The sequence below is a fragment of the Palaemon carinicauda genome, chromosome 43, assembly GCF_036898095.1.
Source record: "Palaemon carinicauda isolate YSFRI2023 chromosome 43, ASM3689809v2, whole genome shotgun sequence".
NCBI lineage: Eukaryota > Metazoa > Arthropoda > Malacostraca > Decapoda > Palaemonidae > Palaemon > Palaemon carinicauda.
Genome location: NC_090767.1, coordinates 32,219,258 through 32,291,346, shown reverse-complemented (window position 1 = coordinate 32,291,346; position 72,089 = coordinate 32,219,258).

Genomic DNA, 72,089 nt, shown 5'->3' with positions numbered 1-72,089 from the left:
TTTAGTTAAAATGTCGTTCATCACCACGAGGACCATTTTACCGCGAGTGCCCCTTTTTCATTTTTTATCATTTTTTTGCCAAGTCATTTTTCCGTAAGATATTGCCAAATAGTGTCGTAAAACTTTTGCTTGTTTAGTGTTGGAAAGTGTGTCTAGATGATCTGGCTACCCATGCATGACTTTGTTTTTGTCAGATACGACGTAGTTATTGGTATATTGGGTATTTAACTGCGGTTACCAATTTCTGTTTTTTTTTCAATATTTGTAAAAATTACTACGTAGTAAGGAATTGCCGTATATTATTCATTTTTTTTTCATGTTTATGTGTTAGAAAGTGTGCCTTGATGGTTGGGCTAACACGTGCATGTCTTTTTTTTTATCTGAGATGTCGTATATTAGAATGTCGGGCATTTTACCGCGAGTGTCCCTTTTTAATTTTTTTTATTTTTTTTGGCCAAGTCATTTTTCCGTAAGATATTGGGAAATAGTGTCGTAAAACTTTTGCTTTTTTAATGTTGGAAAGTGTGTCTAGATGATCTGGCTACCCATGCGTGATTTTGTTTTTGTCAGATACGACGTAGTTATTGGTATATTGGGTATTTAACTGCGGTTGCCAATTTCTGTTTTTTTTTTCAATATTTGTAAAAATTTACTACGTAGTAAGGAATTTCCGTATATTATTGATTTTTTTTTCATGTTTATGTGTTAGAAAGTGTGCCTTGATGGTTGGGCTAACACGTGCATATCTTTTTTTTTTATCTGAGATGCCGTATATTAGAATGTTGGGCATTTTTCCGCGAGTGCCCCTTTTTATTTGTTTTGCATTTTTTTGCTTAGTCATGTTACCGTAAGGAATTGGCAAGTAGTGTCGCAAAACTTATATTTTTATAGTGTTGGAAAGTGTTTCTAGATGATCTGGCTACCCATGCCTATTTTTTTTTTAGCCAGATATGGCGTATATATAAGTATGTGTTCGATTTTCCTGTGATTGCCATTTTTTCGTTTTTTCCCATTTCTTTCAAAATTACTACGTACTAAGGAACTATCACAGAGTAATATTTCATTTATATGTTTATTTGTCGGAAAATATGCCTTGATGGTTTGCCTAGCACGTGGCTGAAATTTTTTTTTTCTGAAATGCCGTATATTAGAATGGCCATTTTTCCACGAGTGCCCCTTTTTATTTGTTTTGCATTTTTTTGCTTAGTCATGTTACCGTAAGGAATTGGCAAGTAGTGTCGCAAAACTTATATTTTTATAGTGTTGGAAAGTGTTTCTAGATGATCTGGCTACCCATGCCTATCTTTTTTTTAGTCAGATATGGCGTATATATAGGTATGTGTTCGATTTTCCGGTGATTGCCATTTTTTCGTTTTTCCCCAATTCTTTCAAAATTACTACGTACTAAGGAACTATCACAGAGTAATGATTCCTCTAGATGTTTATTTGTCGGAAAATTTTGTTTACTTTTTTTTTGATTGAATATCATCAAATTTTTTTAGCTAAAATATTGTTTTACATTTTTTTTTTCGATTTTATTTCCCTTCAAAAAAAATTTTTTGGGTCAGAATTTTAATTTTATAGTCGTAAAATAATCGACAATTATCCAGCTACCCACCATACAATTTTTATGCATATCCAATAATAATTAGATTAGTAAATAACACCTTGAAATTGACATACCCTTCCTACATTTCAAGTGGCAGATTAGGGAGTCTGAGTCAGTGTGGTTGGCGGCCATTTTGTGGACATATCCGAAGCGTAAGCTGCCCTATCTATATATATTCTTGTTCCCTATAGAATTTGTGATATTTTGGTATATTTTTACCTGCATAAATATCATATTATATATTAAATATATGTATTTTTTTACGAAATTTCCAAGTACTCAAAAAATTACCTTTAGATATGGCCCCTGATATAAATGTAATTTACAAAATAATGAAGATTTTTTTACATATTTCTATTTTAGGATAACATATGTTTATTCCCTAAAAAAATTAGCCACTTCCTATTTCATTTGGGTACCCAAAAAAATTCATGAAATTTGGACAATTTTTTTTGGCCAAAAAAAGTTACCCTTTTTTTCTCATTTCAGATCTTCACCTCCATGGGTCTGACTTCATCCAAAATACATCAAGATGTGTCCTAAACATTCAAGAATCAATTCCTAAAAGGATTTGTGTATATATGTATAAACTTTTTTTTTATGAATTTTTATGTCAGGTCTTTTTTTTTCTACTTAATTTTTTAAAATATTTATAATAAATAGTTTTTCTGCAGATGAGTAGTATTTATCTTTACAGTTGTTTTAAGCATTCATTGAAGTTTTTTTTTTGGCAAAAGAAAAAAGGAGGTTACTGCAAAAACTGATTTTTCAAGAATTTTTTTTGGCGTCGGGGTCGTTCGCGTCCGAGTTTACCCTTAAAGGGGTGTCCGAGGACCGTACCTATCCAGGGTTAAAATAGAATACTTCATACATTTTAAAGGTCATACTTTATTAAATTTTACAAATACTAAACACCTTCGTGAGGATGCAACAAAATGTAGATTTATTTACAAGTGATAAAATCATTTGTTCAAATTAATTTATTTATGAAAATAACCCTTTCCTATAACAAAATATGAATATAAATATCTAGCCAAAACTCTAAAATTCATTTCCGATGATGAAGCTCTTTTGAGAGTTAGTAATATACAAACGTGTGTTAAGCGTAAAGTATTGCAAAATCCAGTCTGGTTATATTGGAGGTGAGGAACTCTTTTGGGGTTTTGAGCAAATGATAGGATTAATCGGAAGACAGAAGGCACACAATCAATCACAACGTAGAACAATTTTTTCAAGGTAAGAGGGCACCCCTATGAGTGAGCATTAATGTGACTTGGTTGAAAAAACTGAGTTTAGGCGAATGACTGTGGGAGTGAGGTTTTCCAGGAACAAGGTTTCTGTTTGCTAGGAAAGGTAAAGGATGGAATGGGAGGGATGAGAAGGGTTTTGGGAAGTTGGGTGGACTAGAAGAGTGAGGATGGAAGGATCAGGAGCAGTAGAGGGTTGGCAGCAAAGTATGGTCGAGGCTGCTTGGACATTGGGGTGGTCTTCTCCTCCGACATCCTCTTTGAACGCTCTGGACACCTCCTGTTCCAGTTATGATGGGGGAGGGAGCAGTTGGGACATTTTGGAATGGTTTCCTCCCCTTCCTTATGTGCATTAATAAGCACATTAGCTATATGCCTTTGGATGCAAGGGACACAAGGGGTAGGTCTCATTCAGTGGGCTTTGTGGTGCTCATAGCATTAGCAGTTGATGCAACGAAGTGACTCAGGAAGATAGTCCTGAATAGAGAAGATTCCCCATATGCCGAGGTCCAGAGTAAATAGAATTAGGATAGTGAAGGAAACTATCACTTTCTTGGTTTGCGCTGCAAGCCTGGGCTTGCAGTGCTTTTCCTTGGCAATGTTCTTGTGATTGATGAGAAAACTAGTGGCCTGGTGACCAGGTAGCCACACACTACTAATATCCTAGTCTTCTTGGCAGGGTCAAGGAGTGTCAGGAGGGAGAAGTCCATCAGAGAAGTGCTGGTGCTAGCTTCATCCTTGGGGGTGATCATAAGGTAACCCTTGAGGTTAGGTTATGCTGTAACTTAAACGTCAGATTTTGAGGCTACAAGATCAGGGCCCCTCCCCAGAGGATTGGATCTAGAACCTGGGAGACTATTTTGAGCTGGAGGTTATGACAGAAGCTTCATTAGGAGTTTTATGAGGAAATTATACTGCCTTTTTTAATGCGGCAGGCTTCCACTCAATCAGAGGTAACTTTTTAGCTCAGCAAAGTTTTCTAGTAACTGATATGTTGCCAGTAATTTGTGTAAATATTATCATTGTTCTCAAATATCTACCAAGTACAGTACTGAGAATCAAAACTTATTTACTGACCTAAATTTCTCCCTTATGTATAGATTTCTCAATAAATAATGGTAAGCCGCCTTAACAAATAAAGATGCAAGACTGAGGCCGAGTGATGGCCAGGGTTTCCATTTCTAATGTTGAATACATGATATACAAACTTCCAAAACACGCCAGAAAAGTTTTAAATAATTTTTGGAGATATAACAATGATAAAACTGAAATTGATTCAAAAAGACATGTTGGGAAGAAAGACTCTGAAAGGCAGCCAGTTTATCATATATGCTATCAGCCGGAAAAACACTATATTTCGTGCTAATATAAAATAGCAAAACCATGCCAGATAGTAAAAACGTTATAAATTCTCTGAAATATGCCATAGCTAGTGGGAAAAGCACTGAAATGGCAACTCTGGTGATGAGTTGGAGTGAGATGTGATGTTGTGCTGCGTGGAGGGGGAAATGGCGGAAAGCAAGCCAAGTGCAAGGGAGTGCAATCAAGCGAATTCGCAGATACATTTGCTTGAATGGCATAACCTTTGAAAAGTATCTAGTTACGTTTTGTATTTATTATCATGGTTTTGTAAATCAAATAGATTATTACTTCGGTCATGTGTGTTATATTAATGATAATGCACAAGAAAGCCAGGAATCTATATAGCTTTATTACTGAACTTGTTAAATATGTTTCCTTGAATTATAATTGAAAGGAAACCATCACTTTCCAATATTCATAATTTAGGGTTTTTTTTTAGGAAAAAGAGCTGGTGTCTCAAAAAGATCTATTCTCATGTTGATGATAAAAATAATAGCAATAAGAAAATGTTTATGTATTTTATAAAACTCATATAATTTGAAAATTGGTGACATAGAGATTTGAGGTTTGTTAAAAATTCACCAGTTAACGGTAACTAGTTCTTCCCACACCCCATACACAGGACTACGGGCCAACCAAGGGAAAGGCCCGTGCCAACAACAAGTGTTGGCTTTAATACCCCAACAACAAACATACACAGTTGAGGAGCTAAGAGCAGTACAAAAGACAGGGAAAGACACTGCACCAGGAGCTGACAAAATCACCTACACAATGATCAAACACATGGGTCCAGCAGGAGAAACTGCGTTCCTAAGATTACTAAACAAAACACACCTAGAGCACACAAGGCCTCAAACCTGGAGACAACAAGATACACAGCCAATCCCCAAGCCAAAAGATCCAAAAAATCCTAGGTCAATAGCCTTGGCATCCTGTATAGAAAAAACAGGAGAAAAAATGGTCTGAAACAGGTTAAAATACAAAATTGGCCCCCTAAACAAGCAGCTATATGCATATCAGGAGGGAATTGGTACCTCTGAATGCATCACAGATGTATTAAGCTGCATAAATCAAAACAAGGCAACAATAGTCTTCATAGACTTTGAAAAAGCCTTCGAGCTTGCAAGCCCAGTTGCAGTGCTGCAATCAGTAGCTAAAAAAGGAGTCAAAGGACACCTACTAGCATGGACTAAAAACTACATGCTAGGAAAGCAAGCCAGAGTCAAATTTCAAGGAGTGATATCCACATATCATGAATTGGAAAATGGTACGCCACAAGGAGGAATTCTAAGCCCCCTCCTTTTCAACATCCTCATGGAAAATATAGCCTCACTTCAGCTACCAGAAGGAGTAAATATATTTATCTATGCAGATGATGTATGTGTAATAGCTCGAGGGCCAGTCAGGACAATAAAAATGCAAAGAGCACTCAATTCCATCAGCCACAAATCCAATGAGCTTGGACTTAAAATCAACATTGCCAAAACAAAAGCAATGACAATCAAAGCCCCAAACCCCGTACAACCACTCACAATAGGAATGGAACCCCTAGAATGGGTGGACAGATACACATACCTCGGGGTAATAATAGACAAACAGCTCACTTTAAAGTAAGAGATAAAATAACTCAAGGAAAGAACAAATGCCAGAAATACAGCTATGAGATATATGTGCAGGCTCAATGATGGAGCTAATGAACACGTCCAAAAGAAATATTATCTAGCCTGTTCCAGATCATTAGTAGACTACGCCGCCCCAACACTCCTGGGACTAACAGATCTACAAAAAAGCACAATTGAAGTGATTCAAAACAATGCCATGAGGCTCATGTTGGGAGCCCCAATGTGGACAAGACTGTGCAACCTAAGGTTGGAAACCGGACTACCAACCCTTGAAGACAGAATTGCACTAAGAAATGCAAGCATAGTTGCAAAGATGTTCCTGTCAGACAGAGACTCAATCACCAAAAGAAGAGTAAGAGAGGAACTATCCAAACATCCTGAAGTGCAAACCCCAAGTTCTTATGGCAAAGACCATAGCAATAACATCAAAAGACTTGGCCTTACAGAAACAATCCTACAACTAAAACCTGACACAGCACAAAGTACAATACACATTCCACCATGGAAAAAACAAGTTGCTAAATTCAACTACACCAAACTCCCAAGGGCAAAAGAAAACTGCACAATAGAAGAACTTAGAAACGCAGCAGAAGCAGCTATAACCTCTGTAGAGACAATAGGGGCACAGATCTACTATACTGATGGTACAGTAGATCCTGGAACCCAAACAGCAGGAGCGGCAGTTCACTCCTGCAAGTTCACAGCTTAATGGAGAACATCCAATAATGTCTCCACCCTGCAGACAGAGCTTGTTGCAATACAGCAAGCATTAAAATACTCTATTGAAAATGAGGAAGGACCAGTAGTCATCCATACTGATTCACGATCCTCAGTGCAGGCCCTACAGCAGGACAAAAACAAAGAAAACAAATCCCTGATAGCGGACATTAAAATCCTCTTACATCAACATAATGAAAGAAACAGACTAGTAACTATAAACTGGATCCCCAGTCACATCGGGATACCAGGGAATGAAAAGGCTGATGAGCTAGCCAAAAGCACCAAACACATTCACAATGTACAGGTGCACATAAAGCCTGCACTGCAACAAATCAAAACCAAAATAAAGACACAGCTCAAGGACAACCTAATCAAGGAACTACATATGAGGATAGAGAATGGCTCTCCCTCTGCAACATGGTACAAATGGGCATCGGAACTAGAACCCCCTCCCATAGACAGATACACCCCAAGAAAACTGGCAGTATGTATACACAAACTCCGGCTGGGTTACAAAGCAAACTGGGAACTCGTAGATGACATCCAGAGAAGGTGTGAACACTGTGATGTCATACCACAACAAGCCCTCCTGCACTATCTACTAGAATGCATAAAAAAAGCACAGCTACGAGGTGATCTACTTGTTGACACCAACACACCACATGCCGTAAAAGAGGCTGCCACACTGGCAAAAGCAATTGTCGAAAGCATAGACACACATGCACAGTTGCTTTCAACACTACCTCCACCAAGGTAAGACCTCTTCATTCCATGCACCATCTCATCCCCTCATTGTAAGGCTCTATTCACATCACCCCCTTTCACTTCTCAACTAACCTACCACTGCAAATCTCTCCGCAGGGACCCTAGGGAGTAAAGGGTTGGACAACCCCACCTGCACAATTTTTCTCTAATCTTCAAAAGCCTTACACCCCCACTTTTCAAACTACCACTATCCGAGAAATGATGGCCCTCTACCACTACCACCATCATCCTTACCCTATCCACATCTTTTTCTACTACTAAAAACCTTTCAAATTTCCATTAATACAACTACCTTAAAATTTTTACAGATCACCTACGGGCCAACCAAGGGAAAGGCCCGTACCAACAACAAGTGTTGGCTTTAATACCCCAACAACAACAATGTGTCATTAAGAACGTAAGATCCGAGTTACTAGACTCTTTCTGGGGTACCATTGTTGGGCAATCTTGTCCAAGTGGTTCTGCCCCTAAATCCAATATAGAATAGTTATGCTCTTAGCTCTAGCTATATAATGGACAATAGAGGACACTGTCTATTCTTCTCTCTGACACTTATGTCTGCTTTTAGTGTAAATGCGTTACTCACCTTATTCCTAGAAGGGGTTATAATCCAGTGTGATGTAAAATCCCCTTGTAATTCTTGCAAGAAGGGTCGTCTTCTTAGTGGGAATCAAGTATACCATTCGTAAAAGGAAGAAGGCTAAACAAGATCGTTCCCCATCAACAGCTTTCTCCTCGATAGGAGAAAAGATGATGCCTACATTTTCTAGCCCTGTACTTATCATTTTTTATCATTCATTACATGAGTTTTCCAGAACTTCGATAATAAAGGAAGGCAGCCAGTTCTTTGTTCTTGAGCATGAGAATATGGTTTTCTCCTGCCCTTCTTAGTCAGGCCAAGAATGCCATGAGTGATTACGATCCTGTAGCATCTGTTGCTTTACAGACTGAGGATAATGTCTCAGTAGAAGGGCCATTGATAGCTCCAGAGTTCAAGATTTTTACACGTTCTCCATCTCCTCCGAGCATTTCGAGTTGCAACCATTTGAATAGGGCAGATGTAAGGGACCAAGGAGATTCCTCGCTTGTTCCCGAGATTTATCCTTCAGACCTACATGTATGAAATGATTCACCACAAAGTATGCCAACATGTAGCCTGGTAATGTACAAGTACTGAAATCGATCTCCTTTGGAGGATTCCTACTATTCACCCTTGAGAGTGTCTCTGGAACAAACTCTTCCCTCAACTCTTCAAAGCACTACAGATGAAACTTCCCCCCAGAGAACCGTAGAGAAAAGGTTACTAGTGTCCTTATAGGTTTCTTGGATAGTTTTGATTTCAATAACTGTCACAGTCTTACTTTTCAAACTAAAGGACGATTAAAACAAAGAAAATGTATCTGAAAGACTTTTTTTCACAAGAGAAGTCAATCCAGAAGAGAACACAGGGATACAACCTACCTTATAGGGTACTACAGTAATGTCATGGGAATTGCAACTGGTAGGTGGCCCTCCACTCCTAGTTAGTAAGAAGGTCTGTTAAGTTAGGTTAGGTGGGATCCTTCATTTAGGTTGTATCTCTTTTCTTTGTTTTACTTTGGAGATATGGTTTTTCATATCTATTTTTTTTTGTGTTTCTAACATCTTAATACTTGAAAAATGCAGTCTCGGACAAATGTCAACATCAGGAGTAATCAAATTACATCAGGAACACCACTTATTTTCTTGTAAAGGTTATTGTACTGATAAAGTTAAGGGTGTCTGTTTTCAGTTTAATTTTTCCCATCCCAAGTACCTGTCTTGGCCCTTTGAGCTGTGAATTGGATTGTATCCAGGGGTACTCTTCCTTTCCCCGTATTCCCCACTTCCCTATTCTCATTATTGTTATTGTTGATATAGTTAACTGCAGCCAACGAATAGAAAAAGTCATGGTAGTCCTAGTCCAAAGTAGATAGTGGCCAGCAAAAGAAACATAACCAGTTTATAATTTTCTGATAGATTTGCTTCATAGATGATAAGGCAAAAGTGTCTTAGCTCACGACGGGTTGCAAGTGTGCAAGAGCCTGTGCATAGTCTTAGCTTGGAGAATCAATTCTGGCAACCCAACATTTTCTTTCCCTGGCAATCAGTATTGAGTTAGACTGTAGCTCACACAATTCCATATCAACTTCAATTGGGTTGTTAAGTGACTGAAGAATAATCTACAGCTTCTTGAAGTCTCTAAATCTGTTTTCAAATTGAAGATATTTGGCAAAAACCATAAAAACTCTGACTTCACATCATCTGTCATGAGCTTGCAACAGGATGAACGGTATGCAACGCCGCTCTTTCTTAAGGAAGCACTGAATAGTAACAGCTTCCTGTGGAAAGCTTCAATGTACCCAACCAGTTGAGAAACAATTTGTTACTTGCCCTGTAAGCGCAAATAAAGTATGTTCAAATAGGTGGTTATATCTGTGAGAAATGCCAAAGCAAATAAAGTTTATAGGAAGTAAAGATGTCGGTGAACCGGAAACAATTTAGCGAACTGTACTTCACTAGATTCTTTGTTCAGTTCTTCAAGAAAAGATATAGATCTTCTGCGTCATTGTAACATTAACACCTCTGATTACATTCCCTATCCTGACCGTACTGTGTGGATGGTATCATTTATCTTTAATACTTTGCCAGATAATAATTCTTGGTGGATAATGCATTACAGTGTGATACAATCATATCTATTTTCCCTGAGTGAACCAAGCTCACTCCCTTATTGACATTCAAAGCTTTTTCACGATCCGTTACAATACATAAGCTTTTTTGAAATCCTCCATATTCATTGACAACTGACTCACGTGCAGCATAAATATCCAAGATTCTTGTACAACCATTTAAGAATTTCTTCATCTTCTTAACATAAAGGTGGGTTTACAGGGTTGGACGGTTCATCAAACTAGGTTGTCGAGACTGCTTGTCAAGTGATTTGAAGAGGTGGAGTCAGTCATAAAGGCATAAAGTTTGTGAACAATGAAGCCCCACCCACAAAAGTCAAGTGACCCATTCTAGTGTGCGTTGATGCATTCTTGAGTGGGTTGCCGGCGTCTGCAGACTCACCAGAGCGTTTTACTTTTGACTGGTCATTTCCCTGAGGGCGAGCGATGCCCTTTGGTCCCCCAACGTTGTAGAGAGAGCTGAAAAAGCTTTTCTACATGGCCGGTTGGTGATGGCGAGTACTGCTGCAAAAGGTATGTTTAAGGGTGCCGTACGCTATTGCTATTGGGGTGTCTCCTAGTTCACCAATGTGACAGGCCGGGAGTAGGTTGTGACTCAAAGGCGAGATGACAGCAACTAATTATTCTATTATAGACACATCGTGTATATACTGTATACACACTAAGTCACAGAATAAAAGTAAAAAATACAACATGCTATTTCTTGTCCAACCAGCAACCAGTTCTGTTAACTGTTAACAATGAGAAATAGGCAGACAGGTTGATGCAAGTTGCTGTCAGTGCGAGGGGAGAGCGAAGATACAAAAGATAATATATACAAAAAAGAGAAATGTCATTACTATTTACGATCGTGTGACACACAGGTGGTACAATAGTCTAGTTGGTGGTGTCACCTATTTACGTTGTTGATAGTTATTTAAAATGTGTGCTGGTGTTGGATGAGGTCAAATCTCCAGGAATGTGTTTCTTAAAGAATATTTAAAAAAGAAAAAAAACTGTTATTGTGAATCTGGGTTGCATACTGTAGATGGATGGTTTTAATCTGGTTTTGCCAGACTGAATTTAGACAGAGTACTCTGCAATTATTTAGAAATATGATGAATTGATATGCATATCATTTATTTCATTTTCTCCATGACAAGATACTAGTTTGGATTTTTATTTAAAATTTATTGTTAGAATGAATATTTTTTGTTGCTTTTGAATTAGCTCTCTGTTAATACCCTTATATATCATAAATACTGTGGAAGCTTTCGACTTTAATTAGAAGTTTAGAACAATCTTTTTAACCTCGAGGAATCAAACCCATGACTTGAAGTGTGATTAAGGTTCTTATGTCCCTAAATATTGAACCGTACGAATCAATTCGTAAGGCTGATGATTGAGATCTCAAATTTAAAACAGTTTATCTCCTTGCCCTAGTATCCTCAAAGATGTTAAGGCGGTCCGTGGTCTTTCTTACCTTGTTTCACACTCCAAAAGGGTCAAGAAATTGGTCTCTCACATTTGTACTCGATTTTATAGTCAACACCTAAAATTCTTCTGTTAATGACTTTCGGTTTGACTTCTCCATATTCTTAATCAACTGTTGATAATGATAGTTTGCTACGGTGTCCAGTTAGAGACACAAATTAGAAAATATAAATCTTCGGGAGAAGTATCTACTAGGGCCTCTAAAGAAGCACATGATATCCATGGTATTCACGCAACCATGGCTTTCCCTAAGAACCATTCAGTAGCACAGTTACTTGGAGCAGGAGTCTGGAAGAGTTGCTGCAGAAATTCACACTCCAGTAGGGCATATAGCCTTGTGTTGATTTTCCAGCTAGATTGACAGCTCGGGAAATGCATGTATGACCTCTTGTTCTCCTTTCATGAGAGCATCATCAGTAAGTGGACACTCATGCAGGTGAGTACACTAATAAGGATGGATGTGTTGTGCCATCGGATGTTAGAATGCCAGGACTTCGCTCCTGATCAGAAGAGGTCATGGTCAGTCAAGGTTAAATCTCAGAAGGATACCCTATCCACATCAGGGACTTCCTCCTTCCATCCTGGGGGAGACTCTCCATTTATTGACACCTGCACCTCAAGTCTTGATTAGAGGTAGAGGGAGATACCAGCCAAAAAGCGTCAATGCGCATAAAGGATCGGCAATCTCACCTGCCATATCCCCGATAGTGAAACTCTAGTTTGTATGGATAGAAAAAATGAAAATTATCTTAAAATTTTGTAGTTATTACAACACAGAAATTTACAGAACTTATGTTCATAGCAAAATCTTATATTGTTTAGTTGTTTTGATTATGTCTTCCATACTTCAATATTATATTTTTCTTTCTGCACCAGGCTGCCCCATTAGATCTCAATCGCTTTTGGCTTCCTGCTTTTCCAATAACAATAATAATAATCATAATTAATATTAATGATGATATTTCAATGCAAACAAACAGAACAAACGGTTTGGCAAAGTTCCCTATACATAAGTTAGTCGAACTGGCTGTTCAGTTTAGTTGAGATGAAATGAAGCTAAATCCAATGAAATCTCATTATTTACTATAGGAAAACATACATTTTCTGCTCATAATGTTTTACGCTAAATGTAATTGATTTTGTTCAGTCGTAGACTCACTTCGCTTTTCGAAAAATAAAAAACATCAAGTGGTAACGTTGAGCTGCACACGTTAACATCAATATAACCTTAATAATGAACTGCATTCACTAACCACGAATAAAACTCAAATAAAAATAATTACTTTATGGTCGTGTCTTTGAAAGCCAAGGTCTTCTAGCAACTATTGCTGTACTGGAGGTGGTGAAGGGTAGAGCCAAAAGGGTTAATTATATCTGGTGTACCATGGTAATTCCCATGAAACTTCCCTGCGACTTCTAAGTATGGATCACTACAACCATATATCTTTGTATAAAAAGTTCCGAAATAAAAAAAAAAACGAAATTAGTAGAATCCGAACCCAGGCTTAGCACGGACAATGGTTTTAAAGGGAAAAAGGCTTGTAAAGTGACTGATGCATGCCCTTGAAGAGACAAGGAAACGAGGAGGCAAAATATAAAACCTCCCATGGAAACTTTCATTAAGGTCAAGTAACTGGAAACAGAAACACAATATGCAAAGATGATTCTGTAAAACTCAGTCCTGCAGACGACGCAGTAAAGATGAAATCACCATTCAAAGACCCCTTTACCTTCATTATTTGTAAAATTAATTAACTGAAACCTCTGAAGAGCATGTACGATATGTTTACGCATACCTAGAAACGGTACTCTTCCTTTCCCCATATTCCCCACTTCCCTATTCTTATTATTGTTGTTTCTTACATTGAAACAATGATACGATTTTCGATTGCTAAATGTTGTTAAGTCAGAAAACCATAGAGAAAGATCGTCTTCAAGTTTTCTGGCATCTTGAGTCGTTGACGCCAATATCATTTATTATAAATGAAAATAAAGGATTATTCAGTTAAAACCATAAAATTCAAGACGAAAAAACAAATCTTGAATAGTTTTCAGAAGACCTGCTTTTGAAATGAATCTTAAAATTCTGCTCGCATAGTAGGACACATCATGTCTAAGAATCTTGGGTAGTATGTACTCGCCATCCTCACCTCGAGCCTCAAACAGATATCTATTTCCTAATTTGTTGTAATTGGGGCATTCGGCCAACAAATGCCTCACTGTTAAAGGTACCAGACAGTTATCACAATATGATTGATGTCGACCCTTCAGCAGAAACTCGTAAGTTAACCGAGTGTGACATATGCGACACGAAAAAGACGTCCCACACTTTTGGGGCATTTCTTAATTTTTAATTTCTGTTATTTTATTTTCACTATACTATCAAAGATTTTTTTCCAATTATTATAAAACAATAGCTTGACTGTAGTTAAGAATTTTATATAAATATTGGGTAATTAATATGTAATAAATAAGAAAATATTAGTTTTATAATAAAATTGGTAAACTCATGATGCAGCCTTTGTCCTTTGGCATCATTCCCCTAGCATTTCATGGGTTAAGACATACCAGTCCACCATTTTGTCAAGCGCCATCCCAGATATACTGGAAGTGGCTAAAGAATATCACATGTCGTGAAATGTAAGGGAGATTATGGGTAGACACTACTGGACCAAATTGGCAAAGATTCTTACAAAAGAGCAGCAAATGCCATCAACAGGAAATCGATGATCAAAGGGATCATTTCGGATACTTAACATCTCGCTAACAGAGAAGGTACGTCCTCAGTACGTACCGTCGCTCGAAAGAGTACGCAGGGAGATATCGGTGCTCTCATCACAAGGTTCTGGACTTTCTTGCAGCTAGTAGAGGAATTATTTCCCACCATGAAGGGAGACACACTCTCTAATCCATTTTGAGTAATGTTAGCTGCGTAGCAAGTGGAACTTAGGGACAGGAGGTAACAAATGAGATTATTTCAAAATGCAAAACAAAACCCTAATAAAGCTTATAGTACACCATATTGGATCTACTGAAAACAAGACTATTTTACAAGAATTTATTTCTATTCATTGAACTGAATAATTAAGATAATTATAAAATTGCCATCAGTTGGATGACTTGACGAATAAGCGTCAAGGTAATCCCTCCCAAGAACCCTTTTAAAAAACCCTCTCAAACATGGGAATGGTGTATCCTGGCATATGCATGATACTTCATGCATTATTCTTATGATTTCAAATTAATCTTTCCTGGCTGCTTTTAACATATTGAAAAAAACAAAAAAAACAATTAGCTTTCCATGTGTAACAGATATTGAAGCATTTAACATATAGACATCAAATTATGCAATTAATCTATTGAATTCCTTGAATGAATAAAGAATTATTGAAAGCGGAGGAATATTTATTATGTTTTTTACCTATCAATCTAAATCTTTCAAACTTATACTAATTTGTATTTCAAGCCAATTGTTCACGGAACTGATAGAGGACCTCAATCTATCATTATTGAGAGAAGGAAAAATAAACAATCAAAATCAAATGTTTTAAGAACAGCAACATCATTAAAAAAGATCTTTCATATATGAAATATAGAATCAAAAAAATAAATAATAGAAAAAGAGGGTATTATTTTACTGCATTACAGGGCAATGTAACCTAGGAAAAAAAAACTACTTTTTCTTATAGAAAAAATTACGCTCTCTTCGAGAATGACATTCGTTCCCGTCGCAAATGATTAGTTTCAGAAATATCTATATCCTACGATAATGGGGGACCCCCAGTGAGAACTCGGGGTTTTGGGTGGGAAAATCATACTGGGGAAACGATTTATAAACGTAAAACAAGCCTTTTCTTCTCCATACATTACCTTCTTGGATGTATAATAATCGGAGGAAAAGACAAAACCGCAGATACTTTTCCTCCACCAATAGGATTTCTTCTCTAATCGTGAAATATAACTATTCGTCTCTCCACCAGCTCTGTTCAAGTTTATTACTTGATTACCCTCGTATGCATATTACGTTTGACCCCACTATTACTCGTTTTATTAATCGATACCTTATAAAATCCCCTCATTTTATATACCCATCAAATATTATTTATCATACATTCCATTTTATCTTCATATATTACTTTTATACATTTTGTTATTACCTTGTCACTCCCAGATTTCACATAAATACTTGCTCTGGACAAGTTTCACATTCTGTTCATTCATGTTTACTCTCTCTCAACTTACAATTCATTCCTGCATTCATCACCGTCGAACATCAATCTGCACCCGGGCCCAAAACCCTGTTGAGTTTCTATCCATGACTGTGGTAAATATATATTAATAATTGTAGGAAGGCAAATAACTACTTACAGGTACTTTACGGGACATACTGTGGTACTCTGCACAAAGACAGATATTACATCACCTTGAACCTTCTTCAATGATACGCAATATAGCACTTATTTTGGAATGAACTATAGCGCAGTCTACTTTATTTGTTGATTTGAACATAAACATAGGTACTGTATTAATAATTATTGTAAACAAAAAATCATACCCTTAACATTTTACTTCTGGACATTGTTCATTTTTATGGGGTAATATATTGTAGATATGTGATTCCCTAAGCAATGCGCATGAGGTGACGGCAACATTTCAGAATTGCGTCATGCTTCAAAACTGTGTAGGACTCAGTATGAAAACGGTTAGTGGTTATTATAAAAAATTTATACACTTAGCTAATCTTAATTTGTATCCATATTATACAGTACATTTTTAGAGTAATGTATTGTTTATGGAAATGTAGGCTACGTGTGGGGAGAGTTGTCAAATAGTCAAGTCATCCGAATAAAAACAGGAAACACTTGCTTTACTGTTAAACTTGACTCTAGTGATAGAGTAATGAGTCTAATGACATGCTGTATATTACTGCAATATGCACTAGAGTATCAGATATCAGAGCTGTGACATTATCTGCAAATCCAAAATCTGGTATTTTATTATGCAATAGAGTGAATAAAGCCAGTTAGTTCAAAGTACCTAAGGAAATTGTGTAGCTGTTGTGTGCCTCTTGAGTACTTACTTAATTTACTTAATTACTTGAACCACTTGGTTACTAATTTACTTTGAGAAAGGCTTCAATTTCCTTTTGAGAGAGGTCATCTAATATACCATACAAGCGAACAATCTGTTACTTGATATTATTATGCGATTGAAGGAGCCTTTGTATATCAGCGGCCAGTTCCTCCAGCGTGGATTAAAATTGGATGTCAACTAACCTAAACATTCCCCCCTAACCTTACCTACAATCCATGTCCTTACCTACTTATCTAACGGGTGCTAACGACCCCCTTCGACCCACCTTACATGGCTGCATTCTGCGTAGGCCATAATAATACATACAGGTGGCCACTATCATACATACTCCACCAATTGTATTCAGCCGATGACTGGTGGGCTAAATTGTCAGAGTCATCTGGTAGTGATGAGCTGGATAAGAAAAGATTCACACAGCATAAAATCGAATCCTCATTTCCAGTAGAGAAATAAGGGCTAATATACATACGGAACCTTTGAAGGCTGTTGGAACAGACTGGGTGTAGAATTTCTAAACTTACGACAGAAAACCCACATTTTAAAACGAAAACAAACATAAGAAAGCCAATTGACATATGGTTTTCCCCTAACATAACCTAGGAGCCGTATCCTTAACTACCGGGGCAGCAGTAATCCTAGCTAGCTTGCCCTAAGACTAAGCCTCAATATCATGTTTGCTACCCAACCAGCTCCACTCTTAAAAACACACTAAATCATAATATTTAGTAAATTGTAAAACTAGCTTCCTATTCTCACATTTCAGTTCAAATGAACAAGTTCCCATAAAGACAGTGGACAATTAATAAGTAAGTTTACACCAGTCCCAATGAACTACATCCACCCCCATATATTACAAACTGAATCAAAAGTCTTAAACAAATATATTTTTGGCAAAAAAGCTTAAAATGTACATAACTATAGCTTAGATAAAGCTTACCCTATACAGTACTTGTCAGAATTCAGTCAGCCTAGTCTAAAATATCACATCTGAGCAATTCATCATTCCGGAAGAATCAACTTCTGTTTACGAAAGGATAGGATAGGATTGCTATATAAAGATATATCCGACAGCGGTTGGTAATCTTAGGGCACGATTCTTGATCAAGGGTGTATGGCTGTTGTTGTTGGGGTATTAAAGCCAACACTTGTTGTTGGCACGGGCCTTTCCCTTGGTTTACGTATGTATGGCTATTTTTGTCCCGGCTATATACCATTCTGGGCCCGGGATGGGAAAGATTATGTTTTGAAAATATATGATTGAAATTTTGTATGTAAAATTAAGCCTATTTTCCAATTTTTATATTTCATTCTTTTTTTTTTTTTTAGTTTTGCATCCATATTTTATATGGTTTCTTTTTTAACCATACTAAAAAAAAAAAATCCTCTGTAGCAATAAAACACTTAAATTCATTCTTTTTTTTTTTAGTTTTGCATCCATATTTTATATGGTTTCTTTTTTAACCATACTAAAAAAAAAAAATCCTCTGTAGCAATAAAACACTTAAATTCATTCTTTTTTTTTTTAGTTTTGCATCCATATTTTATATGGTTTCTTTTTTAACCATACTAAAAAAAATCCTCTGTAGCAATAAAACACTTAAAAAAAATAATTTGGGAGGTGTACATCATATATATATATATATATATATATATATATATATATATATATATATATATATATATATATATATATATATATATATATATATATATATATATATACATACGGTAGTAATTCCAGGTATTAATATTAAGTATCAAGGGAGGAGATAGGATTTGGAAAACACTCAATTTCAGAATAAATAACCCTGGCGTCACAAAAATGAAGGACAGTGGCAAAAATCCTATGTAGTCTGGAGATATCGTTAGTCACCTTATTAGGAGGTATGAATGTCAAATTCCTGTCCTTATAAAGTAACAGAAGTAACATTGTGGTAGCTCTACGGGTAAAATTCTCCGGTATATCTTTTGCAGGAAATATCCCAAGTAGAAAATTGCCTTTTGAGGAACTTTCATAATGACGATATGGCTCCAGCCCTAAAAATATATCTTTTACTGATTTATATTTTTAGCCTAATTATGAGAGATATTATAACAACACTACTCATATAATTATGTACTAAAGTCATTGATACCCTAGAGAACCATATGAAACTCAAAATGAAAATGAAAGATAATTTACCTATAACTAATATCAAAGTTTAAATATTTACATGAAAACAATGAAGGCTTCGGGAATTAACGATTTGCTTTTAAAGTTACTGAAATTTGAGAGAGAGAGAGAGAGAGAGAGAGAGAGAGAGAGAGAGAGAGAGAGAGAGAGAGAGAGAGAGAGAGAGAGAGAGAGAGAGAGAGAGAGAGAGAAAATATAAGTTGACCAATTATCTATTGTCACAAATATCGAGTGTTATAAGGAAATAAATAAATGATAAAATGAAGGGATAATTTAGTAACATCGCAGATTAAACCATTAGGAAACTAGATATCTAAGAAAATAAACTAAATTATTGCCCTATTTAGACATACTGTTTTTAGCTTAGTTTTGAATTATTTTCTTTGTCTTCAGGGTAGTATTAAACCATCATTATTCCTATATCCTTTAATACCTTTTATGAAATGCAGTTTATGAGAAATTAATTAAATCATATGAGTGTTATTTACCGTAACCACGAACAATAAAGTGAAGTAAAACTCTCTCTCTCTCTCTCTCTCTCTCTCTCTCTCTCTCTCTCTCTCTCTCTCTCTCTCTCTCTCTCTCTCTCTCTCTCTCTCTCTCTCTTTATAATATACTAAAATTCAAAATATAAATACATCTTTTCAATATCGACTTATATTATCATTATCAGTATATTTAAAAACAAAAATTTAAATATTTCAAATAGATTTTGAAATCCCAACACCAAAGACAAATCAAAATACTTGCGTTTCTAAGAAAAAAATATATTACTTCTTTGAAAGTATAAATAAAAATTATTTTTAACCATATTCTTTATTCAATTCAAATTTTTATTTTTAATTACCATAGTAAAATTGATTTTAACCTGTATTTTAACCTGTGGGTACGACCAAGACCAATCCCAAAATATAAATATCCACCGCTGCCACCAAATTTGACACAACTTCTATTGGAAGTTTTCGTTTTGAATGGGCCAAGTGAAAAGACAGGCCTTGTAATAATTGACAATGCGACTTTGTTTCTGAAATCTATTAGAGAAGTAAGGAAAGCATGAAAAGAGGCAAAGTGGGCAAGAAACAGAAGATGGCATAACAATTGACATAATAATAGATAGAGGATATTTCATAACAGTAAAACTTGTTGGACTTTACACAAAATGTCTGCAAGAATACTCTTGGAAAATCTTTCACAAAAGAACATAAATATTACCACCAAATAAGTTTACTTTCTGCTATACAAAATCATGTCAAGCTGAATAGAAATACGGCTACAAGTGAATATTCAACAGCTACACTTCACTCAACCAAGAGAGCATGCAGGCTTTGAAAGTGTATGTAAACTTCCAATATCGATGTAATTAACCAGCAATTAAGCTTTGTATATCTAAAAGTATTATACTTGAAACATTTTGAAATTTATCTATTAACTAGAATTGTCCCAAATACTCACTTGAAGGCCATGATTCCTAGTCTAAGACACTCAGCCCAGAGATAAGCTCCGGGAAATTCTGAGCAAATATGTCCAATACTCTCTGGAATAGCAAGGACAGAACAACCTACTTGTATATAAAAAAAAAAAACTTGGTCTGATCCGTACCATCTATTGCCCTACTAAAAAATCCAGGCTTTAAAAGTGAATATTCATCAGCTTTCAATATTGAAGCTTTGTATAATTGAAAGTATTATTCTTGAAACATTCTGAAGTTGGTATATTGATTAGAATTGTCCCAAATACTTGCTTGAAAGCTATGATATAAGCTCCGGGAAATTCTGGGTAAATATGTCTAATATTCTCAGGAATAGCACAGAAAGGAAAGCTCGTATATACACACACACACACACACACACACACACACACACACACACACACACATATATATATATATATATATATATATATATATATATATATATATATATATATATATATATATATATATATATATATATATATATATATATATGAAATCTTACGTCTGATCAGCACTATCTATTGCCGGCGTGTTTTGGAAAGTTCATATGTTACTATAAAAGTTTTTCAATAATTAATTTATTGTTTTTCATCGAGTGATTTTCCATATAATCATATGAAATTACATTGATCATTAGACTTCCTACATTTTTTTTTCCATACTTATTTTGCTTGTTCATTTACAAAACGCAAGTTAAGTGTGCTAACTGTCTTATGACCTCTTATAATAGAGTGAGGAGAAGTGAATATGATACCATGTGCCCAACAATGGAAAAGACTATAACCGTAAAAGACCAGTCTCCTTGGTTTGATGGAGAGACTTTGGAAAAAAAGAAGGATAAAGGATGTAAAGAAAGAAAGTGGGATAGGTTAAAAACGGAAAGTAATTGGGTAGAATACAAAACTACTACGTGTCAATATAAATACCTACTAGGAAGAAAAAAAGTTTAAACTATAATAGAAAGATCCTCGAAGCAGCAACAGACATAAATAAGTGATATCATCTCCTGAATGTTATAATGGGAAATGTAAAAGAAAAGAAGCTACCTGATGGATACAGGGACCAGGAACTAGCAGATAATTTTCCAGTATTCTTTAAAAAAAAATTGCATATATAACCAGGTCATTCGTAAATACTCAACATCAGATTAATGATACACCAGGCACACAGACAAAATTATTAGTATTTAACAACATAACACAAGATATCACCAAAATTATCAAAATAGCAAAGAAAACAAACTGCGCGATCGATCCTATGCCAATATCTGAAATAATTAGAGGGAAAGACTTTTCTAGTCTAGCCGAAATAATAATCAGAATAGAAAATAAAAGCATTGATGAATGTTAGTTTCTTAAATCTGAGAAAACGGCTATATTCACACCAGTTCTGAGAAAATGCACTGGACTACCAGGAAGTAAGCTCATATAGACCTATTTCAAATCTATCCTTTACCTCAAAAGTACTGGAACATGTAATTCTTGAACAGCTAGTCAGCCACTTGGAAGTAATAGAAGCATTTCCTGACAATCAATCTGCATACAGAAAACCATATTCTACGGAGGCAGCCATCTGCTCTGTTGTAAATGATATGCTAGAAATGATGGATGGAAAAAAATGTGGTATCTTTATTCTGCTCGATCTCGGTGCTGCTTTTGATACAGTGGTATATGAACTGCTACTAAATTATCTGCGATCCATCGGCGTTGAAGATCAAGCCTTCGTATACCTAAAAGACTACTTAGTTGGTAGAAATTACTGGAAACTTTTACTCATTATATGAACCCTTAAACAGAGCGGTACCCCAAGGGAGTGTACTTGGCCCAATCTTATTCTGTATCTATACTATTGGTCCATTGTAAATGCTTCAAAGGCATGGCGTCAAGTTTGAACTATTTGCAGATGACACACAATTTTGCTTCTCCTTAAATGACATACATGACAACAGTGAAACTCTAAACCGAATCTTGATAGTGTTAGAGAATGGATGACATTTAGAAAAATAAAATTAAATGAGAACAAAACTAGATTCATGGTGGTGGGCTAGAGAAACAGCGTGAGAAACTTAGAAGATACTCAAATGAACATGAATAAGAACTAAAATTCGAGATCTAGGTGTATTTCTTGACTTTGACCTGTTTCCAAATGCCCAAATAAATAATGTAATAAAAACTGCTGGTTATCATCTAAGAAATATTGAGTTTATAAAAAAGTACCTAGACGGAAATTCTGTGAAGAAACTTGTGATGAACTGTGTTCTTAACAGGATTGACTATTGCAACTCTATCTATTACAATTTACCAAAAGTGCAACTTAAGAAATTACAAAATATAATATACAGAGGAGCAAAACTGATGAAAGGTGACCCACCCAGAGAAATGATCAACACTATAAGAAATTATTTACACTGGCTGCCGATTAAAGCGAGGACTTAATTTAATATATGTACAATAACCCACCAAGTTTTCAGAACCAGGCTGCCAATATACTTAAGGGAATTGCTACATATTGCGCAGCCAACAAATTTTGTCAACACGAGAATAGTTACAGATGGCTTCAAACTGTTGGAACCTAGATTTATGTCTACTTTAGGCTCCAGAGCCTTTAAATATGCAGCCCTGAGACTATATAATAAGCTCCCACGAAACATTTGAATGATTGAAGACATTAAGGCTCACTAGAGGAAACTGTAGACTTTCTTATTTCATGAGTCTTTTGACAATGACGATTTAACAGTAAATGAACAATACCCATTATGAAACGTTAGATACTCTGAACGAACAAGGTACAATGACAGTGGAGGTCCTGTAGAGAGTGGGGTTCCCCTGCTGTATGGGACGGGAAAGCTGCCATCAAAATAAAGTAAGTTAGTATTTGTCTTAACATCACCTGCCATATGCGGTAATAACAATTATGAGAGATCCTAGTGGGCACTGGACTGTGGATGGCGAAAAAAACCAATAACGAGTGATTTCCAGCATTAGTGATGGTAAGAAGTGCATAATAAACACAAGATAACTAGAAAGAAAAATTTATTGTGTATGTTAGTGGCGGGAAGTTGAAGTATCATAACTATCTATGATTTATAAAAGGTCCTTCTAATTGTTTTTGCTCTGCTGTGGTTTTCTTCGGTTACAAATAAACATCTTGCTGCAAGCAGTACATGGATGTCCTGCATACGCCAACCATGGGGTCATTATTTTGATAATATTTTTTTCTTTTTTACTTTTCCAAGAGCAAAATTAACTACATACTGAACTGCAATTCTTTTAACGCTAGTCGTGCTGAAACTGAAGTGGATTTGTACATAATCAGATGGTCTTACCAGTTTTAACTTATGCATCAGAAACTTGCAGCCTTAGAACATAGGCTATTCATATATCAAATAGCTATTGAAAGAATATTGATGTGAATAATACTGAGAGAAAAAGAGCAACATTGATACTAAGAGATCAAAATATAGTAGTGGATATTCTAAGAACATGTAAGAAAAGGACAAGGACATGGGCAGAACATATAATGAAAATGACGGACAATAAATGGACAAGAAAAATAACATTATGAGTCCCTAGAATTTACTGAAGAAGAAGCAGGGGAAGGAAGAGAAGACAATGGATCAAAAAGACAAGATAATTTGTCGGCACAAGATAGACCTGCTGCCCTTTGTCTCCAGGTTATCAAATTCTGAGATATGATATAATATTAGGTAAGGAAACACATTTGTTCTTTCTGTTAACTACAAATGATGGAGGAAAATTTAAGTTTTGAAGCTGGAGGATGATATCAATAGTCATAATGAGGCAATTTGTTAAGAAACGTTCTTTTGATTATTAGGAGCAGAACTCTGTCTGTACTCCTCAAAAGTTACATGTTCGAGATAAATTCCTAATGATTCCTGTAATTGTGTGTGTGTGTGTAGATTGCCTTACCATATGTAAGACACCGGGATAGTGAAGTACCCAATAAAACTTATTATTCAAAACTCGAAAAAGCAATTAAGAATACAATATAATATGGATTTGTTCTCAAAGATGATTATTGAACCATTGCATAGGTGTTTTTTTTAAATATATATCCTCATTGAAATTCATAACGTACCAAAAACTTTCTTAATCTTTAGGATCGACTGGACATGCAAAGTCAAAATGTACTAGTTCAAAAGGAGGCTTTGTCCTATCATCAAGTACTTTTAACCTTTCATTTACCATTTTTAACTTCAATACAACCTTTGCAATCTTAGATTTTTGTATCGGTGATTTCCATACCTTCCCCGTCCTTTAATCAAAATGGCAACCAGTAAACTATCAATGATCACTCCACCATCAGTTTTCAGAGTAGCAGCTACGTTGTTGGGTTGAATCACATAATCAGACACAATTTCTGTTGAGGAATCCTTTAAAGATGTAAGTTTTGTGCATAAACTTATCGTCCTTAGCACTTCAGATAATTAGCGGTCGTTCAAATACTGAATGATTTAGGCAAAAGTTTCAGCGATAGGTTCTTCTTCCAGGTCAGCGTCTGCTACTCCACCTCTGTTGGAATAGCGTCATGAAACTTCTGCTGCCATTGATTAACAGGGAATCTGACATCTTACAATTCATATTTGCCTTCATCATCTTTGAACATCAGTCTGCTCCCGGGCCCAAAACCTATCAGTATCTATCCATGACTGTTGTAAATACATACATACATACATACACACACATATATATATATATATATATATATATATATATATATATATATATATATATATATATATATATATATATATATATATATATATATATATATATATATATATATATATATATATATATGATGGCAAACCAACCTCTGACTGGTACTTCGCAGGACGTGCTTTGGTACTTTCCACAAAGACAAATATTACATGGCATTGAACCTTCTATAAGGATACCCAATATAGCACATATTTTGGAATGTACTACAGTGCCCTCCACTTTATTTGGTTTCCAATTAGCATGTACACATACATAGGTACTGTATTAATAACTATTGTAAACGAAAGATCATACTCTTATCATTTTACTTCTGGACATTGTTCATATTTATGGAGTAACAAATTTTAGATATATGATTCCCTAGACACTGCAAGAGGTGACAGCGACATTTCAGAATTGCGTCATGCTTCAAGATTGTGGTGGATTCTTTATGAAAACGGTTAGTGGTCATTGTCAAATATATATACACTCAGCTAATCTTAATTTGTATCCATATTATACAGTACATTTTTAGAGTAATGTATTGTTTATGGAAATGTAGGCTACGTGTGGGGAGAGTTGTCAAATAGTCAAGTCATCCCAATAAAAACAGGAAACACTTGCTTTACTGTTAAACTTGACTCTAGTGATAGAGTAATGACATGCTGTATATTACTGCAATATGCACTAGAGTATCAGATATCAGAGCATGACATTATCTGCAAATCCAAAATCTGCTATTTTATTATGCAATACTGTGAATAAAGCCCGTTAGTTCAAAGTACCTAATAAAATTGTATAGCGGATGTGTGCCTCTTGAGTACTTACTTAATTTACATAATTACTTAATGCACTTAATTACTTATTAACTTTGAGAAAGGCTTTAATTTCCTTTTGAGAGCCTTGATAATGTTATCAGTTGTTTAGCTACGGGCTGCCAACGTAAGAGCCCGTGTCCAGCAAAAGGAAGGGCAATCTATCAAGCACCGGATGTCTAGAGGGAGCTTGTTGTCATTTCTGATGTTGAAAGAACACAACATGAACTTCTATGATATGCTAAATAATTTTTTAGCGATATATAACATTGATGAAGCTGAAATAGTTTCAATAAGTCAAGCTGGTAAGAAAGACTTTGAAGGGCAGCCAGTTTATCATATTAAATACTTATACGTAAATAACTCTTTAATGTATAAAATTTTCAATATCCAAACAAAAACTTATTATTATCAATTTTTACTTATTTTACAAACAAGGATTTGTCAAACAAATGCTCTTTCTTCTGATATTCTTAACATTCAATATGTTGTATCAGTGATTAAGTCTTGAGCATTCTAAAAACCGACGATCTTTCTACAATCTGTTATCTAATATGACATACAAGCGAACAATTGGTTACTTGATATTATTATGCGATTCAAGGAGCCTTTGTATATCAGCAGCCAGTTCCTCCAGCATGGATTAAAAATGGACGTCAACTAACCTAAATATTCCCAACTAACCTACAATCCATGCCCTTACCTACTTACCTAAGGGGGGCTAACGAACCCCTGCGACCCCCCTTACACTGCTGTATTCTGAGTAAGCCATAATAATATATACAGGTAGCCACTATCATACATACACCCCTAATTGTATTCAGGCGATGACTGGTGGGCTAAATTGTCAGTGTCATCTGGTAGTGATGAGCTGGACAAGAAAAGATTCACACAGCGTAAAATCGAATCCTCATTTTCAGTAGAGAAATAAGGACTAATATACATACAGAACCTTTGAAGGCTGTTGGAACAGACTGGGTGTAGAATTTCTAAACTTACGAAGGAAAACCCAAATTTTAAAACAAAAACAAACATAAGAAAGCCAATTGACATAAGGTTTTCCACTAACCTAACCTAGGAGCCGTATCCTTAACTACCGTGGCAGCAGTAATCCTAGCTATCTTACCCTAAGACTAAGCCTCAATCTCATGTTTGCTACCCAACCAGCTCCACTCTTAATAACACACTAAATCATAATATTTAGTAAATTGTAAAACTAGCTTTCTATTCTCGCATTTCAGTTCAAATGAACAAGTTCCCAGAAAGACAGTGGACAATTCATAAGTAAGTTTACACCTGTCCCAATGATCTACATCCACCCCCATATATTACAAACTGAATCAAAAGTCTTGAACAAATATATTTTTGGCAAAAAGCTTAAAATGTACATAACTATAGCTTAGATAAAGCTTACCCTATACTTGTCAGAATTAAGTCAGCCTAGTCTAAAATTTCACATCTGAGCAATTCACCATTCCGGATGAATCATCTTCTGTTTACGAAAGGAAAGGATAGGATTGCTATCTAAAGATATATCCGACAGCGGTTGGTAATCCTAGGGCACGATTCTTCATCAAGGGTGTATGGCCACTTCTGTCCCGGGCATATACCATTCTGGGGGAGGATCTCCCTGCCTGCTCAAGAACCTGTTTACACTGCACAAGGGACACTGAGTTCCCTCACAAGCTTACCCGGCACAGGGGACACCAGCGGGTAGTACTGTTTTCTGCTGGTGGGTTGTACTTCTCGCCCCTTCAGTTAACAGTTGACCACCAGATGAGTAACTGCGACAACACTTTTGTCTGCCATTTCTGCTTTGTCTAGGACAAATTCCACTGTCAAGCTTATTGCAATATCTACAAGAGATGGATGCATAGCATACCTCTAACACCGAGAAGACATTGCTTACTATGCCTTCTCCTTGGCTGGAAAACTGGGATTAGCTAAGCAGTACAGTTATGACTTTGTCAATCACAATGCAGGTGCAAATGTGACTTGTGCAGTCTGTACCATAACCTCATGTCCCGCATCATGACTGGAAGAAACAGGGAGCCTCCATTGTATAAGGAAACACTTCCACTGAAATCCAATACCACAGCCATCCCAGACTTGAATCCTCCTGGCAGACTTGATATGAGTTTAGAACTTGATAAGAAGACTACTAACAGGACTCTTCCCTACACCTTTCCTCGTCCTCATAAGGGCACTCCCAGAGCTACTACCACCACTCCTTTCTCCTCTCCCTCTGCTGTGGAGACTCCTGCTCCAAAGAATAAGTAGGAGAGAAGAAGAACCACCACACCACCTGCCAACTCCCCAGCCCTGGACTCCACTCCAGCTGGCTCACCACGTTCCAGCACCCTAAGTCTTGACATGAATATTGATCTGGCCACTGACACGCAGAACCCTGCTCGTGCAGAGACCCATCTTCCTGAATACAACTGTACCAAATTAGCTTCAAAATTCAAGCTAACAGTTGTGGAAGGGGCACCCTTCTATGCAACGATAACTGATTGCAACATCCAAACCAAGCATCAAGATGAAAGTCAGAACCAACCATAAGGGTTTTTTATCATCACCCCAGAATACCACGACAGTCCCATCTGCCTCTAGAAGGAGGCTTCATTGACCTATCTGGATCCAGCGAAAAGTTAAAGAAGGCAGTTGTTTGTAACTTCCCTACCAGCATGTCGCTGTCTTTCATTACTGATTGCAGCAACGTTCATCATGTAGAACGTCATTTTGGCAGCCACAAGCAGTACATCAGGAGAATTATATTCATTTTCCTCGGGAAGATTCCAGCAAAATTAGACCTTGGACTCTAAGGAAAGTTTCCCATAGTTGACCTGGATGTTGAGCCACTACACTGTTTCAACTGCCAACGTTTAGGCCACCACAAGACTGCCTGCAGAAGTAAAACGGTCTGGGGAGTCTGCAGACACCGGCAACCTATAAGAATGCATCAACGCACACAAGAATGGGTCACATGACTTTTGTGGGTGGGGCTTCATTGTCCATAAACTTTATGCCTTTATGACTGACTCCACCTCTTCGAATCATTTGACAAGCAGGCCCGACAACCTGGTTTGACAAACCGCCTGACCGTGTCAACCCACCTTTATGTTAAGAAGATGAAGAAGTCCTTAAACGGTGGTACAAAAATCTAGTATATTTATGCTGTACGTGAGTCAGTTGTCAATGAATATGGAGGATTTTATAAAAGCTTGTGTATTGTAATGGATGAGGAAAGAGCTTTGAGTGTCAGTAAGGGAGTCTGCTTGGTTCACTCAGGGAAAATAGATATGATTGTATCACACTGTAATGCATTATCCACCAAGAATTATTATTTTGCAAGGTATTACAGATAAATGATGCCATCCACACAGTGTGGTCAGGATAGGGAATGTAATCAGAGGTGTTAATGTCACAATGACACAGAATATTTATATCTTTCCTTGAAGAACTGAACAAAGAATCTAGTGAAGTACAGTCGCGCTAAATTGTTTCCGGTTCACCGACATCTTTACTTCCTATATCTTTTATTTGCTCTGGCATTTCTCACAGATATAACCACCTAATTTAACATACTTTATTTGCGCTTACGAGGCAAGTAACAAAATGTTTCAAAACTGGTTGGGTACATTGAAGCTTTCCACATGAAGCTGTTACTATTCAGTGCTTCCTTAAGAAAGAGCGGCGTTGCATACCGTTCATCATGTTGCAAGCTCATGACAGATGATGTGAAGTCAGACTTTTTATGCTTTTAGCCAAATATCTTCAATTTGAAAACAGATTTAGAGACTTCAAGAAGCTGTAGATTATTCTTCAGTCACTTAACAACTCAATTGAAGGTGATATGGAGTTATGTGAAAAACAGTCTAACTCAATAGTGATTGCAAGGGAAATAAAAGGTTGGTTAGCCAGGAGAGATTCTCCAAGCATCTGAAGCAAGTAAAGGCTAAAAACAGAAATCTATTGGAGAATTAAAAACTGGTTATGTGTCTTATGATTGCCACTATCCACTTTGGTCGAGGACTACCTTGACTTTTTGTATTAATTTGCAGCAGTTAATGATATATCTATTTTTTCTATAAATGTATTATAAATTTTTTTTATCCATTGTGTATAGACCCTAATTTTAGTCTGAAATTAATTCTCAAATATAATTTATATATATATATATATATATATATATATATATATATATATATATATATATATATATATATATATATATATATATATATATATATATATATATATATATATATATATATATATATATATATCTGTTTAACACTGAAGTGGTCCCAGATATCAATGAAGTTGGATAAGGGTGGAAGTTCATAGTATGTGGAAGTATATAGTTTAATAAAACATTTAGATATGAATTTATTCAATTAACCTAAATTTGAATGATTATTTATATGATATTATCAGTGCTTCAAAAGTGAGCAGGTAGAGGAAGTCAGTGTTCTGTGGAAGAAGAAAAACATGACATACTTAGTGGCTGAAAAATCTCTTGACTTATATGATAGAAGTAGACATTTATGTCTGAATGTGTCTACCAATGATATCATGGAAATACTTATCAACAAAGAAAACTCTTGGGTTATAAAGCAATATTCCTTAGGGCCAGTACAAGAGTATTTACCAGCTACATGTGGCTTACATTGCCATAGTCCCAGGAGTAGAATTAGAAACTTTTGACAGCTACATTGCCATATTTCTAAGGTCAGAAAATGTGGCTTATATTATCATTATCCCAAGAGCAGAACTAAAAACTTTTGTTAGCTACATTGCCATATTTTTAGGAGCAGAACGTGTGGCTTTCACTGTCATAATTCCAAGAGCAGACCTAAAAGCATTTGTTAGCTAGATTGACATATTTCTAAGAGTAGAACAAAGGGTTTTCGTTGCCATAATTCCTAGAGCAGAACAATGATATTTCATGAGCTACGTTGCCACACTTCTAAGGTCAAAATTAAGAGCTTTCAATAGTTAAATATTGTCATAATTCTAAGGACAGAACAAAGAACTTATATTGCCATACATTTAAGGACAAAACAAACAGCTTTCGTTAGCAATATTTTCATAATTCTAAGCATAGAACGAAGCTTTCATTAGCTACATTGTCATAATTCTATGGATAGAATAATGCTTCCATCACCTATACTGTCATAATTCTAAGGACAGAATTTGGCTTTTGGATATTACAAATCTCATCATTTAGAGAGTTATTTACATATAAGTATGTGTGACATGTGAATTTGACTAGTGAAGTGCAATGACAAGGCATTATGTTAGTAACTGGTGGAATTATACTATATGGTGGTATAACTCCGGACAACAATAATCACTTCCCTTGTGTATCTTAGTATAGATAATGATTAATTATACTGTTCACGTCCCCAATGTTTTCTTGCGAGGGATCGTTGGGAACGTCTTTATATATAAGACTCCTGTTCTTCAGAACTTCGCTTACCTACACGTTCAAATGATAATTTGGGCAACCACCTTCTTTCTCTTGTTCAGCCCACAATAACACAAAACCTTAATTTTTAAAAAAATATTAAAACTCATATACTATGATCATTATATGACTTAGATCATTATATTTTAGTGTGATAATTATATAAATGAAAAAAAAATGGCTTTTGAAGAAATTTGGCACATATGGTTGATATTGCAGCCCATAAACCAGAACATTCAACAAATGCACAAAATCATAGTTAATTGTGTAGTTGCAGACTTCCATGCTGTAAAATTATAAATATTCTCCAGAAGGCACATATAATTAAGCTTAAGCAATTGGCCTAAACACCATATACTTCTAATGTGGTTTATTCATTTATTCAGGAAATAATCAGTCTAAGGAGAGTTGCGGAGGTAAGGACAGAAATTGGGTGCTACTATAGCGTGAGGTCTACCACACTATAGCGTGAGATCTACCTCCCGTTAGTACTATAGCGTGAGGTCTACTGCTGAATTATTCGTCCCTCATAGATAAAACACATTTCATACATTTGTTTAAGCAATAAACACTTAATTTAAACATATCTTAGAAATGACTTAAATAGATAATTGGATTTCTAATTCCATTAAAAAAAAGGAATAAAGGTAAAAATAAATATAAATATGTTATCATATATTTCCATATATCTATTCTAGCGATACACTCTTCGTACATCAAACATGTTATCATATATTTCCATACATTTATTCTAGCGATACACTCTTCGTAAATCAAACAGGTTATCATATATTTCTATACATTTATTCTAGCGATACACACTTCGAACATCTTCTAAGAATGACGCAAATAGATTATTGGAATTTTTTCTCATCACCTTCCAGCAAAAATGATCAAGATGAGACTGGAACAGCTGACGACTAACACCTCGCATACTCTTCAGAATCATAGTTTCAACGTCCAAACACGATCGCTTAATTGATATCTCTTTTAGGCCGAGGGAAAAACAGATTTAGGAGCTCCATTTGCTTCCTTTTATATGGACAGGTCAAGTTTTTTATAGATTTGGGCAGTTGACATGTTCGATGGCTAGGTGCGGGGCTCTGGGACGCTGGTCACGCGGTAGACCTCACCCTTGCCTGGGTAGGCGACATATGGCGGTAGACCTCACGCTATAGTAGCACCAGAAATTGTAGGTTACATTAGGTAGCGTTCTATGCACATATTCCAATCTGTTGTTATACAAAGGCTCCAAATTCTCAAATAAATCCATAGAATATGCATTTTTATATGACACTTCAATGCTGTAATATTATATCCTCAAGAATGTACACATAATTAGGCCTAAGCCGGCTAAGTCATAGGTCTAGACACCACACACTTTTACTGTGACTTAATCACATTTTCATTATATAATTAACCAGCAATTCACAGTTAAAGTAAGCAACATTGGACAATATTGTCTGAGTGTCTTACCTCACATAATTATACGCAATACAATAACTTTTTATACAAGCTTGTAAAAACCAGAATGTCACTACCTCGACAGGTCAATTCTATAAGAAAAAACAGACTCTTATATGTAAATAGTTCCCAAATATTAAAATTCATGATAAATGGGGTACAATCATAATTTTATAATATTTATATAAATATTTTCTCATTATGATTTTCTGAAAAAAAAAACAGGGTCTTTAATTGTAGAAAGCTATAATCCCACTTCAGGGATTTTTGAGGCCATAAAGTTTTATCAAAAGAATCAGGGAATTTGCAATGATTACCTTCAAGGGTTGCTTTCCTGGTCCTATACTGCACCGAAACCCTATAGGACATACACACTCAGAATAGATGCTCATCAGAACATCAACCAGGTACACCTAATCCACCAGTGTGGTATCCAACCACGACATTGGCCTCGCCAGTAATCTGCTTAAACTCACAGTCCCAGGCTTTCATTGACTTGCTGCCATGCGAATGCTAGACAAACACGTTACCAATTTACTTAGAGCCTAATATATTAGGGTGGAGCCTTTGTATATCAGTGGCCAGTTCCTCATGCGATGATTAAAAATGGACCTAAACTTTCCCCCCACCTAACCTACAAGCCGTGTCCTTACCTGCATACTTAAGCGGCCGTATTCTAAGTTTGACATAATAAAAGGATTTTGAAGAAGAGCGAAAAGTCTATTTTGTGGTGAGATGGCCATGTCATCCTGATGAAAGCTTCCTATAGCAGCTTTCTAAGGGATATTTGGCTACAGTGATATTCCCAGAAAATTGACCATAGGTCTCTAGAATTCTAACTCCTGTTGCGAGTATCCTTAAAGTTTTTCTTAAGGATATCGCATATTATCAGGGGACATATTTCTTGATACGACACATGACAATCTTCCCCCAGATTAGAGTTTTTGCTTTGAGGGGGAAGAGTGGCAAAATTGAAGGGGAGCCGTCATCATGGTTACCAAGTGGATCCCTTTCCCGTACTACTACAGGGTCCAATATGGCTACCCATTCCTTGTAGCAATTAAGCATGGTGCTACAAGTAGAGTAGTTTCATGTGAGGATTGTTTTACAATCCTTTTCTGTAGAAAAGGAGGGTGGGTCCATCAGGACGACATGGCAATCTCACCCAGAAATAGATTTTTTGCTTTGTTTCAAAATCCGTTTTTTGGGCTCAACCCATGTCGTCCTGGGGAAGTTTACCAGAGAATTACCTGAAAGTACTGTATCTGTGGATTTGTATAAGTGCCTAAACCTTGGGTCAGCTTATACGTCATAACCTCTAAGCATGGAATAATGTTAGGGCTTCTTGGCCGCTGCAGGAAAAGGTCGTCCTCGAGAGTAGAAGCAGAAAAGTTTGTATCTATATAGGAACAAATGTAAATATGATTCAGTTATTTTGTTCATATATATAACTACCCATAAGCATATACTTTACTTAGGAAAATAAGTAAAGAACTCTGTCTAATTTTATTTAACTTCATTTTGGGCGAATAAGACGCAAATACACGTTAGACATGTTTTTGAGTAGACATCTTAAATGTAACAATTGGTTTATTAAAATTTTGCAAAAGAATTATACATCCAACATATAAAAGATAAATATATTTTCTACCTGAAAGGAAAGAAAAGTCGTTAGCCACCCGAAATCAGTTGAAAAAAGATTAAGATAATTTCACTGTGAATTTTGGATAATTATCAATACTGCATACAAGTGTACATATGGCACTGGTGTCATTGGTATAATTCTACACCTATAAAGAACAGTCCTAGTTTCACCAGGGGGACACTTAATAAAAACGTATTGCACTCCAAGGTGTCAACACCTTTTCACCCAAAATGAAAGTCCCCAACAGTTCACTGTTCATCGCAGCACTAGACGACAGGTTTCACAACACTACCTGCCGCCACCAAAAAATGTTTTAGGGCGTGCACTTGCTTCTCATAATGTTTATAAAAGACTCTGGAGGATTTCCAACCAGTGTATGAGCGGAGTCTCTCAAAGTCCATATATTGAAAAAAGTTCATTGAGGAAGCAATCTTTCTCTGATCATGACCTGCGGTTGTACTATCAGGATCCGCTATGTGAATGAAGTAGGTGAGCTTCACCCTCAGTTGTTTTAGGGATAAGTTTGATCCTGAGGTTTCGCCTTTGAAGAGCTTTCCTCCCCTGAAGTCGGAAGTTCTTCGAAGATAGACCTTTAGACACTCTACTGGACATAGGGAGACATCTTTCTTAAGAGGGCAGATTTTCCAGGGACCCTACCTTTTGGTTGGTAGCTCGATTTTGGCTCGAAATGTAGGATCAGGAAAGCGATTCAGTTCTCCTGCTTCTATGAACTGAATATTGCCCTCGTCTCTTAATAGGGCTACTATTTAACTAACTCTAGCCCCTGAGGCTATAGCGAACAGGAATATCACTTCTTGTGTTAGATCCTTTAGAGAGCAATCTTCATTGTTCAAGGTTGGAACATAGTGTATGAGTTTTTCTAGAGACCATGAAATGGGCTTCGGAGCAGGTGCTGGTTTAAGTCTAGCACATGCCTTCGAAATCTTGAAGATTTCGTTCGCCAGGTCCACCTGGAAGGCATATAGAAGAGGTCTAGTCAAAGCTGACTTACATGTAGTTATCTTGGTGGCAGCCAAGCCTTGTTCATGAAGTTGGATGAAGAAGGACACAGAAGTCTATTGAGATTTCTTTCGGATTTTTAGCTTTAGCAAAAGCAACCCCCTACTTTCAATACGATTCATATTGTCTTCTGGTTGACTTTGACTTGTATTCTTCTAGAAAGTCTATACTGTCTTTCGAGTTCTCAAATCTTTTCTTGACTGCTAAAGCGAGAAAATCATAAGATGAAGGTTTTGGGTTCTCTGTGCTGAAGCGAACACAGTCGACTTCTGAACCAATTGGGATAGAGCTAGGTTCGGTAGAGGGACCAGCCTCAGCTTCAGTTCCATCCCCAAAGGGAACCAATTGCTCTTGGGCCACTTGGGGGCCACTACTGCTGTAGTTCCCTTGAAGGATTTCAGCTTGTTGAGGATCTTCAACAGGAGATTCGTTGGAGGGAACAGGTAGATCCGGGTCCATATGTTTTAATCGAGGGACATTGCATCCATCGCCTCTGCCAGAGGGTCCTCGTATGGGGCTACTTATCAAGGTAGTTTCTTGTTGTCGCTCATCGTGAACAGGTCGATTTGCAGTTCTTGAACTTTTTCCAAGATGAAAGACAATGAGTCTGCGTCTAGAGACCATTCTAACTCTATCGGATTTAGCCTGGATAGAGCGTCCGCCGTCACATTGCGGAATCCCAGTAGGTGAAGTGCCGATAAGTGCCATCTCTTCTTTCTTGCTAAACGGAAGATGGCTAACATCACTTGATTGATGTGGGGCGATCTCGAGCCTTGTCGGTTCAGACATCTCACTATCACTTTTCTGTCCAAGACCAGCCTGATGTGGGCTGATCTGTGAGGGGATAGCTTCTTCAACATTAAGAGGACTGCCATGGCCTCCAGAATATTGATGTGAAAGGTCTTGAACAGGGATGACAAGGTCCTTTGTGCATTCCTCTGATGGGAGTGACCTCCCCATCCTTCCGTCGAGGCATCCGTGTGGATGGTCACCGATGGGTTAGGTGGTTGTAAGGGAACGGTCCTTGTTAGGCTCTTGACCTTCGACCACATCTCGAGAAGTGATCGTTGTAAGGTCGGTGGCGGTCTCTGTATATCTCTTCGGGTGTTTGATGCGTATCTTCTCCAGACTCTGACGCATCTCTCAGCTGTGCTCCTAGCACTGGGTCTGTTACTGCTGCAAACTGGAGAGAGTCCAGTACTCTTTCCTGTTGGCGTCTTGAGATCCTGCAGGGTTTCAGTAGTCTCTTGACAGAACCCGTGATCGCTCTCCTCTTCTTTGGTGGAATGGAGAGGCGGTGTGACTTCAAGTTCCAATGGATTCCCAGTCATTGAAACTCATGAGCTGGAGAGAGTCGAGACTTCTTGTAGTTGATCTTGAATCCCAGATCTTCCAGGAACTGGATCACAATCTTGGATGCTTGCAGACAAGCAGTCTTGGATGCTGCCCACACCAGCCAGTCGTCCAGGTATGCGGCTACCTGAACGCCTTCTAGGCGTAGGTGTTGTACGACTGTGTCTGCAAGTTTCGTTAAGATCCTTGGGGCTTTGTTTAGTCCGAAGGGCATGGCTCTGAAGACATAATTTGTTTTCTGTAACTTGAATCCTACCTAGGAGGAGAGGGGGCAGCTGACTGGAAGGTGCCAGTAAGCATCTGCCAGGTCTATTGAGACTGTGTACGCCCCTTTTGGTAACAGGGTCCTGATGTGTTGAAGGGTTAACATCCTGAACTTGTTGTTCTCGATGAATTTGTTGAGTGGCGATAAGTCTAGAAAAACTCTGAGTTTTTCTGAGTCCTTCTTGGGAACACAGAACAGCCTTCCATGGAATTTGATGGACTTTGCTTTCCTTATAACCTTCTTGTTCAAGAGTTCTAAGGTATATTATTCCAGTAAGGGGGTGGAGTGTTGGAGGAACTGAGGAAATGAAGGTGGAGATCTGTTCCATTTCCATCCTAGTCCATTTTTGATGGAGCTGTGGGCCCAGGGATCGAAGGTCCAACAATCCCGAAAGTGGTGGAGTTTCCCTCCTACCTGGAGCATCTCATTGCTTAGATTGTCCTGAGGGTTTGCCACCCTGACTGCGTCCTCCCCTGTGTCGTGAGGGGTTTCTTGAGGAGCCCTGTTGAGATCCTTTTCCTTTCGGGCGAAAGGTAGTGGTGTGTCTCTCAAACCCTGTGTTGAAGGCTGGTGACTGGGCTAACAGATGTTGAGGCACCACTTGGAAGGTGGTCTGTTGTTGAGCGACCACGTGGGGCATTGCGGTCATGGTGACTGTGGGAAGTTGCTGAGCAGGCCAAAAAGGTAGTCCTGGCTTCTTTGTCTTCCTCTTGGACTGGGGACTAGCATCCAGGGAAGACTTCCTCTTTGAGGAGATGCCCCACTTTTGTAGAAGGTTACTATTCTCCGTGGCAGCTTTCTCTACTACCTCTTGGACCACTTCCTTTGGGAAGACGTCCTTACCCCAGATACAGGAAGTAATCAGCTTCCTGGATTCGTGTTTGACCGTTGTGTTGGCAAACACAAACTTCCTACATTCCGTCATGGCCTTCACGAAGGCATACAGGTCCTTGACGAGGGTGGCCATGTGCATCTTGGCAAGGACTGTGTTCATATATGGGGTACTGGCATTGCCTGCACACATCTCCATGCAGTTCTGGAGGGAAAATGAGGTGGCTAGCCTCTCCTTTGTCTCTTGCTCCCTTCGCAAGAGAAAGTCTGGTAGCTTCGGTATGTTCTTGCTGAACTACTGTCCTGCGATGTCTGCGTCAAGCTTCGCTACTGAAAAGGTTAGGTGGACCTCCTTCCATTCCTTATCATCTGTAGGCAAGGCCAGAGACAAAGGCCTACACTCCTCTAGTGTAGGGCATGGTTTACATGCATCAGCAGCCTTGAGTACACTCGGAAGAGCTTTTGACGTGAAGGAGAAGGCTCTCGAAGAAGGAGCAAGAAAGGTAGGGTATTTCTTGCTCAGTGCAAAAACTCGTGAGTTAGTGTATCCTGCCTTCTTCAGGCTACTTGTCAAGAGAGCCTGTGCCTTGTATTGGTCAAATACCAAGACCTCCTTTGGTTCCGTCTCATCTCTCGACACTGGCTCACTCCTCAGCCGGATGAAGCACTCCGGGTAAGCCGCAAAATTAGGCCAAGACTCAATATCGTCCAGGTGGAAGACTCCCAACTTCTCAGAGATGTAGAGTTTGCCGTTAGTAATTGGCATGAACTCCGCATACCTCCAGGAGCTGGTCTCGGAGCAGGGTGGCAGGTCCTTCGCTCTGGGTCACTAGCAAGACCCTCGGGACACGACGATCCGAGTCACTTCATGGAACTCTCTCATCATAATTGTTCTAAGTCTACATTCTCCTTACGTAGATTTTCCATTAGCGTGGTAATGTTGGGCAAGACTGCATGACCCATTGAGTCTAATGGAGGGGTAGGAGCCCAAGATGTAGACGGTGTCGGCTCGACTGCCGCCACAGGCAGAAGGGGTTTCTCCGCTTCTGTCGAGTCATGGTCCTCATATCCTCCGGGTGGTAGAATTGGTTCTTCTTCAGGGTCGTCTCGAAGAAGATCCTTCTCCGTGTCTGTGGACAATTCAGACATCCTTTCCTCCTGGTGGATGTCCATACTTTGTAAGACTTCATTGACATCAGCCTCAACTGCGATATGGACACAGGGAGGCCTGGATGGTGCCTGTGGTACGACAGCATCAGCTCTGGCCTTAGGAACAGCAAGCTTCTCATCATATCGTTGGGGAGGTCCAGTCCAGGAGAGTTCTTTTGGAACCCTCATACCCATTTTCAAAGCTTTTCATGTGCTGCATCCCTCGACTCCGCCGATTTGGGGTCGACGAATCCCTCGGTCACCAAGGCCGAGCAGACGTTACAGTCCTTGAGGTCCCAATACCTCAAGGTTTCGGTTGTCACTACGCAGGCGGCATGAGACCTGCACATAGTGTGACCACAAAAGTTCCTATTTTTGTGGTTACAGTACATCACCTCACATCTCAGCTTTTGGTCCTCCTGTAAAGAAAGGAAATTGAATTGAGTATGCGATAATTTATCGAACTTGATAAATTAATATGTTTTCATGCAAGAAAATATGGTATTATCTTAACCATTATAGTTTATGATAGTGAGCTAGAAAGAAAATAGGAAAGACACATACTTGTGTCTCCTGTCCAGCCAGTTGTTGTGACCTTCCTTAATATTAATATTCAGAATCTCCTTATTAGGAGAAAACTAGAGTGGAAGGGTTCTAACTTCTAGAGTTAGAATTAGTGTATACTAGCCCTAACCCATTCATAAAAGAGCATTAATATTGTAGGTAATTATATGATCTGATGACTAAGGCTCATCAGGGTATTGAAGGAATACCTCAGTTCAATATTATATTGGTCTCAACAATAGACTGTGAAAGGATACACAGAGTATGTTGGAAAATATAAACTACTGTATAATACATACTATAGTTTTCTGCCTGTAGTATGTACTATACTGCAGAAATACTGGCTACTGTAAAACCATATACTGTAGTTAAGCCAGCATGTTGCCGGCTAGGCTAGTACCTGGCGGCACCGGTCCAGCCGGCATGTTGCCGGCTAGGCTAGTACCTGACGGCACTAGCCGCCAGAAAGAGAGAAAGCATGGACAGAAGGGCTACCTTATTATAGTTTAGTACAATAAATAAGGATGCAGGTAGTACTGGCCCTACTGCCTTCTTCCAGAATGAGGATTCAAATGGAAGGGGCGAATGAATCATTCTAGCTTTCACCCAGCCACAAGATTTGTTGACGGCCACTGCCGATTCCAGGGATGTGGATGGCAATCTTAGGGAGGACTGAAGAACAGTCAAAAACCTTAGGGTCTCCCACCGGCAGACGTCATGGCCGGCACAACAATTCCCGGAGCCTTGCGTCCTCGGGGGGAAGGTCAGAGCAGCTATCAAGCCGCCTATGTAGGAGCCCGGCCGGCACCATAGCCCACCCGGCAAGCGGGGAGATTGTAGGACACCGGCCAAAGACATGCGATGTCTAGGCTATCGCTAAAGGACAGAGAGGGGCAGGGAAAGGGTCTTGTGTGTTGGTTCGGGAGAAGGCGGCAAGATTGCCGGCAATTTCCAGTCACAAATCAGAAACATCGTTTAAATATCGGTGCCGTCCTAGGGGGCAGAAGAATATCTATTCTTTAGCCCGGGATCTTGCCCAAAACAAGACTTGTCTTCTAGACCGTAAGGGAAAAGGTGGCGATATTGTACTACTACTTCGGATGCGGGCTAGGGTAGCTAGGATTCCTATGCCTGCAACTCTAAGCCGACAGGGGAGTGACTACTCCCACGGCAGCCGAGTTGTCGGCATAAAGTCGGAATACTCTGATGACTTGATAAAACTATACGCTAGTGTGAAAGGGGATAATGTACGAAAGTATACTAAAGCGCTTAGGCCAGGTTAGCCTAGCGCGGGGTGAGATCTCGGCTACGCTATATCACCAAGACTCTGATGTATAAAAACGTTACATTTAAGGAAGAGGAAATGTACGTGCATGATCATATCTTCACTAGTATAATTTTGCCTAAATATCTATAATTCATTCAAGCTAAATACCGGGAACGTCGCTTTACTGACTAATTAGGGCATGTATGGTGAACGACAACGTCCAAAATGGTGCCTCCGGTTACTGGCTACACTCCGATAAACACATCTAAATAATGCTATTTTATCTGTGAGAAGGGAGCTAAAAATTATACACAGGAAAGATGAAATACTCTTCTTTCCGGAGGAGGAAGATGCTGGAGAATGCATGATAAACCCTTGTAAATAGTGATATAAAACACTGAGAGCAAGCGTGAGTACACCGTGAGCAATTCGCTATAAAACAAGGAATGGGTAGCCGTATTGGACCCTTTAGTAGTATGGGAAGAGGATCTGCTGGGTAACCTTGATGACAACTCCCCTTCAGTTTTGCCACTATTCCATTCAGAGCGAAAACTCTATTCGGGGTGAAGATTGCCATGTATCGTATCAAGAAATAGGTCCCCTGATATTATGCAATATCCTTAAGAAAAAATTTTGAGGATACTCGTGCCAGGAGTTAGAATTCTGGAGACCTATGGTCAATTCTCTGGGAGTATCACTGTAGCCAAATATCCCTTAGAAAGCTGCCTATTGGAAGATTCCATCAGGATGACATGGCTTGAGCCCAAAAATACATAATACTTATTTCATGTTCTCATGATGTATGTATCGTAACCCTGCACTCTGTCTTCAACAAGCATCACAAAATACAAATAGGCAGTGACATCGTACCTAATAAGGTTAAGGAACTTGGTCTAAAAATCAACCCTAACAAAACTAATGCCATGGAAGTAAAGATTATATATCCTCCACCCCGGCTACTACTAAGCGCACCTATCAAGTGGGTAAATAAATATGTCTATTTAGGAGTAAATATCAGCTTTAGGCTCAAAGCCAGTCCCCAGATAGAAATGTTGAAACTTTGAACTAAACCCTGTATCTCAGCACTCAGAAGAATTACCTCCCTCAGTCAGGGAGCCTCTCATCAAATTCTTTGACTGCTCTATGTCAAGGCTGTATTCTCTCTTATGGAGTATGCCACCCCTGTGCTTACCTCTATCTCACCAACAAACAAAGTCATTGGAAGTAGTAAAATACAACACAATGAGGACCATCCTGGGAGCCACCATGTGGATCAAGCTCTCTCTGCTCAGGTCTGAGGTTCACCTCCTCCGTCCTGCGAACAGGATCAACATCCAATATAGTCTTATCATCATCAAAACCCTTAAAACTGGCAGGAAAGGACCTCTTCAAAATAAACTCAGGCACCTAATTCACCTGTCTGCTGATCTTAATCTGCCCTCCAAACCGTTCCGATGCGGGTCAAGTCATCAATAGACTTAAAGTTTAATTACACATCCCTCTCATTCTCTAAAGATCTCTGCTTCCATGGAACAGCCTTCAGAGCTGAACTTGCATCCATTCAGAATTCTCCTGCTAATAATGTTTACTTCACATATGGCTCCGTTGACAGGACTGTCCCAGCTGCTGTTGCTGTTGTATATTTCTTAGCGTACCCAGGCAGTTGGAGACTCTCAAACAACATTTCCACCCTACAAACAGAGCTTGAGGCAATGCTGAAGGCCCTGGAACACTCTGCCATTGTTTAGGGTCACACCTCTATCCACATCGACTCAATGGGCTCAAGCGCAGTTCTAAAGAACCCTAACATTAGAGAAAACTCACTAATCATTTCTAAAATAAAGCACTTAGCCCATACCCATTACCAGAATTAAAAATGGGTAACTAAATTATCATTGGGATCCCTAATCATATTGGGATTCCAGATAACGAAGCGGCTGACAGACTTGCCAGGTGAGTCCTTGCAGTAGACACAAAAAGTTAACCCCTGTGCCCTCCCTTCAGCAGTTAAAGAAGTCAATGATTGACCATTGCCACAATCGGCTTTTGAGCACCATCAGGCAGGCCCAATTACATTCCTCTCGGTCAGCCACTTGGTATATAAATGTTACTAATTCTGTTCAGCAGTGCCTCCCTAAAACCACCCACAGGTTGATCTCTGTCATAACCCACAGACCCAGACTAGGATACCCGTGCACCTGGGAGTTGATTGACAAAAGGATATAGAAACTGCTCATACTGTGATCAACCTGCAGGGCTTACCTCAGAACATTTCCTGCTTCAGTGTCACGAAACCTTCCTGCTCAGGGAGTCCCTCAACCCAAGCCATCAGCTCACTCCAGTCCTTATAGCTAGGTACGTACTGTAAAGCATACAAACACTTTCAGTTTTTCTTTGCTCCTATCCGCCACCCAGGTCAATACATTACACTGGGACTTACACACCCTTTCCCATCCTTCTCCACACCACTAGCTCGTTTGATTCCTACACTGCACACTCTACATGCTGCTTGATAGCGGTATCTCTCCCATCCTATCAAATTGCTCCTTTAACCCACATCAATCCTTCCCCCTTACTAACCCACATGCTCACCTGGTTAGATGAACGAGGTCCTTCTCCCTCTCACTCATGTTGCTGTCTTTCTCATGCAAGCCAGTCCCTCTGCCTTACAGGGTTCTCGTCTGTCCTGTAACTCTACTTTAAGCTAGCCGGGGACTAATAACCACTAATAACCTCCAACTCCACACCCCGTCTCTTGCCCTCACTGGGTCTTTAGTACTGTCAATCTTTTCTCTTTGAACTATAATTGCTCCATTTCTCCCTTCTGGGAATGCACTGCCGGACACCAAGCCTGGTAACTATCCTTGATCCCTCAATTAAGCCATACATAGTTATGAGTAGTCCTAATGTCCAAAAATATACAAATGGACCATCATATAAGAAGAATTACTTGAAATTGTTCCTAATCATGGTAACCTCACTCTGCTATGTTCATGAGTTCAGAAAGCATCCCCTGGGGCCCACTTTTCTGAGGACTGGCTCATGGGCCTAGTCAAAACGGGGCTTATCCCCTCGTATTATAAGAAAAGCTATGGACCACTCTCTTCCTCAATTGAAAACTTCGGAGTCTCTTGTACTGAGCTCGAGCCAATACCTCCCTGGGGGCATGCTCTCTGAACTGGCCGATGACTAAGTCTCAATAATGGGGCTTCGACCCCAGTGTTTTCAACTTCTTTTAAACACCTTCCACTCCTCACTCAGTCCCTTCTCACCGAGTCTTACTGCTCTCCAACTTCCTACCTCCTCCTCATGCAGGTGTCAGTGGGCACAGAGGCTCACTCCTCAACTGCTTCCTTCCGGCTCCTCTTTGGTACCTGATCCTTTGGCCGCCACCCTCCAAGAAGGTTTAGGCATTCAGCTTTTCCTTTTTGCTGAGGAAAGAATGAAGTTGTCAGCCGTCTCTCTATTCCCTTCTTTGTAAGAAAAACCCAGAATTCCTTGCTGACACACTCTCCCCTATTATCAGCGTGGAAATACGGTAATATTCTGTTGTGTTTCCTTTCAGCTTTGGATATGTATCCCTCCAATTTCTCCATTGTTTCCCTTTTCTTCTTCATTATAGCATTTTCATTGTAACATGAATTGTCGTCTAAAAAGATGGTAAAATATTGGCTTTCACTTGCATATGATGATGGTTCAGGAATCTAACAAAAATCATTAGGTACTATTTTTCTTATTCACTTGCATGCATTGGGTTATTTTTGGACTTACCTTCCATGCATTGTTTGCAGTATTCAAGCTTTCCTTTCGCTTCACAAACTCTGGGTATGTATAGTACATATACAAACCTTCTGTGCCATAAATTAATTGTCTCTCTATTTTCTGGGACTTCTATGTCTTCCTTTTTAAATTTTCTTTTATTACGTTGCAAAACTATCTGGGATTTGATACATATATGCTGCCTCATTTCAGTATCCCATTTGACATAATTACTTTATGTTTTTCACATTGTTGACACCTTTGTATGTAACTAACTTAAAACTTTTTCCATAAAATTTTCTTTCACACATCAGGTTTCTATCTACTTTTGGGTATAGTACACCTCTCGTAATTTTAACTCATATACACCATACTGGTATATCATTTTCATAATAAGTTTTCTTCTATATAGAACTAAAAACAAATATATTTCCATTTTTCCACTTTGCATTACCTGTGATGCTGCTGTCAAAATCAGCAAGTCTGTCTTTATGAGATTTCATCTGATCACTAGCACCAGAATCCATGTTCCATATTAATTTGGAATCTTATTTTTTTATTTATGACACGTTCAAAAGTAAATTCCCTTTATTCAGTTTTCAATTACTGCAACAATTGCCTTTATATCATAGAATCTGGAAATGAGACAATTCGTCCGCTAAAACTGCATTTTCATCTCTGGCCATTCTGATTGCATATACTATATATACACTCATAAACATTCCTTCAATTTTACTTCATCTACACATTTCTTCAAGCACATCAACAATTGGAAATGTTTCCATTTTCATGTGGATATCGCTTAAAATGTCCCGCGCTTCTTTTGCTTTGGTACATTCACTGATGACGTCTAGATCTAAATTATCCTCTCGTTCTGTGATATAATTCAGTGCGTTGTTATTTCTTTGAAGTTGAATTTGCGTCCAGTCGTCTTGATCGTCGTCACATCCTTAATCTATACATTCCTCAAAGGAACCATTGTACCTGCGCAGAAACATGAGGGGATGCCGTATGGCAAAAGGATTGATAAAAGGAAGAGGACAATGCACACGAGTGGAGTAAAGACAGAATTGAAAATTTACAGTGATACAGTAAAAAGTGCATGAAAGGAAAACTTGTGAAAAATTTAGTTATACAAGAGGAGAACATTGAGAAACTGACGTCGGTAGTGGTGATACTAACGGATAAGGGAGTGAGGAGCCAGTCGGTAAGGATTGTACCATATGGCTACGAGTGGGGTTCAGCTGGTGAAGGAATGGACAGGCCTTGGACAAGTAAGACCTTTATAAACAAGCAGAATGGGAGACATCATGGCCACTGTGTTGAAGCCGATACCTGAGTAATCTAGTGAGGGTGATATCTCAGGGTTGTTGGAGAAAGTGACCCTGGTGTGTGAACTTCAGAATGTCATGGAAGTTGCTAATGTGGTGCCATTGAGACTAACAGGGAGTGCATTTCCAGTGTACCAACAACTACCCAAGGATAAACGGAGTAAGTTAAGTGATATTGAAAAGACTATAAAGGCCGCCTTTGCAGGGAACTCCTTCGCTTCACACGAGAAGTTTGTGAACCATAAGATGATATCAGGTGAGAGCCCTGATGTGTTTTCCGCAAATTTGCCCATGCTATGTATAACACATTGGAGGAGTGTCTGAGAAGACTTTGGCATGTGAGATGTGATAGGGTTACCAAAAGGCGCAAGGCAAATGCTACGTGCAGTAGCCAACCTTGAAGACTGAAAGCTTAAGAGTATACTAAAGAGAGCATGGTCTGTGTTACTGGATGAGGGTGTTGGTATGGCGTGTAGTGTGGTGACAATTGGTGAGGAATGCAAGGGTGCGAGTGGATCACTATTACAAGCAGAGGTAGGTGCAGCTACAGTTTCGGTAAAGACTTGGACCAAGATTGGACCGCACAGCAGTCAACAAGGTTGTTACGCATGTTGAGGGTCAAACCATCTCACCAGGCACTGTATAGTCACTATAAAAGAGAAACAAGAAATCAAGTGCTTCAATTATGGAAAAGTGGGACATTTTGCAACGGAGTACCCTGAGAGGAATGCTACAAAGCGGATGGGAAACAGGTAATGAAAGTTAGCTTCAGCTCCAGCTCGCTTTCTTTGGAGACTATAGGCGCTCTATCATGAAAAAACCTGAAAGTGAATTGAAAGATTTTTTTAAGTGATGATGGATATTGGATGCACACGAGTGATCGTTAATGCAGTTAGATTTGAGAGGAGGCATCGAAAGAACGATGTCATGACGGAAATTGGAGATATCTAGAAGACTCAAGTGACTGTCAAGGTATGTGTGGCAGTAAAGGGCAACGATGAGGTGAAAGTACATGCCAACGTATCAACTACGAAGTTGTTTTGGTTTAAGAGTATCTTGTGTATAGATGCAATAAAGAAAATGAAAGGAGTGATGGCTATGAATTGGGAAGCAGTAATATTTTGAGTACAGCCTGGAATGAATGCAACAGTAGCAGGCCTGTGTTTGAGTACCTATAGCAGTGATGGGCTCCAAGTGGATGACCAAGACTTTAGCACCGTGTTTGATACTTTGGCTAAGTATTGGACGATGGCCTGGAAATAGAGAGGCGATGAAGAGCTGGTACTGCTGAAGAATATGAGATGTGAATATGAAGTCCTACATGAGGCACAACAGTGATATGAGGAAGAAATGCAGGAGTGGATATAGTGAAGCTGGCTGCAGTCGTATGATAAGGGTTAGAATGGCCCTGCTAAAGGCTTAATTCCGTTTATGACAGTTATCCAGCCTAGTTAGGTTAAGGTGAGGTTGGTGGTGGACTTTCGTAAAGTTAATACTTACATTGATGCCCATACAAGAGATCAGTATGTATACGCAACCAAGCTACTTGCCAGGGTTTATTTTCAAATACGATTGGAGGAGAGATAATGGCCATTCCAGTCAGTTATGTTTGAAGGTAAGCAGTATTGCCTTTGAAGAGTTAGATTTGACATAAATGTTGCCCCACTAGTGATGTAAGTGGTGATTTATAAAGTGTTGGAGCAAAACGTAGTAGTGCGTGACGATACTATGTCCACATATTTAGATTATGTACTAGTTCGTGAGGATACGGTAGTAGTGAAATATATAATTATTCATTTGGAGAAATATGGGTTTTTATCTAAGTAGCTTAAAAAAATGCAGGAATGCATGTGAGCATTTGGACTGCAGGTGTGGGGAGAGAATTGCAAGTTGTTGTGAGGTAGGAATGGTAATGTGCCAAAGGTATCCGAGCAAGTGACACATCGCGATATGTTTTCTTTGTGTGAGAAACTAGTTAGTCATCACCCTGTGTGTGGATGGCTGCGAGTAAGCGCGGAGTTTATCAAACAAAAAACGAATCAGACCATGTGGGTATAATATAGTGACCTACAGTCTGTCTGCGATACAATAGCGGCTGTGAGGACAAGTGATCCTGCAAGAAGTAGATGGGAATCTAGTAAAAGGTCAGCGACACTCTGGGTTGATGCAAGTTCATTGGCCGTGGGCGCTGTGGTAGAGATCGGTGGATATATGCTAGAAGATGCATGCTGGATTAGAAAGGAAGAAGCCAGGCATATTGATAGGGCCGAGTTGGATGGGTTAATAAATGGAATGAAATTTGTGCTAGTATGGGAAGTAAAGGAACTGGAAAAAAGATTGGACTCTGCAACTGTGCATCAGTGGATATTAGAGAGATTGACAGGAGAGAGCCGATTTAAATCAAAGGCAGCTAACAAGATATTATTTCAGCAAAGGGTTGCAATAATGACAGCTTTAGTAAAAGAGAACAAGTTATGAATATCCATATCACTGGTCCCTTCTTATAAGAACGAGGCTTACTCTTTGACTCACGTACCAAAGAGCTGAATGAGAAAGCCAGAGCTATGTGCGGTTGTGGGAAATACAATGTAGAATTTGGTAAGATGGGTGTACGAGGAGATAGGGCACACGGGGTTGCAGTGAACCCTGTATTTTGCAAGGAGACAAAATGCTACAGTTGTCCGTCGTCAAGTTCACGATGTTGTAAATGGTAGTGAAGTGTTTAAATCCATCTACCCTGCAACGGTGAAATAAAGTAAAGGAAGCATGAGTTGACGTCAAGGTGTGGTATCAGATAGAGATGGATATAATGGACTTTTGCCGGTACCATTACCTGACAGTCATATAATTCAGTCCATTGCAATTTGCTACATGGTGCCGGTTGTGTATGCAAACTAGTGAGTGTGTAATAGAGCAGCTAGAAAATATGTTCTTTGAACGTATATTCTGGGATTACAGAAGGTACCATCACCTTCATAGCCAGCGTGGCATTGGCACCGGTACCTCAGCCCAAAGCTATCATTGGAGAAAATAAGTGATTCATAATTTTAGAGATTTAATGTGGAAGTTTATTAGTTTAGACCAGGAATGTTTTTCTGTGAGAGGAAAATCGGATCTTCTTACTTAGGTTGTTTTATATTTCTAGTGTCCCTGTAATTTATTAAAATCAATATGGAATAACATTTAGAGAGAGAGAGAGAGAGAGAGAGAGAGAGAGAGAGAGAGAGAGAGAGAGAGAGAGAGAGAGAGAGAGAGTACCATCCTCCACTGACACTAACAATGAAGCGGGACTTCTCCTCTCTCAGCAAACACATCTAAAAGGTCATCATCATTTCACCATCACGTTGCGACATTGTCTGTTGCAGTAACGTCACATTTCTCTGTGACATCAACTCAGATCTGTTGATCAGAAGCAACAAGGAAACAAGGAAGACATGTACACGTGAAGAATCCCCCCCCCCCTCTCTCTCCTTACCATATAACGGATTTTGAGCGAAGCGAAAAATCTATTTTTGGGTAAGATAGCCATGTCGTCCTGATGGAAGTTCCTTAAAGGCAGCTTCCTAGGGTATATTACAACTACGGCGATATTCCCAGAGAATTTACCTTCAGGTACCCAGAATTCTAACTCCTGGAGCGAGTATCCCTAAAAAAGACCTTAGGGATATCGTAAATATCAGTGGACGTATTCTTGACACGCCTCATAGCAATCTATACCCCGAATAGAGTTAACACTTCGTAGGGGTAAAATGGCAAGAAAACGAAAACGATAAGAAAGGGGGGAGCCGTTCATAAGGCATCCCTCCTCCCCGTTTCGAAAGCGTGCCCTGCGCCGCTCACGGCGCCATCTGTATTCCTTGTAGCGATACACGAGGTGCTACAGATACTGTATGTAGGGAGGGGTCCTACTATCCTTTTCACTCTTATTTATTTTTGAAAAGGAGCAGGGCGGGTCCATCAGGACGACATGGCTATCTTACCCAAAAATAGATTTTTCGCTTCGCTCAAAATCCGTTTTTTGGGCTCAAGCCATGTCGTCCTGATGGAAGTATACCAGAGCATTACTGTATCTGTGGATTCTCAATACGTGCCGTACTCCTCAAGAATGTTTCTTAGTCAACTCGACTGACAGACCTAAGATGTTACCGTTATACATCTTTTCACTAATCATAAGCCATGAGAGTGCTTCCTGCCCCCTACAGGGAGGAGTCCTACTAGACTCTAGAAACGAACGAAGAGTACATATACCTATGTATGAATCACTCGCCAGCCAGTACCATATAGTGGTCTCACTCTATATGAAGCGAAGTCTTACGGGACTACAGTATCCAAAAGAAAAAGTCCCGACCAGCACCCTGGTCGAAGTAAAATTAGACAAAAGGTTATATCTGCGTAGGATTAAACTTGCTGCTACCACCATCCTCAGAAAGGGGTGGAGTCCTTATTGCTAAGGAAAGTATAAACCGGTATAATCCAGGCTTTGCATTAAGGGATAGGCTATTATAGATATCCCCGATTAATATACATAGGCTAAATGCTCAAAAAACAATATGAAATCAAAAATATAGGTGAAGGAGACGCAAGGTTCCCGAGAACAAGTTTATTGAGAAACAATAAATAGACATGGTCACCATAAATATGTACATATGCTAGGTGGATGACCAACAATTTTCACAAGTACTGTAGTGCATGGATGAATGATTATCTGAAAGAAAACATATGTGTCACTTACACATACCCCGGTATCAAACTTAACGTCCATGTTACTACTTCGCTGACAATAGCGTTGGCAAACGCTTGGCACACCTGTCTGTACTTGTGTTACCATCACCATAACGTTGGAACAGTCACTGTGGGCTCTGAGAGCCTACACTACCAGTTATATCAACATATATAACTAACTATTCACCCAAGAATCCAAGTCCCAAATGATTCCGCTGTTCCTCGCAGAGTTAAACAGCAGGGTTAACGACGCAACCAACTGCTACCACAGACCTCTTTAGCTGCTCCACTTGCTTAGCATAGTGGCGAAAGAATACCCTGGAAGACTTCCAGCCAGTGTATGAACGAAGGTGTTCAAAATCCATAAAGTTAAAGAAGTTTAATGATGAAGCAACTTTCCTCGGATCATGACCTGCGGGTGAACTGTCAGGATCCGCTCTGCGAATAAAATATGTAATTTTCGCCCTAAGTTGATTTAAAGATAAATTCGAGCCCGATGTTTCTCCTCTGAATAGTTGGCCCCCATGGAAGTCTGAAGTTCTACGAAGATAGACCTTAAGGCATTCTACGGGACATAGAGATGCATCTTCTTTCAGAGGGCAGATTCTCCAGGGACCCCACCTGTTGGTGGGCAACTCGTTCTTAGCGAGAAACGTAGGGTCCGGAAACAGGTTCAGTTCTCCCCCATCCAGGAACTGAACTCGGCCCTCCTCTCTCGAGAGGGCCACAATCTCACTAACTCTGGCCCCAGAAGCAAGGGCAAAAAGGAAGATCACTTTTTGAGTCAGGTCCTTCAACGCACATTCCTCATTATCTAGTAATGAGGCAAAATGAAGGACTTTGTCTAATGACCATGAAATAGGCTTTGGAGGAGCTGATGGTCTAAGCCTAGCACAGGCCTTTGGGATCTTATTAAACATCTCGTTAGCGAGGTCTACCTGGAAGGCATATAGAATGGGTCTTGTTAGAGCTGACTTACATGTAGAAATTGTGTTCGCCGCCAGCCCCTGTCCGTGGAGGTGAATGAAGAAGGATAGGCAGAACTCCGTAGAGATCTCGTGCGGGTTCTTATCTTTGACAAAGGCTACCCATTTCTTCCATGCAGATTCGTACTGCCTCCTAGTAGACTTACACTTGTATTCTTCCAGGAAGTCGATACTATCTTTCGAGATTCCGAACCGTTTCTTCACCGCTAGGGAGAGAAAATCATGAGCTGCAGGGTTCGGGTTTTCTGTAATGAAGCGAAGACAGTCGACTTCTGGACTTGCTGGGACAGAACTGGGTCCGGGAGTGGTAGAAACCTCAGTCGTAGTTCCAGAGCCAGAGGGAACCATACACTGTTCGGCCACTTGTGGGCCACTATTGCTGCTACTCCCTTGAAGGATCTCAGTTTGTTGAGGACCCTCAACATCAGATTGTGAGGGGGAAACAGGTAGATCCTGGACCATCTGTTCCAATCGAGGGACATCGCATCTATTGCTTCTGCCGAGGGGTCCACATATGGGGACACATATTTCGGCAGCTTCTTGTTGTCCTTCGTCGCGAAGAGGTCTATCTGCAGTTCTGGGACTTGTCTCAAGATGAAAGAGAATGATCCTGCGTCTAGGGACCATTCTGTCTCTATCGGTGTTACCCTGGATAGAGCGTCCGCGGTCACATTCCGGACTCCTTGAAGGTGAACTGCTGACAGGTGCCATTTCTTCTTCTCCGCCAGTCGGAATATGGCTAACATTACCTGGTTGAGAGGTGGGGATCTCGATCCCCGCCGATTCAGACATTTCACAACCACCTCGCTGTCCAGTACCAACCTTACGTGGATCGAGTGACGTGGGGATACTTTCTTCAGGGTAAGAAGTACTGCCATAGCTTCTAGAAAGTTTATGTGAAAGGTCCCAAATAGCTTGGACCAGATTCCTTGCACTTTTTTCCGATGGGAGTGACCCCCCCACCCTACCTTTGAGGCGTCTGTGTGGATTGTCACTGACGGGGGGGGGGGTGGCTGAAGAGGTAGAGACCTCTTTAGACGACTGGCTTGAGACCACGGTCTGAGAAGAGAACGTAGTCGAAGTGGGTCTGGTCTCTTCAAGTCCCTTCGCTCTTTCGATGCAAAGGTTCTCCATACTCCCGCTGCATCTTTTAGTTGTGCTCTTAGCACTGGGTCTGTTACTGATGCAAACTGAAGAGAGCCCAAAACCCTCTCTTGTTCGCGTCTTGATATCCTCTCGGAACCTAGAAGTCTCCTGACAGACCCTGCTATTTCCTTCCTCTTTGACATCGGGATGGAAAGACGGTGTGACACTAAATCCCAGTGAATTCCCAACCACTGGAACCTCTGAGCTGGAGAAAGACGAGACTTCTTTCTGTTGATCATGAAGCCTAGATATTCCAGGAACTGAATCACTTGTAGGGAAGCTTGCAAGCATTCTGCTCTGGATGCTGCCCACACCAACCAATCGTCCAGGTAGGCTACTACCTGGAACCCTTTTAGGCGTAACTGTTTGAGAGCTGCGTTCGCAAGCTTCGTAAAGATCCTTGGGGCTATGTTTAGTCCGAAGGGCATCGCCCTGAAAGCGTAAAGTTTTTGTTGTAGCTTGAATCCTAGGTAGGGGGAGAGACGACGACTTATTGGAACGTGCCAATATGCGTCTGACAAGTCGATGGAGACGGTATATGCCCTCTTGGGCAGTAAGGCCCTTATGTGTTGTAACGTTAACATCTTGAACTTGTGGTTCACTATGAACTTGTTGAGTGGTGACAAGTCCAGAATGACTCTGAGTTTCCCCGAGTCTTTCTTGGGAACACAAAACAGCCTCCCTTGGAACTTGATGGACTTTACCCTCCTGATCACCTTTTTCTCCAACAGATCTTGGGTGTACTCCTCCAAAACGGGGGTGGAGTGTTGGAAAAATTGAGGGCACTGGGGCGGAGTACTGTACCAACTCCAACCCAGTCCATTTTTGAGAAGGCTGTGGGCCCAGGGATCGAAGGTCCAGCGATCCCGGAAATACTGAAGTCTCCCACCTACCGGCGACACTTCACTTTGACTGTCCTGCAGTCTTGCCTCCCTGGCCGCGACCACCTCTGAATCCTCGTCCCCTAGAGGGGCGTCTTGATGACCCTCTAGCTGCTCCTCTGGGCCTTGCACGAAACGTGGTCGACTGTCCCTCGAACACGGGATTGAATGCCGGGGAAGCTGATGACATGGCTTGGGGAACCCATTGGAAGGTGGTCGGGGTCTGGGCTACCAGTTGTGGAACCGGAGGCAAAGCTGGCTGTTGCTGCTGTTGTCTTTGCTGTTTGAAGGACTTGGCTGGACGGGAGGAAAACCTTGACTTCTTCGCCTTTCCTTTCGGCTGAGGGCCCTCATCCGGAGAAGACTTCCTCTTAAGGGACAGATCCCACTTCAGGAGAAGATTGCGGTTCTCAGTGGCTGCCTTGTCCACGATCTCTTTGACCACGTCCTTGGGAAAGAGATCTTTACCCCAGATGTTGGATGAAATTAGCCTCTTGGGTTCGTGCCTCACTGTGGCCGAGGCGAACACAAACTCCCTACAGGCCCTCCTTGCTTTAACAAAGCAATAGAGGTCCTTGGTTACTGTGGCCAGATGGATTTTGGCCATAACCATGAACATCTCTGGCATCTTGGGGTCGCTAGCCATCGTCTCCATGTTGGTCTGGAGAGACATCGAGGCTGCCAGGCGCTCCTTTGTGTCTAATTCCCTCCGTAGAAGGAATTCCGACAACTTGGGAAGGTTTTCGCCGAACTGCTGTCCTGCAATGTCGGCGTCCAACTTCCCAACCGAGAAAGTAAGGTGCACCTCCTTCCAGTCCTTATTATCCATTGGCAATGCCAGCGATAGAGGTTTACATTCCTCCAAAGACGGGCACGGCTTGCCCGCTTCAACCGCCTTGATGACGGCCGCAAACCCCTTTTGCATAAAGGGGAAGGCCCTAGCCGGGGAGGATACAAAGGAGGGGTGCTTCTTACTCAAGGCGGCAACCTTTGAGTTTGAGAACCCCCTCTCCTTTAAAGCAGCTGTCAAAGTGGCTTGAGCCTTGGAGTGATCCAGGATAATCACCTCCTTTGGTTCCGTCTCCTCCTTCGAAGCCGGCTCCTTCTTCAAACGGACATAGCAGTCCGGGTAGGCCCCTCTACTGGGCCAGAATTCCACCTCCTCAAGGGGAACTGAACCCAGTTTCTCCGACATGACGATCTTCCCAATCGTCATCGGCATGTGCTCGGCATATCTCCACGGGTTGGCATCCGAGCACAGAGGAAGGTCCTTAACGTTGAGCTTCTTTGGAGGTCCACGTGATGCTGTGATCTTCTGCATCTGGAGCTCCAAAGTAGCGGCCTTCTGATTATTCTCCCTCTGCATCTGTTGGATCATACCAACGATGGAAGAGAGAGCCTGTCCAAGCTCTGCTGGAAGAGCGGACGAGGTAGAGGGGATAGGTTCAGGGACCTGAACCGGCACGTCTGATGATACGGGAACCTCTTCCTCCACGGCAATAGGATCTCGATCCTGCTCCTCGCCCTCTGCGAGGAGATCCTGCTCCGCACGATCGGACAAGTCGGACATCTTGTCGTCCAACTGGATGTCCTGCAAGGCGTCAGCGACATCCTCCTCCACTGGAATCTGGATCAGAGGGATCTCCGGCCGAGGCTGGGGAACAACAGCATCAGGGGAAGCCTTGGGAAAAAGGTATGCCCTCATCTTCTCGTTAGGAAGATAAGGTCCAGTGGTGTTTTTCTGAAAACCCCTTACCCATACGCGAAGCCTCTCCCTCGCTGCATCTCTTGACTCCGCCGACCTAGGGGATTCAAAAGCCTCTGATAGCAGGTTAGTACATACAGCACATACCTGCGGATCCCAGTAACGATGGTCATCATTGGAGGCTGCACAAGCCGCGTGCCTCCTACACGAGGCATGTCCGCAAAAGTTCTTACTGCGGACATTGCAGAAGACACTATCACACTTCGGATGCTCCTCCTGTAAAAGAAGAAAAATTTCCATGAATATCAAGTGAATTTTAATTCACATGTAACAAATGAGTATTCAACAAGAATAAGGGAAAGACACCTACTTGTGAAACCCACACAAACACCTGTGGAAGCCCACCAGCCAAGTCACATAGTTAGTCTTTACTAGAATAACCAGAGAACGTATTTCCAAAGGAAATTAGGTGTAGCTCACACCTAAGGTAAAATATTACCATTCTGGCCAGGAATAAAAGAATTATCTTTTATCCTTGTAAGGCGACACCAGGTGATTATACCAGTAACACAAGTAAGATAGAAAAGACAGTGTTGTAACCTACTACATCATGAACTCCCTTGGTTGAATATACCACCAAGAGAGGACTGATACAGTACCTGAGGGTGGTGTGCCAGCCGGCTATTGCCGCTCAGCACCCCCCCCCCTTGTTTTCGAAAGGTAGATCTCAAGTACACAACATCAGATCACCTTTATTGGGGAGAACTCCAGATCCCATGCCTGAACCGGCCGGCAGTGGTTGCCGGACCGTAGCCACCCGGTTTGCACTGCGTTGCCGGCCATCATTCTTAGTGGCCGGCTGACTGGGCAGTGTCGCGGGCCGGCCGGCAGCAGTAAACAAACCCTGCCGGCTGGCCCCCACACTAGGCAGCGCTCGGCTGCCGGCCCCACTTGTAGTGGCCGGCAGATGAGCAAGAGACCGGCCGGCAAAGGTATACACCCAACGCCGACCGACAGCAAGAGAACTGGAGAACACCCCTCCCCACCGACGGCCGGCCTGTAGGCCGGCAGACGGCAAGGACAACACATACTAAGACAATAGAATGAGTGCCGGGTTAAGAGACTATAAGTCTCTGGGCCGGCACCCGAAAGAGTGCCGAAAGGAAGGGGAGACACTAAGTCAAGCTTCCTAACCGCTGCCTACTGAATCTTCAGACGGCAGCGATAGAGGGACCAAGAAAGGACCGGGCAGCACTCAAAGTAATGGTCTCTGCAGGTCGGCACACTTTGCCGGCCGACAGGAGACCACGTCAGTTCCTCATCCCAACCTAGGCTAGGCAAGGATGCAGACGACTGACACAAGGAACGGAAAAAGAGAAGGGAAGGACAGAGGGTCCTATCCAACCTTACCTTGGTTAAGGGTCATTCCCAACTAAGACAGTTCATCTCAGTTAGAGAAAGACCCGAGAGGGAGGCCGGCACTACTGGCTGCCTCCCACGAACCACGGCAAGGAAGGAATTGCCTTTCCAGAAAAGGGAACATATCCCGAGACCGGAACGGCAATAGGACAGTCTGATGAGTCACCGAGTAAAGGGATCACTACTGGAACCCAACAAGGTGGACTAAGGGGGTAACCCTTAATGCCCGAGTCAATCAGCAAGGGAGACTCTGCCCCATGCCAGACAAACCGGGCTCAGACTAAACACTGTTGTACTGTCCCCTTCTGAACCAATACAGTTGGAACGGGAAGGTACAGTACTACTCCAGCATAGATATATTTGAAGATTAATTCAAATAAACCACTAGAGTTAAGCCTAAGGCTTAAACAGAGGGAAAGGGTTTGCCCCTTCCCCGAAGAGAAGGGAGCAAACGGGGAACAGATAATATTATAATGACCTAAGACAACCTAGCCTAGGCACTAAGAGAATCGATTACCTAATTCACCGAAACTCACACCAATACTATCTTGGAAGGTACTCGAAAAGGACTTATATGTATAACGTTGCCTAACGCTTAAAGCAATAAATTCACATTTGGAAGACTAATTATCATGCAGGAAGTACATAGGCCAACAACTAGCCTACGAAGACTAGTGTTGGTAGCCTTGGCAAATTTCGCCAGGCACACTACTATCGCATCATAACAGAATTCCTAATTAAGCTAAGTAGCTAATATTTAAGCGCAAAGGGGGCTGGGAACGTCGCTCTTGCTAACAAATAAATCCTATTCTAGCAAGCGACAGCATCCATGATGCCTCCAGCAGGCAACAGCTCTTGTATCAAAGATAACTCTTTTAATTACTTTAATTTTAACCAAGAGCCTACATTTATACATAAAAGAAATAATACTCAACTTATCCGAGGCAGAAGAAGTTGGAGAAAGCATTATTAAACGAGAAAATTCCAAGATTGGGTAGTAAACAGGGAAAAACACACCGAGTCGTAGAGCTACGCAAAAACGAATACAGATGGCGCCGTGAGCGGCGCAGGGCACGCTTTCGAAACGGGGAGGAGGGATGCCTTATGAACGGCTCCCCCCTTTCTTATCGTTTTCGTTTTCTTGCCATTTTACCCCTACGAAGTGTTAACTCTATTCGGGGTATAGATTGCTATGAGGCGTGTCAAGAATACGTCCACTGATATTTACGATATCCCTAAGGTCTTTTTTAGGGATACTCGCTCCAGGAGTTAGAATTCTGGGTACCTGAAGGTAAATTCTCTGGGAATATCGCCGTAGTTGTAATATACCCTAGGAAGCTGCCTTTAAGGAACTTCCATCAGGACGACATGGCTTGAGCCCAAAAATACATACAAATTTAACTAATGTCCTTATGATGGTAATAATTGGTTCATATCAAATGCAGTTATTAATAGAGATAAATTTATTGTATCAACAACAGCATGTTATCAATAAAATGTCTAAATATCAGTAAAAATGAATAGTGAATTATATAATCAGGTGCAGTGCATAAATTGTCTTTATTAACACAAAAAATAAATTAATCCAGGTTATTTATCAATATCATATAGGAATGTATGTCAACAAAATGATATTCCCCAAATAGCATAAAATAAATATTAAAACTATAGCATTCCATGAGCAAGCATTGGGTGAAAATCAGAATTCAATGAAGGGTATATAGTGTATAGATTATATGTTAAAAAAAAAATATTCCATTACGCTACAAAAAATATAGTTTACTAACAAAAACACTACGTTCAAATTATGCTGTGAATAGGTGTAGAGTATAAAAATAGTATTTTCATAGTATGTTGCAAATGGATATACAGTATAAAAATAGTACAATTAAATTATGTCGTAAATGGGTATACAGTATAAAAATAGTACAATTAAATTATGTCGTAAATGGGTATACAGTATAAAAATAGTACAATTAAATTATGTCGTAAATGGGTATACAGTATAAAAATAGTACAATTAAATTATGTCGTAAATGGGTATACAGTATAAAAATAGTATATTCAAATCATGATGTTGAAGGATATGCAGTTTAGAAAATAGTAAAATCATATTATGTTGTAAATGGGTATACTGTATAAAAATTATGCATTCAAATTATGTTGTAAATGGGTATACAGTATGTAAATAGTACAATAAAATTATAACGTAAATGGGTATACAGTATAAAAATAGTATATTTAAATTGTATACTTAAAGAATGTAGAGTATAAAAATAGTAAAAGTAAAATATGTCGTAAATGGGTATGCAGTATAAAAGTAGTACATTCTAATCATGTTGTGAATGGGTATACGGTATAATAAATAGTACATTCAAATTTAGTCGTAAATGAGTGTACAGTGTAAAGAAAATACTATATTTAAGTTATGTCGTGAATGGGTATACAGTATATGGGCACTGATATATATTTAGAAAAAGTGCCATTTTGTGGAAGGGAATAACTATACCATGTGATGAAAAAATACATTCTATAAGGACTATGAATACTGTATGTATCAACAACAAAAATCATTCTCAGTAAGCCATTGATAAAATATTATAACAAAAAGATTATACAGCACCAAGATATTCTGAAAAAAAAAAGATAAATTATGGATACAAAATTTCTTGTTTTCTGGTTACAGTGAAGATATAAAGTATATTTTTAATTCTCTAACGAATTTTTAGATTTTTAAGGTAAAATTGGCACTAGCTTCCTTGCTCACCCAAATACCCCATTGAGCAGGTGAGAAATAAGGGTCATGGGGCATAGACAGAGTTGGAAGTCTGAGGACAGGGGTCAGCAGGTGGAGAGCCTCATACTACAGGACCTTCCTGGGGCACTGTAAACCTTATCTCAGCTGCTGCTTGTTATCAGAATCTGGCATTGGACTATTGTGGACTTCTCTCACTTAGGATCAGATTCCTGTGGAAAGAAACATAGGATGTTAGGTTAATTTTTTCTTTGAGAAGGAATCAAATTTAATACAAAGTTTATGCAATTTAGGAATGTATTTATAGGGGTTCTAAGAAATGTTTGGGAAATAGGTTGACCATGACAACAAGAGTGCACAGCTCTACAGAATGGACTGGATATAGAGACGAACAGAAAATAATATGAGTAGTGGAAATGAAATTACCGAGAAGAGCATGTGGAATGATACATGATAGGAGAAGACCTGAAGACCTTTTGTTGAGATTGTGCACGTACAGGTGGACAGAAAAGCAGACTGGAGAAGGAGGTGAAATGTACACTGATGTGCTGGTTCTGTACCAAAATGCATGTTCTTTATTCCTGGAAATAACTAATAAAATTCTAAAAAGAGTAAAGTATCAAAGTTCACTGCTCACCATGTACTTTGAACCACCATTATCATGAGGGATATGCTTCAGGGCTTCATTAATTTCATCTTCCACTTTGGGAAGAGAAACTAAAATATGTGAATTTTTCATAATATTTATCAAAATAGCAAAGAAAACAAAATGTGCGATCGATCCTATGCCAATATCTGAAATAATTAGAGGGAAAGACTTTTCTAGTCTAGCCGAAATAATAATCAGAATAGAAAATAAAAGCATTGATGAATGTTAGTTTCTTAAATCTGAGAAAACGGCTATATTCACACCAGTTCTGAGAAAATGCACTGGACTACCAGGAAGTAAGCTCATATAGACCTATTTCAAATCTATCCTTTACCTCAAAAGTACTGGAACATGTAATTCTTGAACAGCTAGTCAGCCACTTGGAAGTAATAGAAGCTTTTCCTGACAATCAATATGCATACAGAAAACCATATTCTACGGAGGCAGCCATCTGCTCTGTTGTAAATGATATGCTAGAAATGATGGATGGAAAAAAATGTGGTATCTTTATTCTGCTCGATCTCGGTGCTGCTTTTGATACAGTGGTATATGAACTGCTACTAAATTATCTACGATCCATCGGCGTTGAAGATCAAGCCTTCGTATACCTAAAAGACTACTTAGTTGGTAGAAATTACTGGAAACTTTTACTCATCATATGAACCCTTAAACAGAGCGGTACCCCAAGGGAGTGTACTTGGCCCAATCTTATTCTGTATCTATACTATTGGTCCATTGTAAATGCTTCAAAGGCATGGCGTCAAGTTTGAACTATTTGCAGATGACACACAATTTTGCTTCTCCCTAAATGACATACATGACAACAGTGAAACTCTAAACCGAATCTTGATAGTGTTAGAGAATGGATGACATTTAGAAAAATAAAATTAAATGAGAACAAAACTAGATTCATGGTGGTGGGCAAGAGAAACAGCGTGAGAAACTTAGAAGATACTCAAATGAACATGAATAAGAACTAAAATTCGAGATCTAGGTGTATTTCTTGACTGTGACCTGTTTCCAAATGCCCAAATAAATAATGTAATAAAAACTGCTGGTTATCATCTAAGAAATATTGAGTTTATAAAAAAGTACCTAGACGGAAATTCTGTGAAGAAACTTGTGATGAACTGTGTTCTTAACAGGATTGACTATTGCAACTCTATCTATTACAATTTACCAAAAGTGCAACTTAAGAAATTACAAAATATAATATACAGAGGAGCAAAACTGATGAAAGGTGACCCACACAGAGAAATGATCAACACTATAAGAAATTATTTACACTGGCTGCCGATTAAAGCGAGGACTTAATTTAAAATATGTACAATAACCCACCAAGTTTTCAGAACCAGGCTGCCAATATACTTAAGGAAATTGCTACATATTGCGCAGCCAACAAATTTTGTCAACACGAGAATAGTTACAGGTGGCTTCAAACTGTTGGAACCTAGATTTATGTCTACTTTAGGCTCCAGAGCCTTTAAATATGCAGCCCTGAGACTATATAATAAGCTCCCACGAAACATTTGAATGATTGAAGACATTAAGGCTCACTAGAGGAAACTGTAGACTTTCTTATTTCATGAGTCTTTTGACAATGACGATTTAACAGTAAATGAACAATACCCATTATGAAACGTTAGATACTCTGAACGAACAAGGTACAATGACAGTGGAGGTCCTGTAGAGAGTGGGGTTCCCCTGCTGTATGGGACGGGAAAGCTGCCATCAAAATAAAGTAAGTTAGTATTTGTCTTAACATCACCTGCCATATGCGGTAATAACAATTATGAGAGATCCTAGTGGGCACTGGACTGTGGATGGTGAAAAAAACCAATAACGAGTGATTTCCAGCATTAGTGATGGTAAGAAGTGCATAATAAACACAAGACAACTAGAAAGAAAAATTTATTGTGTATGTTAGTGGCGGGAAGTTGAAGTATCATAACTATCTATGATTTATAAAAGGTCCTAATTGTTTTTGCTCTGCTGTGGTTTTCTTCGGTTACAAATAAACATCTTGCTGCAAGCAGTACATGGATGTGCTGCATACGCCAACCATGGGGTCGTTATTTTGATAATATTTTTTTCTTTTTTACTTTTCTAAGAGCAAAATTAACTACATACTGAACTGCAATTCTTTTAACGCTAGTCGTGCTGAAACTGAAGTGGATTTGTACATAATCAGATGGTCTTACCAGTTTTAACTTATGCATCAGAAACTTGCAGCCTTAGAACATAGGCTATTCATATATCAAATAGCTATTGAAAGAATATTGATGTGAATAATACTGAGAGAAAAAGAGCAACATTGATACTAAGAGATCAAAATATAGTAGTGGATATTCTAAGAACATGTAAGAAAAGGACAAGGACATGGGCAGAACATATAATGAAAATGACGGACAATAAATGGACAAGAAAAATAACATTATGAGTCCCTAGAATTTACTGAAGAAGAAGCAGGGGAAGGAAGAGAAGACAATGGATCAAAAAGACAAGATAATTTGTCGGCACAAGATAGACCTGCTGCCCTTTGTCTCCAGGTTATCAAATTCTGAGATATGATATAATATTAGGTAAGGAAACACATTTGTTCTTTCTGTTAACTACAAATGATGGAGGAAAATTTAAGTTTTGAAGCTGGAGGATGATATCAATAGTCATAATGAGGCAATTTGTTAAGAAACGTTCTTTTGATTATTAGGAGCAAAACTCTGTCTGTACTCCTCAAAAGTTACATGTTCGAGATAAATTCCTAATGATTCCTGTAATTGTGTGTGTGTGTGTAGATTGCCTTACCATATTTAAGACACGTTGTTGGGGTATTAAAGCCAACACTTGTTGTTGGCACGGGCCTTTCCCTTGGTTGGCCCGTAGGGCTTTAAGACACGGGGATAGTGAAGTACCCAATAAAACTTATTATTCAAAACTCGAAAAAGCAATTAAGAATACAATATAATATGGATTTGTTCTCAAAAATTATTATTGAACCATTGCATAGGTGTTTTTTTAAATATATATCCTCATTGAAATTCATAACGTACCAAAAACTTTCTTAATCTTTAGGATCGACTGGACATGCAAAGTCAAAATGTACTAGTTCAAAAGGAGGCTTTGTCCTATCATCAAGTACTTTTAACCTTTCATTTACCATTTTTAACTTCAATACAACCTTTGCAATCTTAGATGTTTGTATCGGTGATTTCCATACCTTCACCGTCCTTTAATCAAAATGGCAACCAGTAAACTATCAATGATCACTCCACCATCAGTTTTCAGAGTAGCAGCTACGTTGTTGGGTTGAATCACATAATCAGACACAATTTCTGTTGAGGAATCCTTTAAAGATGTAAGTTTTGTGCATAAACTTATCGTCCTTAGCACTTCAGATAATTAGCGGTCGTTCAAATACTGAATGATTTAGGCAAAAGTTTCAGCGATAGGTTCTTCTTCCAGGTCAGCGTCTGCTACTCCACCTCTGTTGGAATAGCGTCATGAAACTTCTGCTGCCATTGATTAACAGGGAATCTGACATCTTACAATTCATATTTGCCTTCATCATCTTTGAACATCAGTCTGCTCCCGGGCCCAAAACCTATCAGTATCTATCCATGACTGTTGTAAATACATACATACATACACATATATATATATATATATATATATATATATATATATATATATATATATATATATATATATATATATATATATATATATATATATATATATATATATATATATATATATATATATATATATATATATATATATATATATATATATATATATATATATATGATGGCAAACCAACCTCTGACTGGTACTTCGCAGGACGTGCTTTGGTACTTTCCACAAAGACAAATATTACATGGCATTGAACCTTCTACAAGGATACCCAATATAGCACTTATTTTGGAATGTACTACAGTGCCCTTCACTTTATTTGGTTTCCAATTAGCATGTACACATACATAGGTACTGTATTAATAACTATTGTAAACGAAAGATCATACTCTTATCATTTTACTTCTGGACATTGTTCATATTTATGGAGTAACAAATTTTAGATATATGATTCCCTAGACACTGCAAGAGGTTACAGCAACATTTCAGAATTGCGTCATGCTTCAAGATTGTGTAGGATTCCGTATAAAAACGGTTAATGGTCATTGTCAAATATATATACACTTAGTTAATCTTAATTTGTATCCATATTATACAGTACATTTTTAGAGTAATGTATTGTTTATGGAAATGTAGGCTACGTGTGGGGAGAGTTGTCAAATAGTCAAGTCATCCGAATAAAAACAGGAAACACTTGCTTTACTGTTAAACTTGACTCTAGTGATAGAGTAATGACATGTTGTATATTACTGCAATATGCACTAGAGTATCAGATATCAGAGCATGACATTGTCTGCAAATCCAAAATCTGCTATTTTATTATGCAATAGAGTGAATAAAGCCAGTTAGTTCAAAGTACCTAAGGAAATTGTGTAGCTGTTGTGTGCCTCTTGAGTACTTACTTAATTTACATAATTAGTTAATGCACTTAATTACTTATTTACTTTGAGAAAGGCTTCAATTTCCTTTTGAGAGCCTTGATAATGTTATCAGTTGTTTAGCTATGGGCTGCCAATGCAAGAGCCCGTGTCCTGCAAAAGGATGGGCAATCTATCAAGCACCGGATGTCTAGAGGGAGCTTGTTGCCATTTCTGATGTTGAAAGCACACAACATGAACTTCTACGATATGCTAAATAATTTTTAGCGATATATAACAATTATAAAGCTGAAATAGTTTCAATAAGTCATGTTGGTAAAGAAGACTCTGAAGGGCAGCCAGTTTACTATATAATATACCTTCAGTGGGAAAATTTCTACGTTTAGTAATGGGGTAAAATATAAAACAAATGTTCTAAATTCTCCAGAAATGCACCAGATCTAGCACAAGCGCCCCAAAATTAGAACTCTGGTGACCAGTTAGACTGAGATGATATGTTGTACTTAGTAGGTTATATGATTCTGTTGCAAATGAGAGAACTTGCGAGTATATAATACTTATATGTAAATAACTCTATAATGTATAAAATTTTCAATATCCAAACAAAAACTTCTTATTATCAATTTTTCATTATTTTAAAAACAAGGATTTGTCAAACAAATGCTCTTTCTTCTGAGATTATTAACTTTCAATACGTTGTATCAGTAATTAAGTCTTGAGCATTCTAAGAACCGACAATCTTTCTACAATCTCTTATCTAATATGACATACAAGCGAACAATCGGTTACTTAATAATCTTATGCGATTCAAGGAGCCTTTGTATATCAGCGGCCAGTTCCTCCAGCGTGGATTAAAAATGGACTTCAACTAACCTAACCATTCCCACCTAACCTAACCTACAATCCATGTCCTTACCTACTTACCGAAGGGGGGCTAACGACCCCCTGCGACCCCCTTTACACTGCTGCATTCTGAGTAAGCCATAATAATACATAGCCTACAGGTAGCCACTATCATACATACACCCCCAATTGTATTCAGGCGATGACTGGTTGGCTAAATTGTCAGAGTCATCTGGTAGTGATGAGTTGGACAAGAAAAGATTCATACAGCATAAAATTGATTCCTCATTTTCAGTTGAGAAATAATATACATTACGGAACCTTTGAAGGATGTTGGAACAGACTGGGTGTAGAATTTCTAAATTTGCGACAGACAACCCTCATTTTAAAACGAAAACAAACATAAGAAAGCCAATTGACATAAGGTTTTCCCCTAGCATAACCTAGGAGCCGTATCCTTAACTACCGGGGCAGCAGTAATCCTAGCTAGCTTACCCTAAGACTAAGCCTCAACCTCATGTTTGCTACCAAACCAGCTCCACTCTTAATAAGATAACACTAAATCATATTTAGTAAATTGTAAAACTAGCTTCCTATTCTCGCATTTCAGTTCAAATGAACAAGTTCCCATAAAGACAGTGGACAAATAATAAGTAAGTTTACACCTGTCCCAATGAACTATATACACCCACATATATTACAAACTGAATCAAAAGTCTTAAACAAATATATTTTTGGCAAAAAAGCTTAAAATTTACATAACTATAGCATAGATAAAGCTTACCCTATACTTGTCAGAATTCAGTCAGCCTAGTCTAAAATATCACATCTGAGCAATTCACCATTCCGGATGAATTATCTTCTGTTTACGAAAGGATAGGATAGGATTGCTATCTAAAGATATATCCGACAGCGGTTGGTAATCCTAGGGCACAATTCTTCATCAAGGGTGTATGGCCACTTCTGTCCCGGCCATATACCATTCTGGGGGAGGATCTCCCTGCCAGCTCAAGAACCTGTTTACCCTGCACAACTGACACCGAGTTCCCTCACAGGCTTACCCGGCACAGGGGACACCAGCTTGTAGTACGGTTTTCTGCTGGTGTTCTGTAGTTCTCGCCCCTTCAGTTAGCAGTTAACCTACAGATGAGTAATTTCGATGACACTTTCGTCTGTCATTTCTGCTATGTCTGGGAAAAATTCCACTGTCAAGCTTATTGCAATATCTACAAGAGATGCATAGCATACCTCTAAAACCGAGAAGACATTGCATACTATGCCTTCTCCTTGGCTAGAAAACTGGGACTAGCTAAGCAGTACAGTTATGACTTTGTCAATCACAATGCAGGTGCAAATATGACTTGTGCAGTCTGTACCATAACCTCATGTCCCACATCATGACTGGAAGAAACAGGGAGCATCCATTGTAAAAGGAAACCCTTCCACTGAAATCCACTACCACAGCCATCCCTGACTGGAATCCTCCTGGCAGACTTGATATGATTTTATAACTTGATAAGAAGACTACTAACAGGACTCTTCCCTACACCTTTCCTCGTCCTCATAAGGGCACTCCCAAAGCTACTACCACCACTCCTTTCTCCTCTCCCTCTCCTGTGGAGACTCTTCCTGCAAAGAATAAGAAGAGAAGAACCACCACACCACCTGCCAACGCCCCAGCCCAGGACTCCGCGCCAGCTGGCTCACCACGTTCTAGCACCCTAAGTCTTGACATGGATATTAATCTGGCCACTGACACGCAGGACCCTGCTCGTGCAGAGACCCATCTTCCTGAATGCAACTGTACCAGATGATTGACTCATCTCCTTGAGAAAGCAACTTCTACTCTCACTTCAGCTGTTAAAACTGATCCAGAGCCACAGCCTTCCGCAATCGACCCAAATTAGCTTCCAAAATTCAAGCTAACAGCTGTGGAAAGGGCACCCTTCTATGCAACGGTAACTGATTGCAACATCCAAAACAACCATCAAGATCAGAATCAGAACCAACCTTAAGGGTTTTTTATCATCACCCCAGAATACCACAGCAGTCCCATCTGCTTCTAGAAGGAGGCTTCATTGACCTATCTGGATCCAGTGAAGAAGTTAAAGAAGGCAGTTGTTTGTAACTTCCCTACCGACATGCCGCTGTCTTTCATCAGTGATTGCAGCAACGTTTATCATGTAGAACGCCCTTTTGGCAGTCACAAGCAGTGCATCAGGAGAATTATAGTCATTTTCCTCGGGAAGATTCCAGCAAAATTAGACCTTGGACTCTAGGGAAAGTTCCCCATAGTTGACCTGGATGTTGAGCCCCTACACTGTTTCAACTGCCAACGTTTTGGCCACCACAAGACTGCCTGCAGAAGTAAAAAGGTCTGGGAAGTCTGCAGACGCTGGCAACCCACTCCAGAATGCGTCAACGCACACAAGAATGGGTCACCTGACTTTTGTGGGTGGGGCTTCATTGTCCACAAACTTTATGCTTTTATGACTGACTCCACCTCTTCGAATCATTTGACAAGCAGGCCCGACAACCTGGTTTGACAAACCGTCTGACCGTGTAAACCAACCATTATGTTAAGAAGATGAAGAAGTCCTTAAACGGTGGTACAAAAATCTAGTATATTTATGCTGTACGTGAGTCAGTTGTCAATGAATTTGGAGGATTTTATAAAAGCTTGTGTATTGTAATGGATGGGGAAAGAGCTTTGAGTGTCAATAAGGGAGTCTGCTTGGTTCACTCAGGGAAAATAGATATGATTGTATCACGCTGTAATGCATTATTGTTATATATTACTTTAGTTTATCTTAACTAATGATCAATTCCATTTTCTGTTATTGTGGTGAAGTTATCATTACGTCATGATTTTCTGTTATTGTAGTGACGTTTTTATTACGTCATGACTCCAGCCGTTGGGCAGTTGAATTTGAAATAGAGTCAGCGTCTGCCTCCGTGTACTAGAGAATACATCTCTTTTTAAGAACTCGTCTTTTCATTTCCTTTTTCTGCATGCATCTTTACAGAGAATGACTACAATATAGATTAAGCAGGAATATTACAAGTGGCGACGAGGAATACAACAGAAAATAAATTGATTAACCATGGCTACACAGTGTCCAGCATTCAATCCTAGCTTAGAAACTGTAGTTGAGTTTCTTGAAAGATTCACAGTTCAATCTGCTGATTTACTGCAGCAAGCTGGAGACGACAGTACTAAGAAGGTCAGTATTTTGGTCAAATCTCTTCCTGTAAATGTCGTTACTGATGTGCAAAGGAGACTTAAGCCAGTGAAACTGTCAGACGCCACATACGAAAATATTAAAGAAAAGTTAATTGCTCAGTATGAGGTTAAAAGGAGTGTGATAGGTGCAACGGTACAATTCCTGAATAGGAAACAACTTCCGGATGAATCTATTGAAAATTATGCACGTGCATTATATGACTTGTGTTCAAATTGCAATTATAAAGATTGTTGTCAGGACAGGTGTCTGCGAGATGCATTTGTGAGTGGCTTAAGGTCTGCCAGCATTCTGAGTGGTTTGTTACAAGACTGTGAAAACAAGTCATTTAACGAGTGTGTTGAGAAGGCGAAACTACTGGCAACATTTTCCGCCGATGCCCAGGATATAAAGCCAGAATGCAATCATCACACAACCTATAAAGTTACTGAACATAGGGCTAAAGGTATTAAAAAGGTTCCTACTTCATATATTTGCATAAGGTGTGGTCAGAAATCGAATCATTTTGCTAATGATTGTTTTGCCATGAAACTGAAATGCATGAAATGCCAGAAAACTGGTCACCTTGCTAGGTGTTGCAAATCCACTGCAAAGTCATTGCATGCGGTCTCTGAAGCAACTCCGAGGGATGCAGCAACGCCCCAGGGAAATGTGGCAACGCAGCATAAGGGGATGGCACGCTGTGACCAGACGGATGATGATGTTAGTGTCGTAGAAGACAGCTGTGAATGTTCTCAGCGAAGGGTAAATTCATTTTTAGAATAAACTCCACTGTGCCTATGTCTGATTCACCATATATGTTGATCAGTTTTATTAACAATCAGAAAGCTGATTTTGAAATTGATAGTGGAAGTCATGTTTCTACAATATGTCCAAGTGATGCAGCCAGATCCCGTGTTGTTATTTCTCCAACAAAACACCGTGTTCGTGGATACAGTGGAAATGCTATAAATTTATGTGGAGAAGCTTATGTAAATGTGACTTATGGTAACAAAATATTGAAACACAAATTCTTAATTGTAAATTCCAGTAATGTTAATTTGTTGGGTAGGGATTTATGTCAAAAGATGGATATTAAAGAGGATGCAAACTGATGCTCTGATGTTGTTGCATAGTGCTTTTATACAGCAATATTTAGAAGAATTTTTTATTAAATTGTACATCCATTGTGCATTGAACTTCCTCAATCAGTCTTTTATGACACCCACGGCCTAATATAATAAAAAAAAAGTTCTTAAAACCACGGAATATTTAATATTTAACTGTCATAACACAGGGTTTTGTTCAATCCGTTGAATCTTATTATGTATATGAAGAATTGCATAAATGTAAAAAATGAATATAGGAAAGAATGGATTTTTACAGCTGTTTAACATTTATAAGTAAATTGCATTAATATAAATACAATTGAGAATCAAGCAGACTTGTATTTATCACTATTTTGTTAATAATATGTAAAAAGTGTGACTGTGATTAAAGAACAAAAATTGACACATAAGTAAATTTAGAATTTGCTTACAATTTTTTTTTTACAATTTTAAGATGAAATATCTTATTCACTATTAATAACCCAACCATGTTTTGCTATTCTTCAAAACTGATCGAATATTTATTAATATCAACTTATATATTTAAACAATCCTCTATTAAAATGGCATTTTCCAAATTTCTGTAAATATTTATTTTCAAGCAAGTAATGCATTGCAAATGCACACAGCACACTTTAGCTCTGACTACATTAGTCCATATTTGGTGTTTTCAATTTGCGTAGGAAATACTGCTATAACGATATGAGCCTGTAGTTCTGCTATTTACCCTCTGACATTTGTTTATGTCAGCTCTTACAGTGGTTTTACTAACCATGTATAGCATTTGAGAATACTTATCAACTATATTACCACAGACATTGGGGAGAAAAATTGAATATCTGTTGTTTTGGTAATGCTTGCTACAGAAACTTGTGTCACTGAGCCTTGCTCTGCCGCAGGACTTATCGGGAAAAAATAGTCCTCCGCAAAACAAAGTCTTCCAATAGTTTTTTCTTAATATTTTACTGATTTTTTACTGGAAATCATTTGGAGGTCATCTCCAACCGATTTCAGTAAGCATCACTTAATTCTGATTAAACCCCAAAAGAATTCATATATCTTTCAAAGCAACGTGGAAAGTAAAATGCTCCACCTTTCGCTCAGAATAATATGAAGGGGATTTGCTTCTTAGAAATTTGAGATGATTGTTGTTGTTGTTGTTATTGTTGCAGATTACCGGACGCTTTGTGAAGTAGTTTAATGTACAAAAGGGATCCTTCCTGAAGAAGCCTCAAATTCTTTTAGTTTATAGATAGACCTTGGGTTATAGGGACCGATACTTGGTCACTCTACATTGAGGGGACATTGTTTGTCGTAAGAGAAACTTCTTAATGGAACTAAACAAATTGTCGTTATTTACATGCATTGATATACACCAAAAATGAAAAACAGACCAGAAGCACATACAGTAAGATCAAAGGTTAAAGGTCAAAGTATAGAGACATTAGAGAAAATAACTGATTCATGAATTTAGAGATTTAATTTGGAAATTTATTAGTCCACATCAGGAATGTATTTCTAAGAGAAGAAAATCAGATCTTCTTACTGAGGTTGTTTTATATTTCTAGTGTTCCTGTAATTTATTAAAATCAATATGAAATTACTTTTAGAGAGAGAGAGAGAGAGAGAGAGAGAGAGAGAGAGAGAGAGAGAGAGAGAGAGAGAGAGAGAGAGAGAGAGAGAGAGAGTACCATCCTCCACCGAGACTAACAAAGAAGCGGGACTTCTCCTCTCTCAGCAAACACATCTAAAAGGTCATCATCATTTCACCATCAAATTGCGACATTGTCTGTTGCATCAACGTCACATTTCTCTGTGACATCAACTCAAATCTGTTGATTATAAGTAACAAGGAAACAAGGAAGACATGTACACGTTAAGAATCTCCCCCCCCCCCTTTCCTTACCATATATACATACCACTTGAACTAATATCCTTATGATGGTAATAAAAGGTTTATATAAAAAACTGTTATTAATATAGATAAATTTATTGTATCAACAACAGCATGTTATTAGTATAATGTCTAAATATCAGTAAAAATTAATATTAAATTATATAATCAGGTGCAGTGCATAAATTGTCCATATTAACACAAATAAAAATTATAATCCAGGTTATTTATCAATATCATATAGGAATATATGTCAACAAAATGATATTCCCCAAATAACACAACATATATATTAAATCTATTTGTATTCATGAGCAAGAATTGAGTGAAAATCTGAATTC